Raw genomic sequence first — 72,089 nt, 5'->3', positions numbered from 1 at the left:
TCATGGGAAAGAGGCATCAGGTTTATCCCTTAACCTGAAAGGGAAACATAATTGATATAGAATTGAGGAAATATTGATAAACTTGATAAAACTTGATAAAATTGATATAAACTTGATAAAAATATGAATAAAATGATTGAAACTGATAAAGATATCAAAATTAACTGAAGATTTACAAGATTTGAGAAAAAGGAGTTTTTCTGATCCTGCCTGCATATGGGATTTTGAAAGGAAAATGTTTATTTAAAAGATAAATGAGAAATCATTTTGGAGGAAGAAAATCCACCATAAGAAGAATGGTCAGCGCGAGACCTGATCCTTTAAATCAAACATGAGAGATCATCATGAGGGTTAATTTTTGAAGGAAATGGTTTTGAAAACCTATTTTTTGAAGAAGAAGATCAGCAATAGATCTGATTTCTAAAAATAACAGCTCGAAATTGATAATAAGATCAATACAAGGGTTGATCTTTGAAGATAATGTTTTAAAACCAATCTTGGAAGATAAGACCAACACAAGGGTTGATCTTTGAATATAATGATTTAAAATCAATACAAGGATTGATTTTTGAATGATTCGAAACCCATTTTGAAAGATTAGACCAACACAAGGGTTGATCTTTGAATATAAAGATTTTAAATCCATTTTGGAAGATAAGACCAACACAAGGGTTGATCTTTGAATATAAAGATTTAAAATCAACTAACACAAGGGTTGATCTTTTGAATAAAAAGATTTGAAATCCATTTTGGAAGATAAGACCAACACAAGGATTGATCTTTGAATATAAAGATTTGAAATCCATTTTGGAAGATAAGATCAACACGAGTTCTGAATTTTCAATGCAATGGTTCGGAAACTTATTTTTGAAGATATGATCAACACGAGGGTTGATCTTTGACAAAGGTTGGACCAAAGAATGTTTTAACTCTTTGGTCATAACGAAGATTTTTAAAATTTCATGATTTTTTGAAAAGCCCTCATAGGTAATATCATTTCTCTCATGAATGATGTCAGGATTGTCCCGCATTCTGAAAGAACAGGAATTTAAATGCCTCAGTATGGCAAAAGAAGGAAGTAAAAAGATACAAAGAACATCGACATTTCATTAATAAGCAAAGGTTCTATAACAAGACTGAATATTTACAAGAACTTTAAAAAAAAAAGATTCATAAAAGACTGGGCTGACTTGCCCCTACAAGACGACTAACAAAAGGAAATGATAGTGCAGAAAACTTGGGCATCCTCAGTTCTTTGAGTGATCCGGAAATGGTTCTGTCAGGACTATTGGACGCTCTTCTTCCTCGTCCTCTATCAGCTCACTTCTGTCGATGCAGTCTTGTATCATGTGCTTGAGGACAAAACAGTGCTCAGTATCGTGCCCTGTTGCCCTATGGTACTTGCAGAATTGGTCCTTGAACTTTCCCAAGATTACGGGAGGATCCGCTATTTTAGGGAGTTTGATCATCCCATGCCTTAAAAGGTAATCCATAATCACTTCTAAACTCTGAGATAACGGGGTGAAGACTCGATCTTTCTCCCACTTGATGTACTTACGCTTCTCTTGAAGATCACCCTTTTGCTGAGGGCCATTTGGAAGCGGCTTGTCATTGTTCTTATAAAATCTCTCTTTCTGCCTCTTGCTCTGATCTATTCTCGGGCCATTGCCACTGTTGTTCTTGTTTCATTTGCTGCTGCTGCCAAGATTATTGCAGGAGGCATCCACTGAATGAGCGAATTGTGTCTTCTTCTTCTGGTCTTGGACATTCTTGACCAGAGGCATGCCCTCGTACAACCCGCTTTCTATCCCTGCTTCGAGCCAATCAGCTCGCTCAATCAACTTGATGAAGGATTTCGCCGGGAAAGTGGCGATGAGGCTCTTTATGGGCTGAGAGAAATTGTTGAGGATCACCTGCAATGCATGCTCCTCTGAAATAGGTACCTTCATCTTATTACAGGTGCTTCTCCACCTGTGAATGAAATCACCTGCTCTTTCAGTCTCTCCTTGCTTCAGGTTGTAAAGATGATTTAATGTAGGTGAGGCTTCAGTGTTGAATAATAAGCGCTCGATGAACATATTTACTACTTTATCGAACTCTCGTAGTTCGATAGGATTTACGTGGTCAGCATACCATCTGGCTGCTACGCCCTCTAGACTGCGGGGAAAACAGATGAAAAGAGCCTTGTTGTCTTTCCTGAAATGGCTGCACTCTGCATAAATGTGGCTAAATGGGCTTTAGGGTTGCCAGTTCCATCAAACTTGAGAAATTTATGAGGAAGGTTCTCCAGGTTATCGTCCCCATCTAGACCATCGTAAAATTTTTTGCCAATGTAGGTCTGCTTGCCCTTACCCTTGGCTTGAATATCCTTGATTGCTCGATTCATCTCCTTCATCTGCTTGCTCATCAGGTCCTCTGCTGGGGCCCCAGACTTGGGCTTGTTGACGGATTCAGGATCTTCCGCAGCTATCTTTACGGACTGTCTCAGAAGATTCTGCTTGTAGACGATCTGCTCTTTCTCTTCCGATTCTTCCTCGACTGACTTTGATTCTTCCGAAGTAGTGTCCGACTATACCTTCTTCCTGATGATTCTAACTTGCTTTTTTACAGGCTTCTTCCTCAGCTTGCTTTTAGGAACTGCCTCTTTCAGCTTAGCCTCGGCTTGCTCCGACATCATCCTTGCCATCATCTTTTGGAACATATCATACATAGTGGGGTCAATGTCATCTTTCTTGTTCTGACCCTGTCCCCTGACTGATTTAGGAGAGCTCATCCCTTCTGCCTCACTGTCGATGTGCTGAGGAACTGTTTCTTTTCCAGCTCTAGTCTGAACCATTTTCAGATATCAGCGCTCTCTCTGTAGAGAAAAGTGGAGGTTTTTTAGACCAAAGAAACTTTTTGAAGAAGTTTTGACAAGAGGAAGGATTTAGGTTGAAATCTAAAAATTGTATCCCATTACTAGGGATTGACTCGCCACAAATTTTGTGACAATTGCGTTGTTTACTCTATGAGGGAGAGTAACAAAAAAAAATATGAAAAAGAAAATATTATTTTGAAAAGGATATCCCTTGACGGAAGGAGATTTTTATGAAAATATAAACAAGAATATAAAATCAGAAAAAAATAAGAGAAAAAAATGGAATTTGAGAATAAATGGTAAAGATTTAAATTTTGAAAAACTTGCAGGCAGGATCAGAAGAATTTTTTGAAAAAAAAAAAATTAGAAGAAGAAGAGAAAGAAAAATACACATGGGTTTTAAAAACAAAGAGAAAATTTTGAAATATATACCCAGGGTTTTGGAAAATATAAGGAAGATATAAAATATCACACAATCACAGATATACAAGCAAGGATACACAAACAACACTCCCTAAAGCTGACTCTATATGCAATATTTTAAAATGGCTGATAGGACCTTAATCCTAACTCTAAGATTTAGATCATCTGATTCCAATCAAGGTATGCCGATATACTCAAGCTGAAGCTCGAAATACGTGGCATATAAGATATCTCTCCGGTTCTAAGGTAATGGCTTCCCAACATCCTTGAGCACCTACCGATATACCTCAGACTATGGCCCTTAGGTACGTGGTAGGGGGGCGCGAACCCAAATAAGTGGTCCAGTTGTGAGGCTCTCTCCCGAACTATGGTTCAGTGAGACAACCCAGCAACGTGAAGACCGAGACAAATATAGGTAGGGATGTTTTCAAAAATATGATCAACATGCAGATAAAACCAGAAGGCTCTAATGCAAGTCCTAAAGAGATAGATTTAAATGAAAAAGAAACATACACTTGCATACATTGTTTGCATTCAATCCCTAGAATTGAGGAGAGTTGTATTTAAAACCTAAGTCTAATGTGATCATGGAATAATCTCCTCAATATGGTCCTACCAAACCATACTTAGATCCTATACGCAATGATGTCAGCTTAGGACAGAGTCTAGGCTCCTAAGGTTTGCATGGAAAATGAAGCTGACATAGAAGAATAAAGACTTAGAAAATATTAAAGCAAAGCAAAGGCATATTTTCGACCGAACGAAGACGAGTCCCATCACGGTCGCCAAAACTGTGATCATCGCAAAAATTTTCCTCTCTCTTGTGGTTTCTCTCTCTTCCTTCTTTTTTCCTTTTCTAACCTCTATTTTCCTCCTTTTTGAAGGGAGAAGAATAAAAGAAAGAAAGAAGAAAGAGAAGAGAAAAGAAAGAAAGAAAAAGAGAGGAGGAACTCTTTTGCGGGGTCTCACTTGACCTTAATTTGAAAATATTTAGAGATTTAACTCGCCTCCGTTTTGAAAAATTGCGAGAAAATGGAGAGACGGGATTCGCTCGTCGGTACGAGGTTCGATCGTTCTTGGCGCCTTTACTAGGGGTAATCGAACCAAGGATCGAATTTATGCCTTTTTGCTTTGCGTAAATATTACCTAAGAATTTATTCTAACTCTAGATGCAGAAAGAATCATGCTTGTACAATGCGAGGATGTATGCTCTTTTTGAAAGATGTTTTGAAAATTTTCCAAGTATTCTAAGATGAACTTGATAATGGAGTGAAAAAACAGTTGAATTTAATTTAAAACTTGAGATAGATCAGAGAAGTTCTAAATCTTTGAAGTAATTTAGAGTTGGAAGAATAGATCTTGGCTTTGAGAAAGAGTGATTTGAAGCTTTGAAATGAATGAGCATGAAGTTTCAAAGTCAGAAATGGACTTTTGAATTTATGGATTTAGGAGAAGAAGATGAAATTTTGAAGTGATGTTGAATTTGAATCTCAGAATGGATCTGAGAAAATCAAATGGTATTTAAAAATAGAAATGGATTTAGGGAGTTCAAATGAGATCTGAAAATGGACTTGGATTTGAAATCTAGAACTGGGCGTGGAATTTGGTTCCGGATCCTAAACAGAATGGGATCCGAGATTTGGAATCCAAGATGGACTTGGGTTCTGGATCCTAAAATGGAGTGGATCTGAAGTCTAAGATCCAAATATAGAATTGGGTTCTGGATCCTAGAATGGAATTGGATCTGAAGTCTGAAATCCAAAGTAGAACTGGGTTCTGGATCCTAAAATGGGTTTGGATCTGAAGTCTGAAATCCAAAGTAGAACTGGGTTCTGGATCCTAAAATAGATTTGGATCTGAAGCCTGAGATCCAAAGGTAGAATTGTATTTAGAAAACTGGATCCAAGTTGATCTAATTTTGGATTTGAGTATGGATTTGGGTTTTAAAAACCCAGATTGAATTTAAAACTTAGAAAAGGCCAAGCTTTTGAGATTCAGGAACAATCTCAAACTTTGATTTTGGATTTGGAAGATGAACTTGGTTTTGAATTTGAAGATATATCAGAAGTTTCAAAGTTAATTTGAACTTTGAAATTTCATTTAGATTTTGAATTTTTGGATATACAAATGAATTTCAAAGTTAATTTGGACTTTGAATTCGAAGTTAGAATTTGGGATCAAGAGATGAATCAGAATTTCCAATTGGATTTAGAAATTGAATCTTGAATATACAAATGAATTTCTAAGCCAAATTAGACCTTGAATTTTGAAGTTTGAATTTGGAATTTTAGAAAATGAATCAAGAATCTCAAAGTTAAATTAAGCTTTGAGTTTGATTGGAGTTTTGAATATAAAATGAATTTGGAATTTCAAAGTCAAATTGAACTTTGATATCTGATTTGAATTTTGAATACAAAATGAATTTGAAATCTCAAAATTAAATTGAACTTTGAGATTGAAAATGAAATAGAATTTTGAAAAATGAAAGGATGGATTGGATTTTATAAGAATTGAAGATAGATTGAGGAAAATATTTACATCACTTAGAGTGTTTGAAAAAAGAATTTTGAAAATATGATGCAGTTCTATCCTAAATGATGAATGAATTTAAAGAATTTAAAATTTTGGATTTTTGAAAAGCTATTCCATTCTTTAAATGAATTAAAACAAGATTGAAGATATAATACATTCTTGACTATGGTCATTGAATGTATTATATAATAATCTATATTTAAATTCAGGTGAAGAATGAAACATATTTTGTGTTTTTATAGAGTTTAAAATGAAATTAACTCTCAATATACCCTGACTATGGCCATTGGTATATATATTGAATTAATTTTAAGTTAAACTCTGATAAAAGATAAAATATTTGAAAATATGATAATTTTTTAAAAGGATCCAGTGTAGATCCAATGTTATTTTATAAAAGATAAAAATCCTAAGTTTTGTTTACATCCTGACTATGGCCATTGATGTAAATCATCAACTTAGGATTAATTTACCTCTTACGAAATGATGCACGTGCCCATTCGTGTTCCCATTTGTGAAATTTTGCAAGAAAAAAAAATGACATGAAAACAAGCATTTCTACAATATATATGCTCATTCATTCTAATCTAGTGCAGGGAATGAAAACTTCTCATTTATAATCTATCTATTACAATTCTGAGAATCAGGATTTGCAACTTCTGAGCTGAGCAGAGAAGTGATACCTTCCATACATTTCCTAATCCTTTTGCTGCTAACACCCATCTTCTTGACACACCTGACTCCAAAAGATACTAAGACTGACTGCTAACTTGTCCCACTGATGCAATGATATAAACCATCGATGTGTTGTTTTTCTATACACCAAACTGCTTTTATGATACACACACTATTGAATCTCCTACTGCTAACTCTGGACTGTCAGTCACATATACTGACCAAATGCTAACATTAACCATTCATATATAGGTTAACCGATGACACCATAACATAGCCCACACTAACCCGCTGTTTAACCCACTTATCGCATGCGGTCAATGACCCGCAGGTCTGACCAGCGGCTTGTATAGATCCATATACTGATAATGATTTGCACACTACCCGCGCACTGTCAGTTACGAATACACTTGAGTCAATAGAGTCTGACTCAACTAACAACACATGAATGTTTGTAATTTTGGGCTCGGCTAATCCCAGGTATGAATCCTAGTAAACTTCCCTACAGCAGCGATTGGTGATGGAATGCAATTGTGAAATTATGATCAGCTCATAGGTGTGATGAAATTATATTGTATGTAAATCTGACCTGAAACTCAGTTCACTATGGTTTAAGTTAAGAGATGATGCAGCCACACATGGTGAATGTTGAACAAATACCGATGTAAGAAAATCCCAATCAATCACTAAGGTTTGGTTGAAAACTAGCTATTTGCAGAAACTCAGTGATGAAGATTTTAATTTAATCAATAACACTCAGTGGTTACTTTCTAAGTTTCTCAGGCATATTTATCTAAAAAATGATGCACCAGGACAAACAAGGCACTTTATCAACATGATTCATGACGGATTGCATATATAACATAGTACGATGAAATAAAAATACCGTGCAATGTTGCTGGTATCAAATGGAGTTAAATGGATAATATGGAAATATGTAATGGTCTGATGAAAACAAACCTGCTGTAGACTGATACTTATTCGTAGGTTACTGATAACCTGCAATGAATGGCCATTTATTTAATCAGAAATTAATCTGGCAAGAGAGACTACAATGGTATTAACAGGTGAGTTTTGTTAGTGTGAAGGTGTGTTGTGGTCAAAAAAATAAATAAATGTGAAGCTGGTTGTTAGGAGTATAGCCAGTGATATCAAACCAAGGATGCGACACTAATCTGCTACATAGCCCAAATATAGTTGTCCCCATTAGCGATTACTGATGAATACGAAATGTGCCCCACTGTAGACCAATGATCAAACTTATCTCAAGAAGGTCACACTCTTTAATGAAATTCAGAAACAATCACCTCACTAAAAGAATAATCATTGAAAATTTCTGAAAACTGTAATAGTTTGGTTTTCTGATTGAAGCTGGATCATGATTGCCTATCGAGACCCCCCCCCCTTTTCTCTTTTAAACATTGCCAGATATTGATTCAGATGATCAGTAACATCTAATAATTATTGAAATTTAGCAGTAACATTCGATGATTTCGCATGATCTCAATGACGAAATGAACCAAAATTATTTAGATATGACCCTGCACTTTACTCATTCGATCTTCAGATCATCAAAATTTTCAAACACTCATTCTGATAGTTATAACATGCAAGGTATATACAACATGCAGTAAAATCATAGATAGAAATCAACTGCTAGACAACAAGTGAAACTGATGGGTGTTATATCATGGGTGTAAATATTAAGTGGGAGGAGATATATGTAAATGAAATAAAAAAAAACAAAAGATCAACAGTTAATGAGAGATATATCAGGCAATGAAACTAATCAAAGGCAAAGATAGTAAGTAAATCAAGGCAAGAAGGTAAGCATACAGGAACAAATCAGGAGTGATACTGAGGATAGATCAAGTCTTTAGAAACCACAAACACATCCTTGATAAGTAAAAAAAAATGGCTCAAAGAAAAGACAATATAGTCAATGTAGGCAATGGTGGAACCTAAAGCTCGATCAATTATGTTGAACATAGTTTCACCATCTGGACCTCCCACTGTGTAAAACTGATTGAGCAAGTTGGATCAGTGGTGGGACTTGATGAAATCAGATTGCAGATCCCCCTGACAGATTTGTATAAAGATGAACTTCACGATGGGATTACACCAGAACTTTCAAGCACTGAAACCCAACATGGGGTCCCCCAGCAAATCAGGCGTGAACCTGACTTTGACCATTCTATGTTACAGAGAATTGCGAGATGCTAATGTTCAGCAATTTCCAGATTAATCCAAGTATAGATGCCTGGATGCTAACAAAACTTATCGATGTGGTTAATGTCGTAGTGAAGCGAAGCATATGAATGTTGGAGGAAATGAGCGTAAATGCATATATGCTGTGGAGCGTGATGAAATCAAAACTTAGAGAGAAACATGAGGTTGGAGTACGAATAAATAATTGAAAGAAAAGCGGAGAATGAAAATCAGAGGACGATCACTGTAAGCTAAATTGAAAAATACGAAAGGGGAAAATGCAAACCAACTAAAAAAAAATAGAATGAGAAACTAGACATAGACAGAAAATCAGAATAAGCAGAGGAAATCAAAGTGAATTTAAGCACAAACAGATAATGGAAAAACAGTAAATCAAACACAAAAAAAAAGAAAGAAAAAAAGAAAAGAAAAGAAAATGAAATCAGTAAAATGCCATATTAATCTTCCTTGTCAAACTTAGTGAAATTCAGTAAGACTCCGTTAATGGCATTCAAGTTTGATCTTGCCCTCCAGACAAACTTACCAGATGATGTTTTACTGGAGGTCAATTAAAAGTAGATGGGGGGAGGATTTCCACGGATCGTTGTTTATATGATTCATTGGCAGTTGGGTATTCAATACCCAGAGGTGCCTCATCTGAATACCAATGGCAGAGCGCAATGAGTGACACATTTTAGGAGTACCAAGTGAAATTGCAGAGAAACAAATTAGGAGAAAATAGAGAAAAATGAACGAACACGGCAAACTGGAATGAATAAAATGCCCTCCGATGTTATCTAAGATCAGAAATCCAAGTATAAAAGATAACTAAAAGAAAAGAAACAAGAGATTTAGATGTTGGAATCAGCGGATTTCGTCAATGCTGCAATGGGTGGATCGATCCTGCTATATGCAGGTCGATACCACCACTGGTGCATAAAAAAAAATGAAGAAGAACGACAATCAAGACAAAGAAATAATGTAGGTACGAGAAATTTTTCACAGAATATCAAAGAAAAAGAGAGATTACGATCACTTACCGTGATTCTCTCGAGCGATGATTGACCTTCAGTCGGCTAAAAAAAAAGGGGGAATCGGATTGAGCCCGGTGATAAAAGAGAGGTGAAAGGCGATGCAAGAACTATCAATGCTTTTTCAATTTTTCAACCCCTGTTCACAAAAACCTTTTCTATTGCTGCAAATCTTGATTTTCTGAAACCGGTTGCCGAAGGAGAGTCGATCTTCAATCTCTTAAGGTGGACGTCTCATGGAGTCTGGGGATGGAAAATGGGGCAGAGAGCCTCGTAGACGACGAAGAGGATGAAGGTAAAAAGGGGGAAGAGATGGGTGATGATCGATAGTGGAAATGCGATTTGTGGCGAATGACGGATGTTGCGCCTTAAAAATCTCCTCCTCGTCTTCCCCTCCTGTGCGTGCTCTTATAGGAAAGCAAGCGAAGGCTCGAGACGGGTGAGGCCGTTGAGGATGAGGCATGCGAGGGTTTTGGAGGAAGATTGCACATGGGGGTGTTTGGTGGAAGCTTTGTGAAGGTGGAGATGGAGGTTTGTTGCAGATCCATGATTGAGAAATGGGGAAAGAGTGAAGAGAGAATAGGAGGGGCTGAGGGTTTCGGCTTTCTCCTTTTTCCTTACGAAGGAAAACCCTAAAAGAGGGTTTTTTGCGGAGGAGCCCCTCTAATTTCCGATATTTTGCAAAGAGGGGGCTCTTGAGGCTTTTAGCAAAAACTGATTTCCTTAAAAGTTTAAATTCATTTGCTTTTCTCGACATTTTCAATTTTTTTTTTTTTTTTGGTTCTTGGCAGGATTTTTCCATTTTTTTGTATTTTTGGAACAAAAATCTAAGTTTTTATACGAAAACAAAGATTAAACACTAATTTTTTTTTGTATTTTTCTAAAAAATATTTACAAAAGTATTTTTTTGAGAATTTCAAACCATTTCGGGGAAATTTCTTCAGAAGAATGGGTTTTGACCCAGGTTTTGAGAAAATGTTCGAGTTTTAAACCTCGAATTGAGAAATATAATTCGATGGATCCAAACGGATACCGGACGAACTGTCTGAGCTTTTCAAAAGGTTAGTTTGGAAATCTCGAGAATTTGATTTTAAACATTGGACAATGAAGCTCAGATTTGGATCTTTTATCTGGATTCGGATCCGAAATTGAGTCAGATACACGAGATGAATTTAATTTCAGAAAACTTGAGAAATAAAATGGGATTTACATTTAAAAGTGACTCAATTGCTCAGAAAATGATATCAGGGGCAAAGAGGGAATATTTAAATAGATTTTGAAAAATTTGGGGTGTTCACACCGGCCAGTGAAAAACACTGGATTTTAAAAATCCCGACCAGTTATGAAAAACTGGATTTTGAAATCCCGACCAGTTATGAAAAATTGGATTTTGAAATCCCGACCAGTGAAAACACTGGATTTTGAAAATCCCGACCAGTTATGAAAACACTAGATTTGAAATCCCGACCAGTTATAAAAAACTGGATTTGAAATCCCGACTAGTTATAAAAAACTAGATTTGAAATCCCGACCAGTGAGAACACTGGATTTTGAAAATTCTGACCAGTTGTGAGAAACTAGATTTGAAATCCCGACCAGTGAAAACATTGGATTTTGAAATCCCGACCAGTGAAAACACTGGATTTTAAAAATTCTGACCAATGAAAACACTGGATTTGAAATCCTGACCAGTTATAAGAAACTGGATTTTGACTTAAAAAAGGTTTTGAAGGTTTGAAAATGATTGAAATTGAGAGATTATAACTCGAGGGTTGAGAAAATGATGAAATTTTGAAGACATTGCATCCCAGTGGTTGGGGAACTGATGGATTTGAGAGATGAAAGATCGAAAGGTTTGGAAATGATAGAATTGAGAAATTGCACCCTGAAGGTTTGATTTGTAGAACATATTGATTTGGGAGCTCGACCATTGTGAGCTGGGACTTTTGAAATACATGACCAGCAAAAGCTGAAACCTTTGAAATACATGACCAGCGGGAGCTGGAACCTTTGAAATACATGACCAGCGGGAGCTGGAACCTTTGAAATACATGACCAGCGGGAGCTGGAACCTTTGAAATACATGACCAGCGAGAGCTGGGTCTTTTTGGAATACGCGACCAGCGAGAGCTGGATCTTTTGGAATACATAACCAACGAGTGTTGGATCTTTTGAAATATATGACCAACGAGTGTTGGATCTTTTGGAATACATGACCAACGAGTGTTGGATCTTTTAAAATACATGACCAGTGAGCTATTGGATCCTTTGAAATACATGACCAACGAGTGTTGGATCTTTTGGAAATACACAACCAGCAAAAGCTGGAACTTTTGAAATACATGACCAACATAAGCTGGATCCTTTCAAATACATGACCAGCGAGCTGCTGGATCTTTTGAAATACATGACCATCAAAAGATGGATCTTTTTGAAATACATGACCAACGAGCTGCCAGATCCTTTAAAATACATGACCAGCAAAAGTTGGATCCTTTGAAATACATGACCAGCAAAAGCTGGAACCTTTGGAAATATACCAAATCCTGGGAAGTTCAAGTCAGAATTTGAATTTTTAGAAGGAAAGAATTTGATCAGAAGGTTGAATTTAGAAAATTACCAGTGCGAGGACTGAATTTTCGCAAATGAGCTCAATATATATGATTTGAAAGGTTTGAGAGATAACCTGTGCGAGGACTGGGTTTTTAAAGATGAGCTCGATTTTCAAAAATGAATTTTAGGGAGTAAAGATCCTTGGTGAAAAAATTTGAATTCAATGAACCATCATAGTTTTAACTATATGTGGTCTGCTTTCAGGTTTTATCCCCTTATCCTGAACGGGGAGAATAATAAAAAGAATACCTCATTGACAGGAGGCAACAGGTTTATCCCTTAACCTGAAAGGGTAAAGAAGGATTTTTAAAGAGAATAAACCTGAATCTTGAAATTTTGAATGGATTAGCCGAAAGGCTGGATTTTGGAAGAAGGTCCCATCTGGCAGTTGAGGTTTTTGAAAAAGAAGAGAGTCCAAATCGGAACTCGGATATTTAAAAAAAAGATGGATGGACTAACCTGAGAGTTGGGTTTTTGAAAAAGAGAAGAGTCCGAGTTGGAACTCGGGTATTTAAAAAGAAAGATGGAATATATAAAGGGGAGAACCAGAGTCGAAACCCGGATATTCAAGATAAAAGATAAAAGAGAAATTTGAGTTGAAAAACTTGAATTCTCGATGCAACGATTGATCCCAACGTGAGCATTGGATCCAAAAGGAAGTCCTAGTCGAAAGTCGGAACTTCAAACGAAAAAATAAAGGGGAAATCCCGAGTCGGAACTCGGATCTTTAAAACAAAAGATAAAAGAGAAACTTGAGTTGAAAAACTCGAATTTTCGACGCAACGATTGGTTCCAACACAAACATTGGATCCAAAAGGAAGTCCTAGTCGGAACTCGGATCTTCAAAACAAAAGATAAAAGAGAAACCTGAGTTCAAAAACTTCGAATTTCTGAAGAAATGACTGGTTTCAACATGAGCATTGGATCCAAAAAGGAAGCTCGAGTCAGAACTCGGGTTTTTGACAGAAAGTTTTAATCAGAAGATTGAACTTTGAAAATTTGCCAGTGCGAGGACCGGATCTAGGATTGAGAATGACCAGCTCGAGAATTGAATTATTTGCAATGAAGAAGACCATCATAGTTAATTGTATGTGGTCTGATTTTCAGAATTATCCCTTTATCTTGGCTGGGCAAGAATAAAATTTGAGAAGGACTGATGAAAAGAGATAGAAATTGATGGAAGATTTGAAGAAAAATTGAGGAAATTTGATGAAGGTTGTCTTGTAAAAGAATTTTCACAGGTAGCATTGTTGCTCCTATGATGGGTTTCAGGATTATCCCTTATCCTGAATGGGAAAGGAATAAAATTTTGGCAAAAATTGATAAAAGGCTTGATAAAGAATCGAAAGAATCGACAAAATTTGATAAAGAAATAAAATTGCTAAAATTGGATAAAGAATAAAATTTTGATAAAGATTTGGCTGAGATTAATGAAGCTTTAAAAGATGAAAAAAGACATTCAGGACTATCCCTTATCCTGAAGAAAGAAGGACCTCGTAGGACGAGGTTTCAGGTTTATCCCTTAACCTGAAGGGGGAGAAAGAAGGAAAAAGAAATACCTCATGGGAAAGAGGCATCCGGTTTATCCCTTAACCTGAAAGGGGAAAACGAAGAAAAAAAAAATACCTCATGGGAAAGAGGCATCAGGTTTATCTCTTAACCTGAAAGGGGTAATTAAAAATAAGAATTGACAGGAAGAATTAAAAATGGATAAAAAATCAATGAAATTTGATAAAATTTGATAAAGATGAATAAAACTGATAAGACTGAAAGAGGATTTGATAAACGAAAAATTGATAAAAGTTGAGAAAAAGAGTTTGTTTGATCCTACCTGCATGTGGGATCTCTAAAGTGAGAGAAGAATATGAGAAAATCATTTTTGGAAAGAGGATTAACCGTGAGAAGAATGATCATCGTGAGAGGTGATCTTTGAAAGGGAATCAACACGAGAGATCATCATGAGGGTCAATTTTTTTGAAGGCAATGGTTTGAAAACCTAATTTTTTAAAAAAAGAAGATCAATACCAGGGTTGACTTTTTTGAAGACAATGGTTCGAGATCGATAATAAGATCAACATAAGGGTTGATTCTTGAATATAATGGTTTGAAACCCATTTTTGGAAAATATGATCAACACGAGGGTTGATTTTTGAATGCAATGGTTCGAAACTAATTTTTGAAAAATAAGATCAATACGAGAGTTGATTTTTTAATGCAATGGTTCGAAACCAATTTTTGGAAAATATGATCAACACGAGGGTTGATTTTTTAATGCAATGGTTCGAGACCAATTTTTGGAAAATAAGATCAACATGAGGGTTGATTTTTGAATGCAATGGTTCGAAACCAATTTTTGGAAAATATGATCAACACGAGGGTTGATTTTTGAATGCAATGGTTCGAAACCAATTTTTGGAAAATATGATCAACACAAGGGTTGATTTTTGAATGCAATGGTGTAAACACCCCAAATTTTCCTCACTCATTCTCAAACAATCCTCCTCAGGCAATGCGAACCCTGTCAAGTCAGTGTAGGAGTCAAACCCCGAGTCAGTTTCAGAAAATCACCATTTTACCCATTTTCATTAGGAAAATTACCATTTTACCCCTAGGTCATCCCGGACCCCAGTCAGTTGGAGTCAACCAAGCTCATTGGTCAGTTCAAGACAGTTAGAATATCAGTCATCTCAAGCTCATCTGAGCTCACAATGAACAGACCATTTTCATTTCTGACCATTCCTGCCAAAATGGGATCATTTCTTCAAAAATGAGCTCATTTCTCACTTGAATCCAAGCCAATTGTCTCTAAGTCAGTCATTCTCAGTCAGTCATGTTCCCCAGAGTCTAACTTGAGCTCACCAGGAGTTCAAGTGCTCCAGTTTTAGTTCAAAACCATTTCCAAGTGTCTAGGAGCCCATTTTAGTCTATTTTATCTCTTTCAGCTGAAATTGAGCTGAGTTCAGTCAATTGAGCTAGTGTTCAAGCTTTGATTTTAGTTCATATCAGTATTACTGACCTTTGTTCTAGCTCAAACCCAGTTCAGGTTCGTAATTCACTTCACTCTAGTGATCATTCCGTACCATTTCTCTAAAAATGGCAGCTTTTCTTGAAAATTCAGTCGGAAAGGTCAGTTGAGTCAGTGCCTGGTCTGTTCATTTGAGTTCTAAAACTCTAAAACCCAGCTCAATCCAGTTCATTTCAGTTTAATCTAGCTCAAACCCTAATTTCTAGTGTCACTCTAGCTTGGCAGAGCTCGAAAATCATTTCTTCAACCATTTTTGCAAATTTTGTCAATTTTAACACTTTTTGAACTGATAGAAGTGTCAATCGGGGTCTGACATCCAAAATTCTTCATTCAGAGTTAGCATTTCGCATAGCATTTCATGTCATTTCTCATCATTTCTCAGCATTTCATAACATTTCATCACATTTCATTCCGATTTCGAAGTCCAGAACTCCAGTTTTATAAATTTCAATCCAGATCGAGTTTTAAAAACTTTCAGAAATCAATTTCAAACCCTGGGTTTCCAAAATTGACATTTTTACCCCCAGGAGTCTAAATTTGGAAATATTTTCTCAAGAAAAATAATCTGGATTTATTTCAAACTCAAATTTTTTGAATTCTACACTGGATTTGCTTCGCAATGGGGTATTGAACTTCAAAATCCGAGCTTGTTTCAAAAACTGCCAAAAATAGCTCGTTTCGATTGGAAGCATTTTCTCGAGAAAAACAATATGGATTTCTTTCAAAATTACATTTTTAAATTCTACTGTGGATTTGCTTCGCAACGGGGTATTAAACTTCAAAATCCGAGCTCGTTTAAAAAACTACCAAAAATAGCTCGTTTCGTCTAGAAACTTTCTAAAAAGACTATTTTACCCCTCTAATCGTCAAAATGAATTTCAAATGTGGAATTTGGACCCGCTCTGAGATGGCCCATTCATTTACTTTTCTATTTTATATAAAAAAAAAATGCTTCTTTTTATTTGTTTATTTTTGTTTTTATTGATTTTTATTTATTTTTTTATTTTTATTTTTTAGAGAGGAGGTGGGACCCACAAGGTGGTCACCTGTAAACACCCCAAATTTTCACTCACCTCCCCGACATTTTCACCAAACATCATCATTCAGCCTTTGAAATTGCCGGAGGGCAAAATGGTCATTTTCTGAGTTCGAACCTTGTAAAAGTCCAAATTTCATCTGGAACTCTCAAAGTCTCCCTATTTTAGCTCAGATGTTCAAAATTTTATTCCTGACAGGAGACAGACATCTCCGAGTCTTGACTCAAGATTATATTGCATAAGACATGACATTGCCTATCATTGCATGAGCATTTCAAATCACTGTACTGCACAGCATGTCATTTCGAGGTCCAGAACTCTTGATTTCAAAATTTTCAATCCAGATTAGAATTTCAATTCTTTTCAAAATTGATTTCAAAACCCTGGGTCTTCAAAATTATCAATTCTTCCCATTTTACCCCCAGGACTCTGAATGTCAAAATATTTTCTCAGGAAAATGATCTGGATAGTTTTAATATGGATTTCAGCCACCTTATCTCAGATTTTGCCCTTTTGACAATTTCAAATATATTCCTTTTACAAAATTGCCCTACAGGGGCCAACTCTTTCCAAAAATTCCTGTTTTACCAATTAGCCCAGATTTTATGAAAATTCCAAAAAGAGGTTGTTGTCTTGTTCTTATTTCAATAAAGAAGCAATGTGGGACCCACACTGAGGTGGTGTCACATAGACTTTTCTTTTGAAAAACCTGAACTTTGAAAAACCCAAAAAAATAGGAACCTTGTCCCCTAGATTGGTGCCACTTGTCCTTTCTCTCTCCTCCCATTTACCTGCCATGTGTCAGCATAGGGTTCACCTAGAGTTGGCGCCACATGTCACCTTCTCTCTTCTGCCACCCTTTGACACGTGTCAGTGTGGGACCACCTTAAGATGCCGCCACATGTCATTAGTCATCCTCTTTATTTTATGCCACGTGTCAATGTCTACCATCTTCACCCTGTGCCATGTGTCATTCCAAGGTCACCATGAGATGCCACGTGTCATGTGTTGTCCTGTTCAGAAAAAGTAGAACTTGTCTCCCCTGAGGTGGCACCATTTGAATTATGTCTCCTGCAGGTGACACATGTCACTCTCTCCTTTCCTCAGGAAAAGCAAGCGACACGTGTCAATCTCTGCTCCTTTCAGAAAAAGCAGAGGACACATGTCTCCCTCCTATTTTTCTCAGAAAAGTAGATGACACATGTCATCTCCAGCTTCCTTTAGAAAAAGTAGAAGACACATGTCACTCCCTGCTTTTCTCAGAAAAAGCAAGTGACACATGTCACCCTCTGCTCTTCTAAGAAAAAGCAAGGGACACGTGTCTCTCTCTGCTTTCATCAGAAAAAGCAAGTGACACATGTCACCCTCTGCTCTTCTCAGAAAAAGCAAGGGACATGTGTCTCTCTCTGCCTTCTTTAGAAAAAGTAGAGGACACATGTCATTTTCTGCCTCCTTCATAGAAAGCTAGAATTCAAATGTTCAAACTCTAGTCTGAGGTGGCGCAAATCCTGAACTTCACCTTTTCTATTTTGTGTGAGATGGTGCCACGTGTCCCTTTTCCTCCCTCTTGCCACATGTCATTGTAGGAGCCACCCTGAGGTGGTGCCACATGGCAGTCTCTCCTTTCCTCTAGAAAAAGCAGAAATTTAAACTTCAAACTCTCTCTGAGGTGGCACCATCTGAATCCTCTGCCTTTCCTTCTGACACATGTCAATGAAGATGCTCTGAGATGGCGCCACATGTCAGTCTCTCCTTTCATCAGAAAAAGTAGAATTCAAACCCCTCTGAGGTGGCGTCTTCTGCTTCCTCTGCTCCTACCTTCTGACACATGGAAGTCTCTCCTCCTTCCAGAATAAAGCAGAATTTGAATTTCAAACTCCAAGACAACACCCTCTGAGATGGCGCCACATGGAGGGCTCAGATTAAGCTTCTTTGAATTTCAAAATTTTCCAAAAATCTCTATAAATACAAGGCCCCATGCCCAGCCTAGGGGAGCTTCTTTTGGATTTAGCATTTTCACTCTGAGAGCCCTGTTTGAGAATTGAACTTCAGAATTCCATTTTCATTCTTTCTTGGTTTCCTCTGGATTCACGCCCCTCTGGAGCCCATTATCAAGGTAGCCACTCATTTTGGGAGTTCCAAAACCGCTGGAGAACACAAGGTAAGCTTCCATTCCTATTGATTTCACTATGATAATTCTTTTGGTTTGATTCGTGTTGTCGTTTGAAGAAAGAGCTCATCCGAGGGATGGATTGAGCTATTCTCATAAAATGACATATATAAAAATACATAATTATACTTCCTTGATGATTTTAACATGCATGTAGTTAGCTAGATTTAATTTGCATTTTATTTCATTCATTTAGTACATTTCATGAATTAATTAGGATTAATTTAGCATTTATTTCAATTCTGCTTATTTTCAGTAGGTCCCTGTTTTTGTCAGTCAGTCCACACGTCATTTTATGCATTTATTTTTTATTAAAAATCCCAAAAAAATCACGGAATGCGCCCTTAGGTGTCCCTGAAATTTTGCCAAAAATTCGGAGGCATTTGAATTTGTTTACTGCGGTAAACATTCAAAATGGCAAGTCGGGTTTTGTCACCCGGGATGCGTTTTGAAAATCATTTGCCGACTTGTAAAATCTAGATATCCCTCAGGGAAGATCCGATTTTCGATTCGAAAAATGTTATGAATTTGGGAGAATGTCTAGTTTTTAATAGGATTTTTTTCGGATTTTTCGGATGTTGTTTATATCTGACAAAAATCCGAGAGTTCGGGACACGTGTCAGAGCCTAATTTGGGCCTCTGAGATCTTGGATCGACTTAGGGCTATGGTTTCTCTTTGTGTGTTGCTCCAAATCCAAAACTGTAAAAAGTGAAAGTGGTGTACGAGATGTCCTCTGTTTGAATCTAAAAGCCTGTAATTTTTAGAACAGTGTTGTCCCCTGATTCTGATTTTTCTTGTCAGCCCCCTGTTTTGCTACATTTGTCTATTCTGTTAGTTTAGGCAGAAATAGTTATATTTTTATCTGTGTTTCAGTTGATCAAATGCTGAAGTCATAAACATGAAAGTTGTTCATGTAGGTGTCGTGCATAACTCTAATTAATTTCATAAATTTACATGGCAGTTTTGTATTTCTTTAGCATTTTTTATCAGATTAGTGTGATTTTTACCTCTGTCAGAACTAAATCTCTGTTATTGAACTCACCATGGCTCAAATCCCGAGGCTGTAAAAAACAAAAATGTTCCATTTCGGGTCTTTTAGTAGTATGAAAAATATCAGAAGTTTTCATGGTGTAAATCTTGCATTATCATATTAGGCATTGCATTTGGTTCGGATCCATAGGCAAAATCCATCATTTTTAGGACTTTCCTTGAATTTGAGCATTTAAATCATATTATTTCGTGATTTTTAGCATTCTAGGTTGTTTATCAGAGTGTTTAGATGCTTCATACCGAATTTGGTGCAATTTGGAATCCATTTGAGGTTCGGATCATCCATAATACCAAAACAGGGTCCCGCAGGACCCGGATCCAAGCGAAAAACAAGCGAAAATCGTTATTTTTGATAAATTGCAAAATACCAAATTCTGATTTTACAGTCTTAATGTGTCTAGCAGAATGTCATCATATCTCTTACTGCATTTTATCATCATTTGATTCAATTTGAACTTCAAAATCTCAATTTTACCAAGTTTTCCTTCAAAGAACCCTGATTTTAAAGGTGTAACTTTAATTTTAGGGGTATTTTGGTCATTTTAACCTCAATTCCGAATTTCAAATTGTTTTCTACTGAATTTATAGCATTTTCATCATTTCAAAATATCAAGGAAGCATGAGAATAGGGTTTATATCCAATTAAGTCCAATAATTTCATAATATTATTGGAAAATCTTGGAAAAACCCACATATTTGAGCTAACCTTATTTCAAGTTTGGCAAGGACATTCAAAAGAAGGAGCTGAAGTCTGCATATTTCTTTTACTTCCTTTATTTAGTGATGTAATAATGTAAATTTTGGAATAAGAGAGTTAATTTCCCGCTTAGACTAGGATGCATATCATATAGTTTGAATTTATGCAAATATCCTGCTTATGTGATGCATACATCTTATTTCAAAAGCACTATGGATGTTCACGAATGGCACGTGCACCAACTCTTAGGGAGTTGATGGACTCGGTGGGATCCATATTTACGGCCCTAGTCGGAATATGGACGAGACCCAGATCCATCATCTTTCTACTAGTCACATAGAGCCTACACTCTTAGGCTATCTTAAAATGCACATCATATTTCCAAAGTTTTCAAAATCATGTGCATCAAATCAACTAAATTCTGAACATATTCATGGCCACAGTCAGAATATGTAAAGGATTTATTTGGACTTAATGCACATTTTCCAACCAATTCCTCAGAAAATCTTCTCAAAGTGCATTCATTCACTCATGTCATTTGCATCATGAAATCATTGATTTTCTCAAGATTTTCTCAAGAAAACTTCATTCTCAAGAAATCGATTTCTCAAAAAATTCTAAGGATTTTTCAAAATCGGTTTTCCAAAGATAAGTTTCTCCACAGTTTTCCCTGGAAAATGATATTTTCTTAAGAGATTCAAAAGAGTTTTCCAATCTTTCTCCAAGATCCAAAATCGATTTTCAAGTATTTCAAAAGGTAAAATTCACAGGATTTCGATTCCCCAAGTTTTTGAATTTCCTTCTCCAATGAGTTTTCCTATAAATCTTCCATCATTTTCCTAAGAAAACTCTCAAAGTCCAAGTTTTCCTAAGAAGTGTTTCCCTTTTCAAAAGGTTCATCTTTTCTCAAGAATCACTTCCATTTTCCCAGGATTTTCAACCATTCATAATTTTCCCAAGTCTTTATGAACTTTCCTGGGATTTCAAATCTTTTCCATCTGAGTTTCCTGAGAAATTGACTTTCAGCTTTTTCCTGAGATAATCTTTTCAACTCCAAATATTTTCCAAGCATACATCATGTTTTTCCAAGATGCATTTTACAAAATTCTCATAGCACATGCCTGAATTCTTTGCGCATTTAGGATAGAACATAACTTTGACAATTTAACTAAGTCAAGCACGATTTTGGTCCTTGGTTCGATTACCCCTGTTAAAGGCGGCAGGAACGGTCGAACCTCGTACCGACAGGTCGAGCCCCATCCCATGGATTTTCCCGCAATTTTCAAAACGGAGGCGAGTATTTCAAAACAATTTCCAAAATTCGGTCAAAGTTTGAATCGCGAAAGCATTTTCTCCTTCTCTCTGTTCCGCAAGGAAGGGAAGACGAGGGAAAAATTTCGCGACGATAACATCACCCAAGCCTCCAGCCCCACTTTCCATTTTCTCATTTTTTCTTTCCCTTTTCCTTTTTCCCTCCTTTTCTTTCTTTCCTTTCTTTTTCCCTTTTCTTTCTTTTCTTCTTCCCTTCCCTTCTCCAGCCCATTCACGTACACTCTTTCCCTCTCTTTTCATTAACCCTTAAAAACCCTAAGTTGAGGCTGATTAAAGACCTAAGTTGGGTTTGGTTAAAAGGAAAAGAGAAAAGGAAGCCACTTACGGCTCCTCTCCCATCTCACGCCTCTCTCCTATTCTCTCTCTTTACCTCCCTTCTTCTCTCCTTAGCTGCTACAGCCACAGCAGCCTTCCAACCTCTCTACAACCACCTCTTTGGATGCCCAGCCATCGAACAAAAGCTGCAGCCACCACTAGAACGGTTCAGCCATCTTCTTCCTTGCAGCCAGCAGCACCTCTTTGAAGCTCCATGCTCAGCACCTCCGGTCATCTCCAGCTGCAGCACCATTATCACTCCAGCAACACCTCCAGCCACGCCTCCTTGTAGCAAGGCAGCCTTCTTGGCAACACCACCTTCAACTCCTTCTAGCCGGCGCCCTTTTGAGCTTTCATCCTTCAATCAACCTAGGCGGCATCTCGAGTCCAACTTGCAGCCATCTCCGGTTGAGTCCAGCAGCAACCATCTTGGAGTAATCTCGTTGGTCGACCAACACATACTCACTCCAGCACCTACCTTGCACCCCTTTCAAGTTCAGCTCCACTACCTTCCACCGGTGCTGTCTCAATTTCATTCGTAGTAGTCGAACCCTCCAAGGTGAGCCCATCGTCCCCTTATTTCATATCTCCTTGTTCTTAGTGAAACCCCTATACACTTCATCTTTGTCGTCCATTGATTTGAAGCTTTATTTTATTTTATTTTTTTTATGGATGCTATGGAATCAAATTAAAAAAAAAAAATTTGAATTGGTGGTGTGTGAATGCTTTTCCATAATTCTTAAATTGAGAAACATGATAGTAGTTTCATCTCACGTATTTAGGCTAAGTAAAACGATAAGATTCATCTATCTATTGGATGGATTCTCTCGTTTTGAGAGCCAACATCAAAATAGGTCAAGCCCCTTCATGATGATTTTAATTTTTATTTCTATGCTTTATACAATTTTAAATTAAAAAAAAAAAAAATTGCATTTAGCTAAATTTCATCATGTATTTATTCATTTTACAGTCTTATTAATAGATTGATTTAGAATCTGTAGAGTTTCAAGTTTGTGCAAAGTCCATGCATCATTTTACGTGAGTTTCTGAATTTAAAAATTTTGTAAATTTTAGAGTAACCAGGTTTACATGTCTTTGTTTTACTGTCGAAAATTTGATTCAATTTGGCTTTTGGGACCCTCTCAAACCAATCAAATCCCAAACTGGGTATTCCCATATACAGAACATCTAATTTCTGCTTTAGCAGACAAGAACCTCCGGCACCACCCTCATGGGAAATTCAAATCGTTCTCCAAAAATCAAAGTAGATTCATGATTGAATCTACTAATGATCTGGAAATTTTTAGGTTTTTCCAGTCAGTTTTGACCTCTGTAAAAAATCGGATTTCTCAGACCCCTGGGAAAATCCTGATTTTCTTTTGTCAGGATATAGACAGATATTAATGCACCGACTCCTCCAAATCTGTAGTCCTTCTGCAAAAACTTTCAACATGAAAGTTGTTCCTAACATGATTTCCTGTCATTTCCGAAAATTTGGGAATTTTTGGATCTGTTTCATTATTTTTCCCGGATTTTCTCTTTCTGTCTAACAGATTCCAATGTCCAGAAATTCCAGAGATTTAGGTCTCTGATAATAGTGTGGTCTTTTCCAAACCGTAACCCGAATCCAAATAGTGTCAAAAGATAAAATCTTCTTATGTTTGTCAGGGACATTTTTCCACAATTTCAGCCATTTTCCCATCTGTCTGCCATTTTTACCACATTTTCTACCGAAACCTGTCTGTTTTCTTCATTTACTAGAGTCGCCGGATTCCGATCCGATTTGCCGGAGTGGTACAGCTCCGACCATAGGTCAAAAACAGAAAGTGTAAAAGGAACAAATCCTTGCCTTACTGTCCTCTGTCATCCCATAAAATTTGGGAATTTTTTATGGAAGTTTGATATCCTAAATCCCCTTTAGAATCAATATTTTAAGCAAAAATCATAAAATTTAGGGTTTTTATTTGAATTTTCATATTTAAAAGTACAAAAAAAATTAGATTTTCGAGCTCCATTCTGTTTTTAGGGTTATTTTAGGTGTTCATGCCAAATTTGGTTTAATTCCAAGTTCATTTGCTCCATGTGTTAGTTTATCTTTAAATTCAGAAGCGAAAATCAGGCGAAAATCAGGTTAAATTTGATATTTTATGATATTTTCGCCATTTTAGGGTTTGTATCATGTACATAAGCATGTAGAATCATATTAGGGTTAATTTTGATCTCATTTGCATTTCATATTTTTCAATTTTGCAAAATTTATTTCAGAAAACCCTGGTTTCAAGGCCATAGTCTTGTTATCAGGGGTATTTTGGTCATTTTGACCTAAATTTCGAAATTTCAATTTCTAATTCTCCAAAATTTCATGCATATCATCATATTTTATCATATTATGTTTGATTTATTTCATTTGATTTTCAAAATTCCAAAATTTACAAAAATTCTTTCATAAAACCCTGATTTCAAGGTCATCAGTGGTATTTTGGTCATTTTGAACCCCAATTTCGAATTTTCAAGTTTATTTTCCAAATTTATTCATTATTTATTATGTTTATATCAAAGGGGGGTATGAATTTGGGTTTATATCTGAATAATATCCGATAATTTCTCATATTTTCGGATAAATTCAGAATAACCTACATTTTTGTGCTAACCTTGTTTTCTAGTTTTGCAGGAACATTCAAGAAGAAGACTTAGATTTTTTATTTATTTTTTTTCAATTCAATGTAATCTCAAATGTAATAATTTGGAATAAGAGTTACTTTTCTGCTTAGAATAGGGCTGCATTGCATATAGTTTAATTTATGCAAATTTCAATATTTAATGTATGATTCATGTGCATTTATTTCAAATCCACTATGGTTTACACGAATGGCACGTGCACAAGCTTTTATGGAGTTTATAAACTCGGTGGGATTCGTATTTATGGTCATAGTCAGAATACGAAGAAAACCAAGATTTATGATCTTCGTATTAGCCACATTCAGCCTACACACTTAGGCTAACTTCAAAATGCACTGCATTTTTTAAAGTTTTAAAAAGATTTTCCAATTCCTCAATTGAAATTCTCTTTTAAACTCATATTCATTCATTCATATCATTCAAATTGCATTATTTTCAAATTCATTTTCCAATTTCAATTTTAGATAAATCAGTTTTCCCAAAAATTTCCAAGTTTCTCAGGATTGGATTTTCTCAGAATTCCAAATTTTCAAATGAGATTTCAAGGCATTTCCCAAGTTCAAATCAAGATTTTCCTATGTTTTCAAATTCTCAAATTTCAAAATCCCAAGTTTTCAGAAATCGATTTTCTCATATTTTCCAGTTTTCCTGAGAATTTATTTTCCATTTCAAAAGTCATTTTCCAATGAATTTCTTAGATTTTCTTAGAATTCTCAAATCCATTTTCTCAGAAAAGCAATTCCAAATTTCAAAATCGATTTTCCAAAGTTCAAGTTTTCCTGAGAAATCACTTTTCAATGCAAATTTCTGATTTCCAATGAAATTCAATGATTTTCCCAAAAACTCCAACTTCAAGCACTTTTCCAAATGCATTTCAATTTTCCAAAGCAAACATTACAGTTTCTCAAACTTGCATTTTTTAAAAATTTCATAGCACAAGCCTGATTCTTTGTGCATTCTAGGAAAAATAGAGCATAATTTAGCTATTTGAGTCAAATTAAAGCACGTAATTGATCCTTGGTTCAATTGCCCCTGGTAAAGGCGCCAGGAACGGTTGAACCTCGTACCGACAGGCGAATCCCATTCCACGAAATTTTCCCGCAAATTTTAAAAACGGAGGCGAGTAAATTTTCAAAATCATTTTCAAAACTTTGGTCGAGTTTGACTCGCAAAATTCGTTTCTCTCTAGCAAGGGAGGGGAAAAATTTTGCGATGATAACAGGTTTGGCGACAGAGATGGGACCTGTCTTCGTCTGATCAATTATGTGCTTTGACTTAGCTCAATTATCAAAATCATACTCTTTGAACTGTCAGCTTTTAATTTCTGATATCATGTGAACCTAGGAGCCTAGACTTGAACCCAGCTGACATGGATTGCATGTAGACTAGGCATGGTTTGATAGGACCATATTGAGAAGAATTATGCATGCTCACTTAGACTTAGGTCTGAAATACAACACTCCTCAATCTAGGACTTGTATGAAAATAATGTTTGCTTCTTCAAAAAATTTCAAAATTCTATCTCTTTAGGACTTAGAGCCCTCTGTTTGCCTGCATGTGATCATATTTCAAAAACCACCCCACCTATGTCTACCCGGTCTTCACGTTGCTGGGCTCTCTTCCAGAACCATAGTTTGGGACAGAGCCTCACAACTGGGCCACTTATTTGGGCTAACGCCCCCCTGCCACGTACCAAGGGCCATAGTCCAACGTATATCGGCAGGCGCTCAAGGATGTTGGGAAAACACAAGCCTAGACCCGGAGATGAGTTTTATGCCACGTACATCGAGCCTCGGCTCGAGTATATCGGCATAGCATGATTGGACACAGTTGATCTGAGCCTAGAGTCAGGATTAGGGTCTTAAAGCTCTTTCAAAATCAATGCATTTAGAGTTGGCTTCTTAGGGATTGCTGTATGTGCATAATTGTTTGTAATTGAATGTATGATATTCATTTTCGCCTTATTTTTTCAGTTTTTCCAAAATACCTCATTTTTCATCTTTTATGAAATATCTCCTTTTTCTCAAAAACCCTGGGCAATTTTTCCAAATCATCCACCTTTTCTTCAAAACTCCAGGAGATTTTCCATTCTTTCGTTCCTCTGGACTTCGAATTTCCAGCTTTCATTTTATCCTGCCTGCAATTTTCAAATTTCTTGTATTTTTCCAAAGTCTAATTCCAGTCTTCTTGTCTTTCAGTCCAATGGCATCCAGCCAGCTCGATTCTGTTTTTCCTGAGGGTCACATCTCCTATGAGGTGCGACAAAGTCTTCCTCAGCATCGATCTCTTAGCACCGGACCCTTCTTTCCCCGGTGGTACTATGTCTGGTTCAAAAATTTCTCTCGTATGTTTCCGGACCACTTGAGCGATTGTGGGTTGGAATTGGCATCTGCAGTGGGAAAGTTGACAGTCAACGGCAATCTGATTCATGCACTGGCAGAGCAGTGGAATCCGCGCACTTGCACGTTCTGGTTCCCGTGGGGCGAGATGACACTACTGATGGATGAATTTTCAGAGATTATGGGACTGCCTGAGCCAGCCGGTCAGCCTGGAGATCCGTTAGAGCAGCAGTTTCTGATCAATGTCAAGGGTCTGGACCCCAAAGATGCCGTAGCTTGCATGACAGGGCGCAAGTCTTGGCCACTGATTGAAGAAAATGGGAATGAGTATGTGAGTCTGATCGAGATCTACCGACAGTATGGAGAATTCGCAGAAGTCAGCTCGTTGTCCAGGACAGCTCGAGAGAGAATTCAGCATGCGATGGTTTTGTGTACTGTGGGACTTGCTTTCTTTCCAGATGGACAGAATTATGTGGATGTCAGAATAGTTCAACTTTTGAGAAGATGGGGAAGTCGACAGACCAGCCGTCTCTCGATAGCCATGGCCGCGCTTGCTTTTCTATACAGAGGACTGACCCGCTTCACACTTGGAGAGTCCATCTTAGTCGAGGGATGTACTTATGCTCTTTAATCTTGGTTCCTTCAGCATGTACCGACCAGAGCTAGTTCATTCAGATACAACGGTAATGAGCTCCTTCCAGTTGCGCGGTACCGATTCCTGATCGACTATCTGCAGGAAGAAGAAGTGGTGTGGGACTATTTTGATCGAGAATTATCGCCTCCCAGATACACCTATGCATATGGCAAGAGATTCAAGTTGCTTGGTCCATTCTTCTGTGCTTACTATCATCCGGAGCGGTGTGTTCGACAGTTTTCTCAGAGACAGAAACACATGGAGATGTGGCTGCTATCAGGAGTCATGCCAAAGTTTGACCTTACATCAGCACAGTGGTCCGGAGCATACCATTCTGCCAGATATGGCTGGGACTCTTTTGTTACTCTTCCGCTTTTTCCCGGTCCTCGTGTCTCTGCTAGTTATAAAGAGTGGTGGCAAATTGTCTGTCTGCCCCCTCTTTCTCAAGTTTATTATTGATGCAATCATGTTTTCTTTCAATAAATAAAAATCTTGCAAATTCTTCAATTTTTGGTTTGACGACCTCGCCTAGGTAACAAGGCTTAATTTTAAGTTGTTTATTTTCTTTGCAAAGGAATGACAACGCAATTGTCGTAATCCCAGCGACGACTCAATCCCTAGTAATGGGATATTCTTTCAAATTGTCTACCAAAATTCTCAGCGAATATTTTCTTCTAATCAAAATCTCTCTCAAAAGCCTAACCATCGATTTTGCTCTGCAGAGAGCATTCGTGACAGTCAATGGTTCAAACAAGGTCAGGGAAGAAGACTGCACCAGTCGAGGGAATCGCATATTCGACAGCTTCAGACGAAGAAATGGATTCCCCGCGCTCAGGCAAAAATCAGGTCCAACAGGTTGAGGATGACATTGATCCTCAAATGTATGCCATGTTTAAGAAGATGATGACTAAGATGCTGGCAGAACAAGCTGAAGCCAGTACAGAGAAAGCACAGGTGAAGCAAAAGACAAAAGGCCGGGCAGTCAAGAAAGCCTTGAAGATATCCAAGAAGCCTGCCCAGCATGTTGATGCAACTGATGAAGAGGAATCAGTGGAAGATTCATATGAAGAGTTTGAGACCCATCAGGCATTCCGCAAGTTTACCCAGGGGCAGGGGTCAGCCCACAAATTCAAAGAGCAGTCTGTCAATGACTCTGACCAGCCACAGTTCAAAGATGTGGTCAGAATGCTTCGAGACCTGCAGGCCCGCGACAAGGGCAAGAAAGTCTTCACCAGTGAAGACTTCTATGATGGTTTGGATGGGGACGACAATCTCGAGAATCTCCCTAGAAAGTTTATCAAATTCGATGGTTCTGGCGATCCTAAAGCTCATCTCGCCATGTTCTTCGCTGAATGCTCCAGATTCAAGCGAGACAACCGTGCACTTTTCCTATGTTTCCCTCGCAGTCTAGAGGGAACCGCAGCTAAATGGTACTCGGAGCATGTAAATCCAATTGAGTTGAAAGAATTTGACAAAGTGGTAAACATGTTCATTGAGCGATTTCTCTTCAATGCTGAGGCACTTCCCACCCTCAGCCATCTTTGCGGCCTTAAACAGAGAGAAAATGAGAAGGCCAGAGATTTTATCCACCGATGGAGGTCAGCTTGCAACAAGATGAGGGACCCCATATCAGAGGGACATGCTTTGTCCCTAATTCTGAGTAACTTCTCACAGCCTCTAAGAGGTCTCATCTCTATTGCACCATCAAGGACATTCATTGAACTGACAGAGTGAGCCGAATGGCTCGAGTTGAGTATGGAAAATGGTTTCTATGAAGGTTTCACCTTTACTAAGAACAACGGCCAAATTGAGCAGAAGAAGAAGACTTACTTTACTCATTCTGTCAGAAATAATAATTGGAAACACCGTAAGGGGCAGAACAAAGATTTCTGTTATGGGGTAGGAAGTTCCAACAAGAACGATCAGAAAGGCAAGTCAGTCCCTCAATTCAATAAGCCACTTCAATTAGAACAGGGACCGAAGCCCCGAGAAAAAGTAAAGCATGAAGGGTGGAGTTATGACAGGAAATTCACTCCACTAGACCAATCCCTCGAGACTGTGCTCGAGTATATGTTGACCAAGGAGATGGTCAAACTGCCTAGGTTGGTTGATCCCTCTATTCCCATGGGGAAATTCAAAGATCAATTTTGTAAATTTCACATAACAGTGGGGCACAATACTGAGAACTGCTTCGTTCTCAAGAATATTGTTCAAGATCTCATCGATAAGAATCTTCTGGTAGAGGGTGTCGAAGATGAAAATATGGATATTCTGAAGAAACCCTTTCCCCATCATTCTACAACGGTCATTTCTGAACAGCCTTTTCAGGCACAGGAGCATATCAGGCCATGCTCTAAAAAGGATATACAAGTCTAACATCAGGTCCTTGTGCTGCAGCAGGCTCAGTCCAAAGCTCAGAAGATGGACCTCATTGCAGCCTTTGGAAAAATGAAAGTATCTGACAAATCCGCTGGGGTATCTCATGAGGTGGCTAAAAAAATGCCATGGCTCCCCAAACACTTTATTAAGCCCGCCCCGGAGAAAAATGAGACATCCACACCACAGCCGATAACTGCATTATCCAATGTCCCAATTTTGGACTTAGCTCAAGCCTCCACCAAACACCAGCAGGTGTTGAATGATCTGTTGCGGAAAATCAAAGTGAAACCGAGCATAACTCCTGAAGACATGGCCCAGATAGTCAATCAGGCCATGACAAATGCTCCAATCACTTTCTCAGATGAAGATCTTTCCAAACCGCATGTGTTTCACAACAACGCTTTGTATGTTATGATTCGAACAAGAGGAATGACTGTTCCTTATGTATTGATAGATGGAGGCAACAACCTCAATATATGCCCAGAAATGACAGCCAAAGCTTTGGGCATCAGAGAAGAGGAATATATCCCGGACCCAATCACCATCTACGGGTTTGATAATCATGGCCAGACAGCTAAAGGGAAAATTTTCTTGGAAATTTTCATTGACTACTCGGTCCACTCTGTCCTCTTTCATGTGGTCAATGTATCCCCAACGTATAATCTATTGTTGGGACGACCATGGATTCACAACACGAACGCGGTGCCGTCTACTTTGCATCAGTGTGTCAAGTGGTCAAAAGGTGGAATGATCACAACAGTCTTGGGCGAGGATCCGGAGAAGAGGCTTGCACAACCTATGGTTCCTAGGCCCACTTTTACTACTGATATCCCTAGCATTAGGGGCATTGATGAGGTCAGCTTTGAAGAAAATTCGGGAATACTGCAGACGGCTGAACAACCAGCACATACAGTGGCCATGACTCGATGGAGAGGCCCACAGTTTTTCAAGATTGGAAGACGAATTGACTATAGTACATTCAAAGATCATCCACTGTTCTCCCAATTTATGAAGGCCAAAAAGGGATTTGATATGTTAGTAAAGCATGGTTATCAGCCTTTTCAAGGCCTGGGAAAAAATGAGAATGGTCGTCTCGAGCCAGTAATTCCTCAGCACTATCCTCAGAGGGCCGGATTGGGCTTTAGTGGCAGAAGATCTCAGAAGGGCACTATCTTTATCAAAGGGACGCACTAAGGGCATCTGCTTGTCTTTCATTTCTATTCTTTTGTTTTCACATTTAGGATGATATCCTGTTTCATTTCAATCATTGTCCTCAATTCAATCTTTCAATAAAGTTGCAAATTTCCTTTGTCTATCTGGATGCCATTTGTCTCTTTACTTCTCGTTATCAAATCTTTGAAAATTTGCCATTATTCTTCTCTTTTATCTTTCAAATTATTTTCTTAACAAAAGTAATTTGTTTTATGATAGGAGATTTTCCTGAATCGATTTATTCTCCAATTTTCAGAATGTCTTCCCAATCTATCAAGAATTTCGTTCTTAATCCAGAGGCCTTTTCAAAGCCAACAGTGATTCATCAGGTTAAAATAAGAGCAGAATGTAGTCAGATTACAAAGCAGTCAGAAGAACCTGCAGAATTTGATTCAGCTCTTCAAGAATTACCAGAATTTGCAGCAATTCAGAAACAAGATGAGCCATCATTCTTAGTTCAGGATCCGACTGAGGATATCAATATTGGATCAGAAGACGATCCTAAAATTCTCAAGATTGGTAGCAGTTTGAGCCCGGAAGAGAAAAAAAGGCTCACCCGTTTTCTCAAGCAACATGAAGAAGTGTTCGTGTGGACGTATGAGGACATGCCAGGTCTAGATACCAAATTGGTTGAGCATCGTCTCATCCTAAAACCAAATGTCAAGCCGGTTAAGCAGAAACTGAGAAAGATGGATCCTCGAGTGGAACAACAAGTTAAGGAAGGTCTAGAAGACCTACTCAAAGCAGGGTTCATTCGAACCATTGACTATCCAAATTGGCTAGCAAATATTGTTGTTGTTCCCAAGAAAAATGGTAAAGTTCGAATTTGCATCGACTTCAGAGATCTCAATAAAGCGACTCCTAAGGATGATTATCCACTTCCTAATATTGATCTTTTGATTGATAGCACAACAGGTCACGCTATGTTCTCTTTTATGGATGGATATTCCGGATATAATCAGATCAAGTTGGCCGCTCGTGATCAGTCCAAGACATCTTTCACTACTCCTTGGGGCACTTTTTGTTATACAGTCATGCCATTTGGGCTTAAGAATGCTGGAGCCACTTATCAGCGTGCTATGGCCATCATTTTCCATGATCAGATGCACAAAATCATGGATGCCTATGTCGATGATATTCTGGTAAAATCCAAAGAAGAAGAAGATCACATCGAAACTCTCAATCAAGTTTTCAAGCGGCTCATTCTTTACAAGCTAAGACTCAATCCACAAAAATGTGTTTTTGAAGTCGAATCTGGCAAATTGTTAGGCTTTCTAGTCAGCAAAAAGGGGATAGAAGTTGATCCCGCTAAGGCCAAAGCTATCATTGACATGTCTCCCCCGACTAATTTGAAAGAATTACGTAGCCTTCAGGGACGTATGCAATCAATTCGGCGATTCATATCCAATTTGGCTATGAGATGCGAGCCTTTCAATCATTTGCTCAGAAAAGGAGTGAAATTCGAATGGGGACCAGAGTGTCAGCAATCGTTCGAACGCATCAAGAAATATTTGCTCAATCCTCCTGTGTTAAAGCCGCCAGAATTAAAGAAACCCCTACTGCTATACATTTCAGTTAATCAAGTGGCTTGTGGCGGATTCTTGGAGCAATACGAAAAAGGCAGTCTGGTAGAGCATGCCATTTACTATGTGAGTAAAACCTTCATTGATTATGAGAAGAAATACTCTCAGATAGAGAAGACATGTCTAGCTCTGGTTTGGATGTGTCAGAAATTGAGACACTATCTGTTGACATCTGAAGTCAAGATCCTATCCAAATTAAATCCTCTCAAGTATATTCTAGAGCAACCCTTCCTCAGTGGACGGATTGCCAAATGACAGGTTTTATTGATGCAATACGATTTGGAATATGTCTCTCAGCAATCTATCAAGGGCCAAGCAATTGCAGATCAATTAGCAGATTTTCCTCTAGCAGAAGATGTTGAAGTCGAGGATGATTTCCCCGATGAGCGGATCTGCAATATTCAACAATCCTCAATTTGGAATTTATTCTTTGACGGTTCCAAGAATATGGCAGGCATAGGAATCGGGATTCTGTTGATCACACCTGAGAAGGAGATGATCCCCTTTTCTCTCAAATTAGATTTTCAGTGCACTCATAATATGGCCGAGTATGAAGCTTTGATACAAGGTCTGAAAATTCTACAAGACTTCAATGTCAAAAGAGTGCATGCTTATGGCGACTCATTGCTCGTTGTCAATCAAGTCTTAGCTGAATGGCAAGTGAAGGATCAGAAGTTACTTCCTTATCAGAAGATCGTCTCAGCTCTTGTTAGCAATTTCGAAGAATTCCAGCTTTTCCATGTCAAGAGAGACTTCAATCAAATTGCAGACAGCTTAGCCAATCTGGGATCCATCATGTCTTTCAAAGGTGGAGAATCTTGTCGCTCATTTGAAATTGGCAGACTTGATCAACCCGCTTTCGTCCCAGTAGAGCAGATAAACCAGGCTGAGCAAAAGAAGAAGCCTTGGTATCATGATATCAAGAATTTCATTAAAACTGGCGAATTTCCTCCTGAATTATCAAAGAGAGAGCAGCGAGCAATTCAGCGCATGTCTGCTCGATATTTTATTCTTGCTGACGTCCTTTATCGTCGTGGATTCAGCTCTGAATATTCCAGATGTTTGGACGAAGAAGAAGCCAAAGAAGTTGTGCAAGAAGCACATGAAGGTATCTGCGGTGGTCATGTTGGCTACCAAACTCTTGTCAAACAAATTATCCGAGCATGTTATTACTGGAGAACTATGCAACAAGATTGTTATCGTTTTGTGAAAAAGTGTGTTCAATGCCAGATGCATGCACCTTCCATTCATGCGCCAGCGACATATTTGCAATCTGTCGTCTCGCCATGGCCATTTTCTATGTGGGCTTTTGATGTTGTTGGTCCCATTACTCCTTCTGCTTCAAATGGCCATAAATATTTTCTTGCTGCAACAAAATATTTTACTAAATGGGTAGAAGCAGTCACTCTATGCACAGTAGAAGGTCGGCATGTGGTCTCATTCATCCATAAGAATATCCTATGTCGTTTAGGCATACCACATGATATTGTGTCAGATAATGGCAGTCATTTCAAGAATGAGAGAATGAGGACTTTCTGTTTGAAGTTCAAAATTCATCATCATTTCTCCGCTCCTTATTATCCTTAAGGAAATGGCCAAGCAGAGGCCACCAATAAGATTTTGATTCGAATCCTCGAGCGAACTTTGGAAACAGGCCGTGACTGGCATGAGAAGATTCATGATGCATTGTGGGCGTATCGAACCACCATTCGAACTCCAACTAATGCTACTCCATCAGAACTTGTCTACGGAACCGAAGTAGTATTGCCTCTACATGTTCAGAAACCTGCTCTGAAATTTGCATCACTTCTTGAATTACCTCTTGATCAGTATCAGCAACAGCGGCTAGTACAGCTTGATTTGCTAGATGAAAGAAGACTCAGAGCAGCAGAGCACGCTCAATCATATCGTCAGAGGATAGCCAGACAATATGCAAAATCAGTCATTGAAAGAAAATTTCGAGTCAATGATCTAGTGCTCAAATCAACGACTTATCTCAAGCACCGCCCAGGTGGCAAGTGGTCACCAAATTGGGAAGGTCCCTATGTTGTCAAAGAGGCATTACCTCGTAATTCATATCGGCTCATAAATGCCGACGGAGTGGAATTACCAGATCCCATCAATGCTCGGCATTTGAAAAAATTCTATACTTAAACCATGTCTTATTCTTTGTAATTCCTCCAAATTTTGTTCAATAATGGTTAAATTCTCCTTTCCCAGTTATACTGGGGCATTTTTTAAAATTTTGTTTTTATCTACAAATATCCTGTATGCAGGCAGGATAAACAAATCTCTCATTTTGCACGCATGTGCATTCATTTATATCATTTTCATATTTGCATACATCTGCATTCATTGGCATGCATTTGCATCAAGTTCGCTACCCATTCAGGATAAGGGATAATCCTGAGACCCCGACAATCATTCTCGTTATAATTCCCAAATACTTTAAGAGCATAGGTCTCTTTTAAAAATTCAAATTTCAAATTAAAAACAAGGTATATTTTCAAAACTCAGTGCTTGAACTGGTACAATTTTGAAATCCAGTGCTCAAACTGGTACACTTCCAAAATCCAGTGCTCGAACTAATATATTTTTAAAATCCAATGTCTATGTTGACATATTTTCAAAACCCGGTATTCATGCTGGTGTTCTTTCAAGATTGAGCACTTGTGTTAGTGTCTCACTGGTGGGTCGTTTCAGTCAACCTCTCGGGTTCAGTCTTTGTGTTGATCATTTATCAAAGTTCAAATTTCAATTACCAATTCGGCCCTCGAGCCACCCAATTTCCAAATTTCCAATTTCGACCTCCGGGTCAACAAATTTTCAAATTCGATCTTCGGGTCACTCAATTTCCAATTTCGACCTTCGGGCCAATCAATTTCCAAAATTTCCAATTTCGACCTTCGGGTCAATCAATTTCCCAATTTCCAATTTTCAATTTTTAAATTCCAAATTTCCAATTTCGACTTTTGGGTCAACCGATTTTGACCTTCGAGTCAATCAATTTCCAGTTTCCAAATATCAATTTCCAAATTTCCAAATTTCTAATTTCAAATTTCAAATTTCAAAATTTCAAATTTTCCAAATTCCAATTTCATACCAATTCCAATCATTTCCTCTTGCGAGAGACCCTTTGTACAGGGAGAGTTCAAGGGAGCTCGTTCTTTTCGCATGCTATCCTTTGTTCACCTAGCCCCTTTTAAGGGAGAGTTTGAAGGGACTCGTGTCTATGTGAACCGTTTGCAAAACAAATTTCCAATTTCATACAAGGAACCCTTAATTCAGGGAGAACTTCGACGGAAACTCGCTTTCCTTGTGATCGCAATTTCAAACTAGGCCATTTCATCATGAAGGACCCTCTTCTCAAGGAGAGAGTGATGGACTCGTTCCTTCATGACCAATTCACCGACCTCATCATTACCGGCCCCCTTTCCATAAGAGAAGCCTAATGTTAGGAAGTTTTGACGAAAGCTTAATTTCTCTTCGAAAGTTCGTTTTGCAAACACCTCCTCTTCAGAGAAGAGAGGAGTAATTCCTATTTCCAATTTCTGAATCTTCTCCTTTGGGGAAAGGAGAAGAAAATTTTTTTCATGGGTGCGTTGCGTTGTGCTTCAGATGCTTGCTCTCACCAAGGATTTCAAGAACATTTTGCCAATTTGTCATTAAATATTTGTTGATTTCAAAATTTTTATTGTACAAAAACATTACTTCAGAATACCTTCAGTATTACTTTTGAAAGGACAAAGCTTTCGCGAAGAAGGATTCAAAATTCAAAAATTTTCTATTGGCCAACCAAAAGGATGAAGAATAAATCCCCGATATGGCCAGCAAAGGAAATTCAATGTTGTTGCAAAGCCATAAGTGATCCGTATTGATCGCAGTCAATGGCACATTTTTAAAGATCATTCTTGGAAAATAAAGCAGTCAAAATATCCTGGGTGATACAGAAAAATCCATTCAATCCCTATATCTCCTCAATCACCTAAAGCTGCAATTAAATATCTGCAAAAGGGATCTCTCAACTGTCGTCAAGATGAAGGCGAATTAGGCGAGTAGACCCCCGGGGCCAAAGAAGATTTGAATCATCTCCAAGATGACGGAGTTTGTGACGGATCCTTCCAGGGAAAGTTCAGAGCACCGTCAAGATGAAGGCGACTGCGATGAGCCTCCCGACAAACCCTAAAGGATATTTAATTTCTGCTATCATCAAGAGATTTCCAACCAAAGAGCCAATAACCGTCAATATAATCCCTGAGAGAAAAGAAGGATCAGAGCATCTCTGAGATGAAGGAGTTTGTGACGTACCCTAATAAAAAAAAAAGAGAGAGAGAAAAGTCAAGACATTTCCAAAATGAAGGATGATGTAATCTCCAAAAACCCAAGAGAGCTCTAATTCTGCCAAAAAAAAATAGTAGGCAGAAAGATCGTCATGAGAAAGAATTCCAGGATATCAGACTGTCAAATCTACCAAAGAATCCTCTTTAAATTTTGTGAAATTCTATTATCAATATTCTTTCACAAATTGCTTTCACAATATCAAGAATACTCTCTTTTCTGCTCATATCAGGGAAATTGATAGCTTCCTTGAAAGAAAGCCAATTGCAAGCAATTTGAATTCGAATCTTGATTTTACGAAGTTAAGCCCAATCAGAGATAATACTTCAGGTAGAAAAGAGGGAATATTTTCAAAGCAATGTGCATCACTTTCAATTATTTTGAATCAACAATAATTTTCAACATTTTGACAATATTTTCTAGCTATCCTGGCGTGAAGCGAGAGCTTGAGGTTCATCTTTGGCGCATCCTGACATCAGTTGTTATCCCTTTTAAGGACTTGATAATGGGAGTTTTCAAGATTCCTTCCCTTCTGTTGGTATAATCTGAGCGCATGGGCTCTCAGATTCGCACACTTCCCTGTGTCCCCACTGTCCCACCATAGACAGTCCAATTTCGGCTTGAGGTTAAGCCACCAATCATTTTCTCGCAAAAGGTCACCAATTTCAAAAGTTATTTAGTCTCAGCAACGAGGCGCCCAAAATCAAACCCCTTTTCAAGCTTTAGGGACCCCAATTTCATCCTTTTGCAAAACCCCTATCGGATTCATTGTGCGGAAATCCGAAGGTTCCATCATGGTTTCTTCCTTCGAGGATTCTATTCATTTTTCTGCCCAATCAGGATAAGGGTACAAACCTGAGCCTCCTTTGATGAGGTATTTCATTTTCTTCCCAATCAGGATAAGGGTACAAACCTGAGCCTCCTTTAGATGAGGTATTTCATTTTCTTCCCAATCAGGATAAGGGTACAAACCTGAGCCTCCTTTGATGAGGTATTTCATTTTCTTCCCAATCAGGATAAGGGTACAAACCTGAGCCTCCTTTAGATGAGGTATTTCATTTTCTTCCCAATCAGGATAAGGGTACAAACCTGAGCCTCCTTTAGATGAGGTATTTCATTTTCTGCCCAATCAGGATAAGGGTACAAACCTAAGCCTCCTTTGATGAGGTATTTCATTTTCCGCCCAATCAGGATAAGGGTACAAACCTGAGCCTCATTTTGATGAGGTATTTCATTTCCCGGTCAGGTTAAGGGTTAAACCTGAGCTTCGTTTCTACACGAGGTATTTCATGTCCCATCCAGGTTAAGGGAAAAAACCTGAATCTCACTTCTTTGAAGTAAATTTTTCTTCTTCATTCTTCATTTCATATCTACCATTTTCATCAGGGCTAATATTTTCATATTCAGTCAGATCCTTCTAACTGGGGCATTTTTATAGCCCAAATTTGGTGTGTTTTTCTTTGCCACAAAGCCCGTCTTCAAGCCGGCTTAGTAGCAAAGAGGGGCATCTGTAAACACCCCAAATTTTCCTCACTCATTCTCAAACAATCCTCCTCAGGCAATGCCAACCCTGTCAGGTCAGTGTAGGAGTCAAACCCCGAGTCAGTTTCAGAAAATCACCATTTTACCCATTTTCATTAGGAAAATTACCATTTTACCCCTAGGTCATCCCGGACCCCAGTCAGTCGGAGTCAACCAAGCTCATTGGTCAGTTCAAGACAGTTAGAATATCAGTCATCTCAAGCTCATCTGAGCTCACAATGAACAGACCATTTTCATTTCTGACCATTCCTGCCAAAATGGGATCATTTCTTCAAAAATGAGCTCATTTCTCACTTGAATCCAAGCCAATTGTCTCTAAGTCAGTCATTCTCAGTCAGTCATGTTCCCCAAAGTCTAACTTGAGCTCACCAGGAGTTCAAGTGCTCCAGTTTCAGTTCAAAACCATTTCCAAGTGTCTAGGAGCCCATTTTAGTCCATTTTATCTCTTTCAGCTGAAATTGAGCTGAGTTCAGTCAATTGAGCTAGTGTTCAAGCTTTGATTTTAGTTCATATCAGTATTACTGACCTTTGTTCTAGCTCAAACCCAGTTCAGGTTCGTAATTCACTTCACTCTAGTGATCATTCCGTACCATTTCTCTAAAAATGGTAGCTTTTCTTGAAAATTCAGTCGGAAAGGTCAGTTGAGTCAGTGCCTGGTCTGTTCATTTGAGTTCTAAAACTCTAAAACCCAGCTCAATCCAGTTCATTTCAGTTTAATCTAGCTCAAACCCTAATTTCTAGTGTCACTCTAGCTTGGCAGAGCTCGAAAATCATTTCTTCAACCATTTTTGCAAATTTTGTCAATTTTAACACTTTTTGAACTGATACAAGTGTCAATCGGGGTCTGACATCCAAAATTCTTCATTCAGAGTTAGCATTTCGCATAGCATTTCATGTCATTTCTCATCATTTCATATCATTTCTCAGCATTTCATAACATTTCATCACATTTCATTCCATTTTCGAAGTCCAGAACTCCAGTTTTATAAATTTCAATCAAGATCGAGTTTTAAAAACTTTCAGAAATCAATTTCAAACCCTGGGTTTCCAAAATTGACATTTTTACCCCCAGGAGTCTAAATTTGGAAATATTTTCTCAAGAAAAATAATCTGGATTTATTTCAAACTCAAATTTTTTGAATTCTATACTGGATTTGCTTCGCAATGGGGTATTGAACTTCAAAATCCGAGCTTGTTTCAAAAACTGCCAAAAATAGCTCGTTTCGGTTGGAAGCATTTTCTCGAGAAAAACAATATGGATTTCTTTCAAAATTACATTTTTAAATTCTACTCTGGATTTGCTTCGCAACGGGGTATTGAACTTCAAAATCCGAGCTCGTTTAAAAAACTGCCAAAAATAGCTCGTTTCGTCTAGAAACTTTCTAAAAAGACTATTTTACCCCTCTAATCGTCAAAATGAATTTCAAATGTGGAATTTGGACCCGCTCTGAGATGGCCCATTCATTTACTTTTCTATTTTATATAAAAAAAAATGCTTCTTTTTATTTGTTTATTTTTGTTTTTATTGATTTTTATTTATTTTTTTATTTTTATTTTTTAGAGAGGAGGTGGGACCCACAAGGTGGTCACCCAAGCCTCCAGCCCCACTTTCCATTTTCTCATTTTTTTCTTTCCCTTTTCCTTTTTCCCTCCTTTTCTTTCTTTCCTTTCTTTTTCCCTTTTCTTTCTTTTCTTCTTCCCTTCCCTTCCTTCCTTTCCCTTCTCCAGCCCATTCACGTACACTCTTTCCCTCTCTTTTCATTAACCCCTAAAAACCCTAAGTTGAGGCTGATTAAAGACCTAAGTTGGGTTTGGTTAAAAGGAAAAGAGAAAAGGAAGCCACTTACGGCTCCTCTCCCATCTCACGCCTCTCTCCTATTCTCTCTCTTTACCTCCCTTCTTCTCTCCTTAGCTGCTACAGCCACAGCAGCCTTCCAACCTCTCTACAGCCACCTCTTTGGATGCCCAGCCATCGAAAAAAAGCTGCAGCCACCACTAGAACGGTTCAGCCATCTTCTTCCTTGCAGCCAGCAGCACCTCTTTGAAGCTCCATGCTCAGCACCTCCGGTCATCTCCAGCTGCAGCACCATTATCACTCCAGCAACACCTCCAGCCACGCCTCCTTGTAGCAAGGCAGCCTTCTTGGCAACACCACCTTCAACTCCTTCTAGCCGGCGCCCTTTTGAGCTTTCATCCTTCAATCAACCTAGGCGGCATCTCGAGTCCAACTTGCAGCCATCTCCGGTTGAGTCCAGCAGCAACCATCTTGGAGTAATCTCGTTGGTCGACCAACACATACTCACTCCAGCACCTACCTTGCACCCCTTTCAAGTTCAGCTCCACTACCTTCCACCGGTGCTGTCTCAATTTCATTCGTAGTAGTCAAACCCTCCAAGGTGAGCCCATCGTCCCCTTATTTCATATCTCCTTGTTCTTAGTGAAACCCCTATACACTTCATCTTTGTCGTCCATTGATTTGAAGCTTTATTTTATTTTATTTTTTTTATGGATGCTATGGAATCAAATTAAAAAAAAAAAAATTGAATTGGTGGTGTGTGAATGCTTTTCCATAATTCTTAAATTGAGAAACATGATAGTAGTTTCATCTCACGTATTTAGGCTAAGTAAAACGATAAGATTCATCTATCTATTGGATGGATTCTCTCGTTTTGAGAGCCAACATCAAAATAGGTCAAGCCCCTTCATGATGATTTTAATTTTTATTTCTATGCTTTATACAATTTTAAATTAAAAAAAAAAAATTGCATTTAGCTAAATTTCATCATGTATTTATTCATTTTACAGTCTTATTAATAGATTGATTTAGAATCTGTAGAGTTTCAAGTTTGTGCAAAGTCCATGCATCATTTTACGTGAGTTTCTGCATTTAAAATTTTTGTAAATTTTAGAGTAACCAGGTTTACATGTCTTTGTTTTACTGTCGAAAATTTGATTCAATTTGGGTTTTGGGACCCTCTCAAACCAATCAAATCCCAAACTGGCATTTCCCATTTCCAGAACTTCTAATTTCTGTTTTAGCAGACAAGAACCTCCGGCACCACCCTCATGGAAAATTCAAATCGTCCTCCAAAAATCACAGTAGATTCATGATTAAATCTACTAATGATCTGGAAATTTTTAGGTTTTTCCAGTCAGTTTTGACCTCTGTAAAAAATCGGATTTCTCAGACCCCTGGGAAAATCTCGATTTTCTTTTGTCAGGATATAGACAGATATTAATGCACCGACTCCTCCAAATCTGTAGTCCGTCTGCAAAAACTTTCAACATGAAAGTTGTTCCTAACATGATTTCATGTCATTTCCCAAAACTTGGGAATTTTTGGATCTGTTTCATTATTTTTCCCTGATTTTCTCTTTCTGTCTAACAGATTCCAATGTCCAGAAATTCCAGAGATTTAGGTCTCTGATAATAGTGTGGTCTTTTCCAAACCGTAACCCGAATCCCAATAGTGTCAAAAGATAAAATCTTCTTATGTTTGTCAGGGACATTTTCCCACAATTTCAGCCATTTTCCCATCTGTATGCTATTTTTACCACATTTTCTACCGAAACCTGTCTGTTTCCTTCATTTACTAGAGTCGCCGGATTCCGATCCGATTTGCCGGAGTAGTACAGCTCCGACCATAGGTCAAAAACAGAAAGTGTAAAAGGCAAAAATCCTTGCCTTACTGTCCTCTGTCATCCCATAAAATTTGGGAAATTTGTATGGAAGTTTGATATCCTAAATCCCCTTTAGAATCAATATTTTAAGCAAAAATCATAAAATTTAGGGTTTTTATTTGAATTTTCATACAAAAAAAATTAGATTTTCGAGCTCCATTCTGTTTTTAGGGTTATTTTAGGTGTTCATGCCAAATTTGGTTTAATTCCAAGTTCATTTGCTCCATGTGTTAGTTTATCTTTAAATTCAGAAGCGAAAATCAGGCGAAAATCAGGTTAAATTTGATATTTTATGATATTTTCGCCATTTTAGGGTTTGTATCATGTACATAAGCATGTAGAATCATATTAGGGTTAATTTTAATCTCATTTGCATTTCATATTTTTCAATTTTGCAAAATTTATTTCAGAAAACCCTGGTTTCAAGGCCATAGTCTTGTTATCAGGGGTATTTTGGTCATTTTGACCTAAATTTCGAAATTTCAATTTCTAATTCTCCAAACTTTCATGCATATCATCATATTTTATCATATTATGTTTGATTTATTTCATTTGATTTTCAAAATTCCAAAATTTACAAAAATTCTTTCATAAAACCCTAATTTCAAGGTCATCAGGGGTATTTTGGTTATTTTGAACCCCAATTTCGAATTTTCAAGTTTATTTTCCAAATTTATTCATTATTTATTATGTTTATATCAAAGGGGGGTATGAATTTGGGTTTATATCTGAATAATATCCGATAATTTCTCATATTTTTGGATAAATTCAGAATAACCTACATTTTTGTGCTAACCTTGTTTTCTAGTTTTGCAGGAACATTCAAGAAGAAGACTTAGATTTTTTTTTTTTTTTTTCAATTCAATGTAATCTCAAATGTAATAATTTTGAATAAGAGTTATTTTTCTGCTTAGAATAGGGCTGCATTGCATATAGTTTAATTTATGCAAATTTCGATATTTAATGTATGATTCATGTGCATTTATTTCAAATCCACTATGGTTTACACGAATGGCACGTGCACAAGCTTTTATGGAGTTTATAAACTCGGTGGGATTCGTATTTATGGCCATAGTCAGAATACGAAGAAAACCAAGATTTATGATCTTCGTATTAGCCACATTCAGCCTACACACTTAGGCTAACTTCAAAATGCACTGCATTTTTTAAAGTTTTAAAATGATTTTCCAATTCCTCAATTGAAATTCTCTTTTAAACTCATATTCATTCATTCATATCATTCAAATTGCATTATTTTCAAATTCATTTTCCAATTTCAATTTTAGATAAATCAGTTTTCCCAAAAATTTCCAAGTTTCTCAGGATTGGATTTTCTCAGAATTCCAAATTTTCAAATGAGATTTCTAGGCATTTCCCAAGTTCAAATCAAGATTTTCCTATGTTTTCAAATTCTCAAATTTCAAAATCCCAAGTTTTCAGAAATCGATTTTCTCATATTTTCCAGTTTTCCTGAGAATTTATTTTCCATTTCAAAAGTCATTTTCCAATGAATTTCTTAGATTTTCTTAGAATTCTCAAATCCATTTTCTTAGAAAAGCAATTCCAAATTTCAAAATCGATTTTCCAAAGTTCAAGTTTTCCTGAGAAATCACTTTTCAATGCAAATTTCTGATTTCCAATGAAATTCAATGATTTTCCCAAAAACTCCAACTTCAAGCACTTTTCCAACCATTTTTCCAAATGTATTTCAATTTTCCAAAGCAAACATTACAGTTTCTCAAACTTGCATTTTTTAAAAATTTCATAGCACAAGCCTGATTCTTTGTGCATTCTAGGAAAAATAGAGCATAATTTAGCTATTTGAGTCAAATTAAAGCACGTAATTGATCCTTGGTTCAATTACCCCTGGTAAAGGCGCCAGGAACGGTTGAACCTCGTACCGACAGGCGGATCCCATTCCACGAAATTTTCCCGCAAATTTTAAAAACGGAGGCGAGTAAATTTTCAAAATCATTTTCAAAACTTTGGTCGAGTTTGACTCGCAAAATTCGTTTCTCTCTCGCAAGGGAGGGGAAAAATTTTGCGATGATAACAAATGGTTCAAAACCAATTTTTGGAAAATATGATAAAAAATATTTGAACTTTTTTTGTTATCATGACGAAGATTTTGCAGAAACTTTTGAAATTTTAGGATTTTTGAAAAGACCCTCATAGGTAATATCACTTCTCTCATGAATGATGTGTGGATTGTCCCGCATTCTGAAAAAGAATAGGAATTTTAATGCCCCAGTATGGCAAAAGAAGGAAGTATTGGATATCAAAGATATAAAGAAAATTGACATTTCATTGATAAGCAAAGTTTGATAACAAAACTGAATATTTACAAGTATTTTAACCAAAAAGTCACAAAAGACTGGGCTGACTTGCCCCTATAAAGTGACTGACAAAAGGGGATGAAAGCGAAAAACTGGGGAAGGTGACAGGTGCCTCTCCTTCAGTGGGAGCTTTTCCCCAACTGGCTTCGGCTTGCTCGAATAATATCTCAACCATCATCTTTTTGAATAACTGATATATAGCAGGATCAATCTCATTCTTGCTGTCCTGAACTCCTCTGACAAACTTTTGAGAATCCATTCCTTACTTTTTGCTTGTAACCGGGATGTTAGAACGGTGCAACCTTTGACCTTGCCTGAGTCAACAGATAATGCCAATGCTCTCTGTAGAGCAAAATGGGGTTTTTTAGAAAAGATCTTGGAAGGAATTTTAACGAAGGAAGAAATCACAATTTAACAACAAAATATTTCTTTAGGAGAGTTAGGGTTGTCACCAAATTTTGACAACCACATTGTTTTTCTTTGAGAAAGAATAAACAATTAGAATATGAACAAATGCTAATTTTGAAAAGGACATTTCTTGACAAAAGATATTTTATTGCAAAAGAGGGTAAGGAATAGAATACATTAAAGAATAAAGAAGGATTTTGAAAGCAGATAGCAAAGATTTAAAATTTTGAAGTATTTGCAGGCAGGATCAAAAGAATTTGAAGAAATCAGGAGAAGAAAAGAAAAGTACACCTGGGTTTTAAAAACAAAGAGGAAATTTTGAATAATATATACCCAGTTTTTTGGAAAATATATAAGAAAAATATAAAATATCACATAATCACAGATGTACAAACAAGGATGCACAAACAACACTCCCTAAAGCTGACTCTAAATGCAATATTTGAAATGGTTGATAGGACCTTAATCATAACTCTAGGGTTCAAATCACCTGATTTCAATCAAGGTATGCCGATATACTCAAGCCAAAGCTCGAAGTATGTGGCATAGAGATTTTTCTCTGGTTCTAAGGTAATGGCTTCCCAACATCCTTAAGCACCTACCGATATAACTCGGACTATGGCCCTTAGGTACGTGGTAGGGGATCGCGAACCCAAATAAGTGGTTCAGTTGTGAGGCTCTCTCCCGAACTATGGTTCAGTGAGACAGCCCAACAACGTGAAGACCACGACAATATAGGTAAGGATGTTTTCAAAAACATGTTCAGCATGCGAGAAATCAGATGGCTCTAATGCAAGTCCTAAAAGAGATAGATTTTAAATGAAGAGAAGCATACACTTGCATACATTGTTTTGCATTCAATCCCTAGAATTGAGGAGAGTTGTATTGTGAGACAGCCCAACAACGTGAAGTCTAATGTGAACATGGAATAATCTCCTCAAAATGGTCCTACGAAACCATACTTAAATCCTATATGCAAATGATGTCAGCTTAGGATAAAGTCTAGGTTCCTAAGGTTTGCATGGAGATGGAGCTCACATTTTGAAGAATAAAGACTTAGATAATGTCAAAGCAAAGCGAAAGGCATAGATCCAACCAGACAAAGACGAGTCCCATCTCGATCGCCAAAACTGTGATCGCAAAATTTTTCCTCTCGTTCCTCTTTTCCTTTTTGTTCGCCTTTCTAACCTCTGTTCCCCTTTTAAAAGGGAATAAAAGATAGAAAAGAAGAGAGAATGAGAAAAAGGAGAAGAGAGAGAAACTCTTTTGTGAAAGTCTCACTTGACCTTAATTTTGAAAATATTTAGGAAAATAACTCGCCTCCGTGTTTGAAATATTTGCAGGAAAATTGAGAGACGGGATTTGCTCGTCGGTACGAGGTTCGACCGTTCCTGGCGCCTTTACCAGGGGTAATTGAACCAAGGGTCGAATTTATGCCTTTTTGCTTTACTAAAAGATTATTTAAGAATTTATCCTAAGTCTAAATGCACAAAGAATCATGCTTGTGCAATGTAAGGATGCATGCTCTTTTAAAAAAGGATGATTTGGAAATCTGAGACTTTCCAAGTGAAAATGTGATGATGGAATAAAGAAATGATTTCTGAATAGTTGAATCTAACTTAGAACTCGAGATAGATCAGGAAAGATATTTTGAAGTTCTAAGTCTTTGAAATAATCAGAGTTTGAGAATAAATCTTGACTTTGAAAATGTTTTGAAGCTGAGATAATAAGGTAAAGGAAAAGAAGTTTTAAAGTCAGAAATGGACTTTGGATTTAGAATTTTGAACTTGGATTTAGGAGAAGAAATGAATATTTGAAATGGAATTGAATTCTATATTTGAAGCTTGAAATCAGAATGAGATTTGAGAAATCCAAATTGAGTTTGAAAGATAGAATTAGGTTTAAGAGATCAAGATGGGATATGAGAAGCAGAATTGGTTTTTGGAATTTGGAAATCAAGATAGAATTTGAATCCAAAGTCTGAATTCTAAATGGAATTTGGATCCAAAGTCTGAGATCCAAAAACAAAGTTGAATTCTGGAGTCTTAAATGGAATTGGATCTGAAGTCTGAGATCGAAAATGAAGTTGAATTCTAGGATCCTAAATGGATTTGGACCTGAAGTCTGAGATCCAAAATGAAGTTGAATTCTAGGATCCTAAAGGGATTTGGACCTGAACTCTGAGATCCAAAATAAAGTTGTATTCGAAATCTAAAATCCTAAATGGAATTGGATCTAAAGTCTGGGATCCAAAAAATGAAGTTGGATTCGAAATCTGGAATCCTAAATCGAATTGGATCTGATCAGAAAGCCTAAATGGGTCTTTTGAAGACCCAGATTGAATTTAAAATTTAGGAATAGTCAAATTTTTATATTCAGAATCAATCTCAAAACCTTGATTTTGAATTGAGAAGCATTTTGAAGATAAAGAATCATTTTGAATTTGAAATCAGAAGATGAATCAAAAATTTCAAAGCTAAATTGAACTTTGAAATTGATTTTGAGATATTGATTTGAACTTGAATTTGAATCTTGAAAGAGTGAATTTGGAATTTCAAAGTTGATTTGAAGTTTTGAATACAAAATGAATTTGAAATTTCAAAGTCAATTTGGACTTTGAAATCCAAATTTGAGTCTTGAAAATGAGATGGAATTTGAATTTTGAATCTATAAATAAGGATTGATTTGAGAAATGAAGAAGATACTCAAAACCACTTGGATCTTTGAAAAAGAATTTTGAAAATATGATGCAATTCTATTCTAAATGATGAATGAATTTAAAGAATTTAAAATTGGATTTGAAAATCATATTTCATTCTTTAAATGAATGCAAATAAAATTGAGGATATAATACACTCCTGACTATGGTCATTGAATGTATTATATAATAATCATATTTTGAATTCAGGTGAAGAATAAAACATATTTTGGTGCTCTTATAGAGTTAAAAATGAAATTATCTCTCAATATATTCTGACTATGGCCATTGATATATATTTTGAATTAATTTAATTTAGACCCTGATAAAAGAAGAAAATATTTACAAAAAATATGATGATTTTCGAAGAGGATCCAGTGTGGATCCAGTGTTATTCTATAAAAGATGAAAATCCTAAGTTTTGTTCACATCCTGACTATGGCCATTGATGTGAATCATCAACTTAGGATGTAATCACCTTCTATTAGAATGGTGCGCGTGCCATTCGTTTTTTTTTTCATTTGTGCATTTTTTAGAAATAAAGGCAAAATGACATGAAACAAGCAAGTCGTGATATTTATATGCTCATACATTGTAATCTAGAAGCTGGAAATGTAATATTCTCATTAATGATCTAACTATTACATCATGAAAATGGATTCTAAAAAAAAAATGAGAAATATCTAACTTAAGAAAAGAAGATCTAAATTCCTCATATATTCCTGCAAAACAGAGTTAGCATGAGCAATTCAAGAAAAATGTCATATTGAAGAACTAGCATGTATATATATATATATAAGAGCTAAATGAGAGTATACGTATTTACAATACAAGAGTAGCATCCTAAGTTTTTATGAAAATTGAATGTGACAATGTAAGTGTAATACACTGAACTAATAGGAAAATATTCATTGGTCTTGGAGGTAAATGCATATTAAACTAATGGAAATCCTACCTAAGGAAGAGTGTATGTTGGAATATATCCAATGTTAAATCCAAATACATATATTTTACAACAAATCAAATACCAATTTTTGGATTTAGCATGTCAAGTGTTTTATGTTAAAACTGACCTATGGATCAGAGTTTTACAACAAACTATGCTAACATTACAGCAGGATGCCAATCAATTTTGTTGATGAGGTAGTAATCCCTACAGACCATCGGCAATAGGTCAATTTTCAGCAAACTGCTATTCATAATCAATAGTTGAACAAGCTAAAGTGCAAAGGAACAACTAATGAGAAAGTGACAGGTGGGCTTTGGACAAGAATGCAGCAGAAGGTGACTGTACTGCTGAAGTAGCAGGGCTGGGGATAAGAACAGTTGATCGCATTAAAATGAATATCAAATTCATAATAAGCAAAATATTTTTGTGTCTGCATAAAATAAAAGAATACCAAAATTATGAAACATATAATGTATTGTACCAGGTGGAGACGTGCCCTTGTCACATACATAGGAACGTAAACCACCCTTGCAAACTGAGACCACATGCATGAGGAATCAAGCTTGACAATCACAAAACGTTAGGGCTCACATGCATAATACTCATAAATTCTAAAATCCTGTGCAAAAAAATGCTTGTCAGTTTGCAAGAAAAGCAACAGAGAATACACAGGTGAGATGAATGGATTATATGATTGTGAAAGTGATGGGCAGCAAGTGCAGTAATTTTAGGTGAATATGGCTGTTATGAGATTGTAATGTTAGGGCGTGGATGCCTAAATGCAGTATAGAGGTGACCCTATATGAAATGAAAATATACAGGGATGCATAGTGTATGCTGTGAGGAAACTCAATAACAGAAACTAAACATGGATATAACAATGTTGTAATTAAACAAGAAAAGAATAGACAAACTGATGATTCAAATCATTATGCCTTCACCCAGCGAGTGGCAAAAGTATTCTACCTGTAAGATTTGAAATAACCGCAAGTGTGAGATTAGGGTGGCAGCCTTCACAAGATCCCTGACCAACTTTACTGTTGATAATTCCTTTGAATTAGCTATGAAGTACATTAGAATGTCTTCATTTTCTTTGTTTTTATCTGAGATAGCAACACAACTTGAATCAGAAAAAAAAATCAAACCATAGTATGATATCAAAGGAAATAAAAAAAAAATCAGTAGGACGATGATTGGATTTTGCTAAACAAGGTAACCAGGGCATAATGGTGAGCGTTCTTTAACACCTCTGCTTCTGAAAGCAGAGGTCTGTGGCAACACAGAGAAATATGTCAAGATCAACGTTTAGACCTCATCTCTGCAATAAGAACCCAAAAATCGAATAGCGTGGAATGTAGCTAGCATAGACAGTCAAATATGTGATCTAATCTCAGTGAGGCAACATGTAAATGGAATAGACAACATACCATAAACAGAACGATCAAAGTACAATCAAAAGGATGATCAAATGCCATCAGATCAGGAGATTGAAGCCAACCAGATGATCAACCGAACGTGATGTAGTTATGATCAAATAGTTAAAGGGATATAATGCAGTGGAAAATACAGGACATATGATAAAACTGGAATATTAAGAAGTAAAACAGGCAATTAATGAGATACCACTGAATATGAGGTAATCAATGGCTAAAATAAAAGAAAATCATGCGACATACCTTGTGAAGACGCTGCGAAATATAAGCAGTTGTAGTTATGCTGACTGGAAAATGCTTCTGAATGATAGTTCTAAAGAATGTATCTACTTTCTTGGGAATGAATGGGCCACTCAGGTTATACTCTAGACGAAGGTGTCATCCTTCTTTGTAGAACGCCCTGTAAATACCTGCTATGTGGGTGTCTTTAATCAATGGTACCAGTAAGTATGGAGAAGGAGTAATTTCTTAGCTGGGTAACAAGAAAACCAGCATTTATAGGGATGTTTCTTCCTTTTTTACTACTCAGAACAGGGCATCATGGGATCTATGAGGTGGATCGAAACTCTCAAGCATTGCAATCATCTTCAGTCAGTCCTTCTTCAGTTTTATCAAGTCTTAGATCCCAATCTGTAACATAGAGAAATGAGATAGAAGTTCGAACAATGTTGGACTGAGAACCAGCTGGGAAGCCTTCCTTGCTCACGAACTTACTTGCCTCAAGAAACTGAACTTCTTCTTTGAATAAGGAAGATCTAGCAGTGACATCCCATGTTAACACTAAAACCCAGAATATTGTCAATGAGATGGTCAATTTCTGGTTGAAAATAAGAAATCATCCAATCGGGAAGCTAAAATAATGCGATAGAAACTTACAGAGTAAATCCGATCTGACACTAGATCAGATTGGACCTTACTGCGAAGACCATCTCTAAATACAAGATGACGATGAAGGAACGCTGAATTGAAATGAACGCTATGGATAAAAAGTAAATATTGAAGCCAAAGACAAACCATAAAATACAGATGAAAACTCAATAATACGACAATTAATTTTAACATAATGAAGCTCATCATCGGTGAACAAAAGTAAATGAGCATTAAATCGAAATCTGGACATCATGAACTGCCAGATAAATTGCAGATATTAGAGGGATCCAAAATAAATTAGGAATAGGAACATTTCAGCAATGTTACCCAGGTATGGATTGCAGTGCTCAACTCAACATTACAAGGGACTTGGATGGGTCGATGATGAACAAAATTTCAGCAAATAAACAGAAAAGGATTCAAACAAAATACTGGAAATAAACAAAGATTGTCACATAAACCACAACCCGATGAACAAAATGCCATTAAACCCTATTGAAACAGGACATCGACTAAAATGAGCTCAACAGAGAGCTACTGGATCAAAAAGTGAATGAAATAAAGTATTAAGTGAAATGCTATGAACTAAGTGCAAGTAAGAACTTATCAATGAGATGCATTACAGGTAAAAGGAAAGAAATAAAACAAGCAAACAAAACAACAAACAAAACAAAAAAAAGAAATCGATGAAGAAACATACTGGATCCAATGCATAATGGCATAAGCAGGTATTAGAAATAAGAAATTCAGAAATAAATCATAAAAGGCGAATGAAAAGATATAGGAATATACATTCTGTAGATTTTGCACACAGGTGGGTCGGTCCTGCCACATGCAGACCGATTCCACCCCTTTGCTTTGTAATAAAAAAAAATGAAAGGGGATGGGATTCTAACACGAAGAAATGCTACGGAAGAAAGACAAGTTTCTATGAAGAATCAGGAAAAAAGAAAAGGGCGATTACTTACCTACGACTGCAGGGATGGCCGATCGACTTCTTTTTAGAAGATGGAAATGAGGACCAGAGAGAAAGAGAGAGAGATGGATCAGAGGGAAAATGGGGTGAAGCACGATATGCAGAATGGGAAAAGATGGTGGGTGCGGAGGTGAGAGGCCGTCGAGAAGAAGGTGCGGGGTGAGAGGTGATTCCTGAAGAAGAGAGGGGTGCGGGGGTGAAGACGATGGTCGACCCCCCTTCCCCCTGTGTGTTTTTATAAAAGGGGAAAGGAAACCTCGAGAAGAATGTTTTTTCGAAAATCTTGAAATTTGTTTAATGAAAATCAAAGGGGCGGCTCTTTTAAGAAAATTTGCAAAAAAGGGGTTCTTACAAAAACGATTTTTTATAAAAAGGGGCTTACTCGATCAATTTTTTGTATTTTTCTCTTTTTCTCTTTTTTTTTTGCTTTGGATTTTCTATTTTTTTTAATGTTTTTGATATAAAAACTTTGAAAACTAAAAGGGGTTTTTAAATTAATTTGGCAAAAATTAAAATATTTATCAAAGAAGTATTTTCTGAGGATTTGGGTTTGATTTTTGAAATTTTCTTCAGAAAACGGGTTTAAATCCAGATTTTGAGAAAATATTTGATTTTTAAACCTCGAATCAAGAAATACAAAGCAGTGGATCCAGACGGATGCCTGATGGACTACATGAGCCATTTAAAACTATTTTTTGGTATTTTTGTAGTTTTAATTTGAAAATTGGACAACGAGGCTCAGATTTGAGTTTTGACAATGGCTCCAGATCCGAAATTGAGTCAGATATATAAAAATGAATTTAATTTCAGTAAAATCTGAGAAATAAACTGGAATTTTTATTTAAACTAACTCAATTACTTAGAAAATGGGGCCAGGGGAAAAAAGGGAATATTTACAAATTTTTGAAAAATTTGGGGTGTTCACAATTGTTTGACCCCCGCCCCTTAGTCCTCTTCTGAAAAGCTTGCTGAGCCTCACACTCTTCATCGGTGCCACCTCCTGATTCTGCTTCATCAGATGTATCCTCATGTTGGATACGCTTCTTGGATATCTTCAGTTGTTTCTTCAATGTTCGACCCTTGATCTTTTTCTTAGTAGAAATTTTGTCAGGACTGGCCCTTGTTTGCTCTGCCATTATCTTATTCATCATCTTTTAAAACATGGCATACATCTGGAGATCGACATCATCATTGGCTTGCTGATTTTGGTTCCTAGCAGATCGCAGAGAATTCATCTCTTGCTCACTGCTACTGTTAGGGTGCTGAAGCGACACTGTTTTCTTCCTGGATCTGGTCTGAACCATTCCACGATGCCAAAACTCTCTGTAAGATAAATGGGATGATTAGAATGAGGGAAAATTCTTGAAGTTGTGATAGAGTCTGAACAGGTCGACGAACTGACTCCCGTTGGTCTCAATAAGAGGCCAAGATCTGCTCCCTGTAGCTCTGGCTAATGCTTCTCGAACATCTATCCCCTTGACATTGACCAGGAACTGCTGCTCGACCGGGTCATCTAGCTGACCAACTGGTTCTGGCAATCCCATGATGTCACTGAATTCATCCATTAGCAGAGTCATCTCTCCCCATGGAAACCAAAACGTGTAGGTACGTGGATTCTACCGTTCTGCCATAGCTTGAATCAAACTGCCGTTGATGGTTCGTTTGCCCACTATCGATGCCATCTCCAATCCACATTCGTCTAAGTGGTCTGGGAACATACGTGAGAAGGTGGCGAACCAAGAATAATACCACCGCGGGAAGAAGGAATGAGACTGGATGACCCGATGATCTGGGGATCCATCCTTTATTTGATAGAAGACATGATGTTCGGGAAAGATAGCATCGAGGAATTGGACGCCATCAGAATGATACTGAGGCAAAGAAGAAGAGAATTAGATAGAATTCAGGACTTACGGATAGACTCTTGATGAAAGAAGAGGATAAACATAAATCCTGGAAATTTGTGAAAAGATCAAAGGAATTAAAAAAAAAAGGGATTTCTAGGGTTTTTAAAAAAAAAATTGACACAAAAGAGAAAAGAATGTAGGTAAAAGAAGAATATACACCTGGGGTTTTTGAAAATAAAGGGAAATTTTGAATAATACACCCAGGGTTTTGGAAAAGCTTGATATATATAGGAGAATACAAGGAAACATCGTATAATCAAAGTTGCACAAACAAGGATGCACACACAACACTCCCTAAAAGGCTGACTCTAAATGCAATATTTGAAATGGTTTGTAGGACCTTAATCCTAACTCTAGGGTTCAGATCATCTGATTTCAATCAAGATATACCGATATACTCGAGCCGAATCTCGAAGTACGTGGCATAGAAATAATTTCTCTGATTCTAAGGTAAAGGCTTCTCAACATCCTTAAACGCCTACCGATATACCTCGGACTATGGCCCTTAGGTACGTGGTAGGGGGCGCTGTAAACACCCCAAATTTACACTCACCTTCCTGACATATCTACCAATTATCATATTTCAGTTCTCTGGAAGCAATAAAGGGCAAAATGGTCATTGCCTGAGATTGAACCTTGCAGAAAGTCTAAATTTCATTTTTGAGCCTCAAAATTTCTATATTTAGGTTCAGAAACATTTTCAAGCTGCAAATTTTCAAAATCCTATTCCTGACAAGAAGTTAGAATTTTCAATTCTAGATTCAGAAGGACATTTCATAGAAACATGTCTTTGCATAGCATTGCATGAACATTTCATATCATGTCACCGCACAACATGTCATTTCGAGGTCCAGAAACTCTGGATTTCAAAAATTCTCAATCCAGATTCGAGTTTTAACTCTTTTCAAAATTGATTTCAAAACCCTAGGTTTTCAAAATTGCCAATCTTTCCCATTTTACCCCCAGAATTTTTTAATTACAAAAGTTTTCTCAGGAAAATAATCTGGATATTTGGATATTGATTTTAAAGATTTTATCTAAAAACTTTTTGCAAAAAGATTTTAAATCTCTTTACAAAATTAGTGTATTTTCTTTATCCATATTTTTGCCCTGAAATTCCAAAAAAAAAAGTTATTTCTTTTATTTTTATTTTCAAATAAATGGAGCGGGATCTGCCTTTGAACTAGCATTATACTCAGATTCCCAGGTAAGTTTCTTATTTTCAAGCGGGACCCACCCGGAGATCGCACCAATTTGCAAATTCTTTTTTTTTAATTTCTTAATGTTATTTATTTTATTTTTTTTTAGTTAGTGGGCCAACACACATGTGGCACCTCAATTGAAAATAAAAGATTTGCCAAAACAAAATAAAACTTTATTTTTCAAAAGGATTTTAAAAGTGGGTTGAGGTGGCATTTCCATAAAAGCCTCTCATTTATTTCACTATTCATTTTTTATTTCTTTTTATTGATTTGCTTGCATAAGATTTAAAAAAAAAAAGAAGCAGCCTTAAATGGCCCAGCCGAACTTCCCCCAATAAAAAATATATATATAAATTTCATTTTACCTAAAACTTAGGTAAATGAAATGAAATTTTGAAAAACATAGGATGCGCCCCTTTTGAGAATGGCGGATCTTTAAAACCTATTAAAATTTACGTTTTCAAAATTTTCAAAAAAACCATAACGGAAACTCAAAAAAAGAAAGAAAACTGCGTTTTTTGTTTTTAAAAGGGGCTGAAGGTCTTTAAAAGAGGAAGGCGATTGATTCACGAAAAGGGAAGTGGATTAAGTTTCTTCTTTTATTCTGATTGCAGAGCTTTTCCTCAAGAGGAGTCTGGCCGATTGAAAGGGGGTCTTTCATTCTTATTGCAAGGGAGTTACCAGGCTTTGGGATTTTCCTTTCAGCCTAAGAGAAGAGAAAGGGGACCAATTGATTTTCACCCCTTTGGTGTTACCGCAGGACATCCAACAGAAGAAGGAAAGGGGATTTTATTTTTCTTGTCTTTTTGGTTTTCGCAGGGACCTTCTCAGCAGCGTGAAGAAGCATTTCCCCATCCACCTTCAGCCCAGCCGCAGAGCATCTCAGCAGGCTCTGCATCAACTTCAGCTCACCAGCAACAGAGGAACGATCCTTGCTAACTGATCATTTGACGCAGGTGGCTGCCCCTTCTTCAGCCCACCAGCAGGAAACTCCAGCCAGCGTTTTCACCTCTTCATCATCAACCTCTATTGAACATAGGTAAAGCTCAGCACACTCTCTCTCTCTCTCTCTCTCTCTGCTCTTGGCATTTGTTATCGAACTTGAAGGTGTTGAGAAGATCATAGCATTTTTTGGCTGGAGTTGTGACTTGAGATCACTATCAAAACTCTGCTTTGGTTTCCATTCTGTGGTGTTTGGTTAGCTGACAACTGCATGGCAATCCTGGGGATGGTCAGATGTGCAAGGAAGCTTGCTCTTGATGGGCGGCATGCATATTCACAGCAAGAAATAGACGCTGAAGAGGCGGTTCTTTATAGATAAAAGGGTTGGGTAAATATTTGGACTTTTTGCATCACTTGATTTAATATATGATTTTTTTCATCAATCTAGATCCAACGGATCTGAAATCAAACACTACTACACTTGTTCTTACTGATCCTGCTCCGGTAACCAAGTCAAGACTGAGAGGCAGCATATGACTCATGGGCATTCAAGTATCCATCAGCTTTGAAATCATTTGAGCAGATTACAAACTCTGCAAAAGGGAAGCAGATAGCTTTGTTTCTCGACTATGATGGAACATCGTCACCTATTGTTGATGACCCTGACCGTGCTTTTATGTGTGATACTATGTGTGATATTGTCAGAGAAGTAGCAGAATAGCCTAGTTAACATATTTTCTATTATGAAGGTGTTTAGTAGAAAATATGTTAACATGGGTGTGAAATAGAAAATATGCACTTAACCTATTATGTATTGACAAAGATTGATTGAAGGCAGGATGTTATGGTTGTCAGATTTGTGAAACATAGGTGTTCACGAACTGAAAAGGGTATATTATACACTATGCGTCTTTAGATCTGGATTGTTTTTTTGGGGTTTTGCAAAAAACCATTGTGACTAAAACCCACTCCAATTTTGCCATAAAACCTATTTTCCTACCACAGAAATTGATTTTCTACAACATACCACACTCCAATTTTGCCATAAAACTTGTTTTCCTACCACAGAAATTGATTTTCTGCAACATAACCCACTCCAATTTTGCCATAAAATTGGTTTTCCTACCATAGAAATTGATTTTCTGCAATATAACCCACTCCAATTTTTGCCATAAAACCTATTTTTCTACCACAGATTGATTTTCTGCAATATAACCAACTTGATTTTCTGCCATCAACGTGATTTTCTGCAAGTGTGCAGTCTTGATAATGATGCATATTCATGAACGGATATATCAATATCCATTCAAGATTTATGGACCCTCTTTGGAATGATTTTTTATTGATATACAGGGAAGCTTCATGCTAAATGTTGTTGGAAAACTATTTATAATTTGAAAATTATAGCATTGTGAAATCATGTACAGAAATTGTATATATCCTGTATTTTCTGATATATATATTTACCCATTATATATGGAATTTCAATTATTATATATGTTTTCTCATTTTATGTACATATACCTATGTATATATATATCTATGTACATATATATAGGTGTAAATAATGTAGATATATATATATCTATATATATATATTTATGTGTATACATGTGGATCCCTTCGTGTACACTTGTTTCCATATATGACCATTTATGTAGCTATTTTCTCATGTAAATACACCTCCATCGTTACATGTCACAAATTTTAGCATTTAGATATATATATATATATATCTTCGTTATACAGGTTCTATATATACCCATTTCCTTGGGTATCTTGTATATTCATTCCTTGTACTAATTCTCATTTTGCAGGAAATCTGTAGGATGCTGATTCTTTCACACTTTGTATTTTTTTTTCATTTATTTTATCAAAGATGTAATAATCAAACTTGGAATAATATTTACTTTTACTGCTTAGATTAGGATGCATCTCATGTAGTTTGATTCCTGCAATATCCTGATTTTATGATTCATATATCTCAATTTTCAAAATTCACTGTGGATGAACACGAATGGCACGTGCGCCAACTCTTAGAGAGTTGATGAACTCGGTGGAATCCATATTTACGGCCATAGTCGAAATATGGACGAGACCCAGATTCATCATCTTTCTACCAGTCACATTGAGCATACACCCTTAGGCTATCTTCAAAATGCACATCATATTTCCAATTTTTCAAAATATTGTGAATTAACTCGATTAAACTCTGAATATGTTCATGACCACAGTCAAAACATGTGAAGGATTTACTTTGGCTTAATACACATTTTTCCAACAAATTTCTCAAAAAAAACTTTTCAAAGTGCATTCATTTATTCAAATCATCTGCATCATGGCATCATCTGCTTTTCTCATGATTTTCTCAAGAAATTTTCATTCCATGGAAATCGATTCCTCAAGAAACTATGAAGATTTTCGAAGTTGGATTTCCCAAGTCAAAGTTTTCCTGTGATTTTCCCTGAAAATGCTATTTTCTTAAGATTCATTTTCAAAAAGGAATTTCTCATCTTTCTCAGGAACTAAAATTGATTTTCAGATATTTCAAATACAAGATTCTCAGAATTTCAATTTCTTAAGTTTTGATTTTCCATCTACAAAGAATTTTCCAATGAATTCCTTCATTTTCCTAAAAAAATTCTCAAAATCAGAGTTTTCCTGATAAATATTTTCTTCTTCAACTATTCATCTTTTCTCAAGAATCTTCTCAATTTTCCCAGGACTTTCATCCATTCTCAGGATTTTCTCACACCTTCATAAACTTTCTGGTGATTTCCAAATACTGTCATCTGAGTTTCCTGAGAGATTGATTTCCATCTTTTTCCTGAGAAATGTTTTTCAACTCCAAATGTTTTCTAAGCATACATCATATTTTTCCAACATACATTTTACAAAATCTCATGGCACGTGCCTGAATTCTCTGTGCATTTAGGATAGAACACAATTTCGATGATTTCACGAAGTCAAGCACAATTTTGGTCCTTGGTTCGATTACCCCTGTTAAAGGAGGCAGGAACGGTGGAACCTCGTACTGACAGGTCGAGCCCCATCCCATGGATTTTCCCACTATTTTCAAAAACGGAGGCGAGTATTCTCAAACAATTTCCAAAATCCAGTCAAGTTTGACCCGCGAAAGTATTTTCCTCTCTCTTTCGCAAGGAAGGGAAGACGGAAAAATTTTGCGACGATAACAGGTTTGGCGATCGTGATGGGACTTGTCCTTGTCTAATCAAAAATTTGCTTGACTTAGTTCAATTATCGAAACTGTGTTCACAAAAATGTCAGCTCTTTACTTTTGATATCATGCGAACCTAGGAGCCTAGATTCTGACCTAGCTGACATTGACTGCATATAGACTAGGCATGGTTTGGTAGGACTATATTAAGGAGATACTTTTATGCTCACATAGACTTAGGTCTAAACACAACTCTTCTCAATTTAGGATCTGAATGCAAACAATGTATGATTCTTTAAAGTTTTCAAAGTCTAACTCTCTAGGATTTAGAGCCCTCTATTTCTTGCATGTGATCATTTTTTTTAAACTTCCCTTACCTATCATTACCCGGTCTTCACGTTGATGAGCTCTCTTCTAGAACCCTAGTTCGGGACAGAGCCTCACAACTAGGCCACTTATTTGGGTTAACGCCCCCTATCACGTACCGTGGGCCACAGTTCGAAGTATATCGGTAGGCGCTCAAGGATGTTGGAAAACCTTACCTTAGAACTGGAGTTGAGAATGTATGCCACGTACCTTGGATTTTAATTCGGGTATATCGGCATAACTGGATTAGACAAAGATGATATGAACCTACAGTTAAGATTAGGGTCCTACAACTGTTTTCAAAATGATGCATTTAGAGTCAACCCTTTAGGGAGTGTTGTATGTGCATGAATGTTTGTGCAGGATGTGATTGTTTGTATGTTACCTCTATTTTCTTACATTTTTTCCAAACTTTTTTAAATACCCATATTCTCATCCCTTTACTTTATTTTCTCAAACCCTGGATGATTGTCTCAAATATCCCATTTCTTTCAAAACTCCAGGTGATTTTCCATTCTCCCGTTCTACTGGATCTCGAATTTCCAGCTGCATTGCCTGCAAATTTTTCAAAAATTTCTTATATTTTCCTAAGTCTCATTCTGAGTCTTTCTTTGTTTTCATTCCGATGGCATCCAGTCAAGTCGATCCTATCTTTTCTGAAGGTCACATCTCCTACGAGGTGCGACAAGGTCGTCCTGAACATCGAGCCTTTAGCACCGGAACTTTCATTCCCCGGTGGTACTATTCCTGGCTCAAAAGCTTTTCTCGAATGTTCCCGGACCATTTGAGCGAGTGCGAATTAGAATTGGCGTCAGCAGTCAGAAAGCAGACCATCAATGACAACCTGATCCACGCAATGGCAGAGCGATGGAATCCACAGACATGTACCTTTTGGTTCCCATGGAGAGAGATGACCATGTTAATGGATGAATTTTTAGAAATCATAGGATTACCAGAACCAGCTGGTCAACCTGGAGATCCGTTAGAGCATCAATTCCTGATCAATGTCAAGGGTTTGGACCCTCGAGACTCCTTAGCTCATATGACAGGTCGCTGATCTTGGCCCCTGATCCAGTTAGACGGAAATGAATATGTCAACTTGCTCGAGTTGTATCGCCAGTACGAGACCTTCGTTGAAGTCAACTCACTATCAAGGACAGCTAGAGAAAAGATTCAGAATGCAATGGTTTTATGCACTGTAGGATTAGCCCTCTTCCCAGACGGACAAAACTACATGGACATCAGAATAATCCAGCTTATGAGAAGATGGGGAAGTTGACAGACCAATCGACTCTCCATAGCCATGGCAGCGCTCACTTTCCTATATCGGGGTTTAACTTGTTTCTCACTTGGAGAATCCATCTTAGTTGAAGGATGCATTTACGCACTTCAATCCTGGTTCTTCCAACATATTCCAGCCCGAGCGAGCTCTTTCAAATACAATGGTCAAGAACTTCTTCCAGTGGCACAGTACCGGTCCATGATCAACAACATCCAAGAAGATGACATTGTTTGGGACTATTTTGATCGACAATTATCTCCCCCCAGATACACATATGTTTATGGCAAGCGGTTCAAGTTGTTGGGACCATTCTTCTGCACTTACTACCAACCAGAGAGATGTGTTCGGCAGTTCTCCCAGAGGCAGCAGTACGTCGAAGCCAAACAATTATCAGGGGCTATGGCAGAATTTGATCTCACTTCCGCACAATGGTCCGGGGCATATCATTCTGCCCGCTACGGTTGGGATTCCTTTGTTTCTCTTAAAATATTTTCTGGTCCTAGAGTGTCTGCCGACTATCGTGAATGGTGGCAAATTGTTTGTCCTCCACCTCTTTGTCAAGATCAATAAAAGTTCAAAATTTTCTCATTTCAATAAAATTTTTCATCTTTCTATTATGGTTTGACGACCTCGCCTAGGTAACAAGGCACATTTTTGTTGTTTATTTCTCTTTCAAAGAATGACAACACAATTGTCGTGATTCCTGCGACGACTCACTCCCCAGTAATGGGATAACTTTTTCAAATTGTCTATCATATTTCCAGCAATATTTCTTCCAAAAGCCAATTCCTTCGGAATCTAATCAGGTTTTTGCTCTGCAGAGAGCATCTGCAACATTTGATGGTTCGAACAAGGTCAGGAAGAAGAACCACATTGCCTCAGCACTCCTCAGCCTCAGAAGGAGAGATGGATCCTCCCGAGAGTCAAGATCAGCAACAAGAAGATGATGGCATAGATCCACAAATGTATGCTATGTTCCGGAAGATGATAAACAAAATGATGAGTGAACAGGCTGGGACCAGTGCAGAGAATAATCCATTCAAAGAGAAGTTTCATGGGCACAAGAATAAGAAGACTTCCAAGAAGCAGGTTCAGCCAGAAGAAATGTCAGATGAATCAGAATCAGCTGAAGACACTGAGGAAGAATATGAGGTGCCTCCGGCATTTCAGAAACGTGGCCGAGAACAAAGGAGGAGTCACAAATCAAAGAGTCAGATCACAGAAGAACCTCTGCAGTCACAATTCAAGGAAATGGCCAGAGTGGTTAAAGACCTCCAAGCCCGCGACAAGGGCAAGAAAGTCTTCACCAGCGAGGACTTCTATGACATCCTCGAAGGGGATGATGATCTCGAAAACCTTCCCCACAAATTCATCAAGTTTGATGGTTCTGGCGACCCGAAAGCTCATCTCGCCACATTCTTCGCAGAGTGCTCAAGGTTCAAGAGAGACAACAGAGCACTATTTTTGTGTTTCCCTCATAGCTTGGAAGGAGTTGCAGCTAAATGGTATGCTGAGCATATCAATCCTATCGAGCTCAAGGAGTTTGATAAAGTTGTGAACTTTTTTATTGAACACTTCTTGTTCAACACGGAGGCACTCCCAACATTAAGCCATCTCTGCAATTTAAGGCAGAATGTGAACGAAAAAGCACGAGACTTTATTCATAGATGGAGATCAGCCTACAATAAAATGAGAGATCCTATTTCAGAAAGGCACGCCCTGTCCCTAATCCTCAACAATTTTTTGCAACCTCTGAGAGGATTGATCTCCACCGCACCATCCAGGACCTTCATTGAATTAACTGAATGAGCAAAATGGCTCGAGCTGAGTGTGGAAAATAGAGTCTATGAAGGTTTCACATTTTCCAAGAACAACCCTCAAGGTGAACAAAAGAAGAAAGCTCACTTCACCTTCTCTGTCAACAATAACAACAACAATAGCCGAAATCAGTATAAAGGGCAGAAGAAAGATTATTGCTACGGTGCAGGCAATTCTAAAGGAGATCAGAAAATGAAGCCTGCTCCTCAATACAATAAGTCTTCTCAGCAAGATCAAGGGCCGAAACTGCATGAAAAAGTTAAACATGAAGGATGGACTTACGACCAAAAATTTACTCTTCTCGACCAATCACTCGAAGATGTGCTTGAGTACATGTTGTCGAAAGAGATGGTCAAGTTTCCTAGATTGGTTGATCCCCCTGTGCCTATGGGGAAGTGGAAAGACCAATTTTGCAAGTTCAACAGGATAGTGGGACATAACACTGAGAACTGTTTCGTTCTCAAGAACATTGTGCAGGATCTTATTGACAAGAATCTATTGGTAGAAGGAGAAGAAGAAGAGAAAATAGATATTCTCAATCAGCCCTTTCCTGCACACACCACAACAATGATATCAGAACAACCATTTTTACCTCACGAGCACATCAAGCCATGTTCTATTCAAGACCTCCAGATGCAACATCAGGTGTCAGTGCTACGACAAGCAGTTCCAACTTCTAAGAAAATGGACATAATCTCAGCACTTGATAAGATGAAAGTGTCTGAAGAACCTGCAAAGTCATCCCCCAAATTGAGAGGAATTCCTGATTTCCTTAATCAGTTCATCAAGCCTATGCCGGAAAAGGAAAGTCAGAAGCCTCTAACTGCTCTGTTCAATGTTTCTATCTTAGACTTGGCCAAGAGTTCTTGCAAGCATCAACAAGTACTAGATGATTTGCTTAGAAAGATTAAAGTTAAACCCAGTACCACACCTGAAGACATGGCACAAATTGTGAATTCAGCCATGACTAATACACCGATCACCTTCTCGGATGAGGACCTTCCAAAGCCTCATTCCTTTCAAAATAATGCTTTGTACATCGTCGTTCAAGTAAGAGGAATGACAGTACCCCATGTGCTAGTTGATGGAGGCAGCAACCTCAATATATGTCCCGAAATGACAGCAAAGGCGCTAGGCATTAAAGAAGAAGAGTACATTGCAGATCCTATCACCATCTACGGATTTCACAATCATGGTTAAACAGCTAAAGGCAAGATATTTCTAGAGGTATTCATCAATTACTCAGTACATTTTGTCCTCTTTCATGTGGTCAATGTGCCACCCACCTACAATCTGCTGCTCGGAAGGACATGGATCCATAATGCGAATGCGGTACCTTCCACCCTGGTGGTATCTCATGTGGTAAGCGGGGTCCTGTGCCAAGGTGATGACCTAGGTTCGAATCCTTCTGCCACATTGGGCTTAAGAGATATCTGGTAGGGGTCTGCATAACCCCAGGCTTGTCTTTAAAAAAAAAAATGTTAGAATTTTCATTAAAAATAAATGGGGTGTTACAATTATGGTATCAAAGCAGGACAGAAAAGTAGTAATCATGACAAACTCGACGGTCTGCCATCACTCTGTAAGTATATAATTTAAACATATCCACAAAAAAAAAAAAATTGTGCTTAGTTTGACCATATTTAACATTACTCGAGTATCTGAAAATCACTAAGTTATAGAATAACTACAACACTAATTTTTTTTATATGTCTATGCCAACCAGATGGCGTGGGCTAACAGGTGCAACGATATTCTCGAGACCGTGCAAAACCTGGCTGGAGTGGTTGGCCAACAGGCCACAGCAATGCAACAAATGGGCACTAACTTACAACAAGTGGCCCAGGACAAATCGAATGCAATCGGGACCATGTCGTACAAGAAATTCATGGATATGGATCCACCTGCATTTGTAGGAAAGACCGATCCTGAAGCAACGGAGTCCTGGGTGCGGGAAATAGAGAGGATTTTTCGAGTGTTGGAAGTTCCGGCCGAACGATAGGTAGATTTTGGCACATATCGCCTGAAGGAACATGCAGAGAAGTGGTGGGAAACCACCCATGCAGTGAAGTTTCAGAATGGACCCGTGACATGGCCGCAGTTTGTGGAAGTGTTCAATAACACCTACTTTCCGAAACACGAGAGAACCAAGAAGATGCAGGAATTTCTCGACCTGCAACAAGGAGAAAGGACGTTGGCGGAATACATCACGAGGTTTCACAGCCTAGAGCGTTATTGTCCCAATGTATACACGACGGACGAAGACCGGGCAATGAAATTTGCCCGAGGACTGAAAGCAGGACTCAGAAATTGCCTGTATACACAAGGGCCAAAAACCCTCGATGAGGCTATTCAGGTAAAAACAACTATTATGTTAAAAAAAAAAATCCTAAACTATATTGGTGAATGTCACCAACCCAGGTTGCTACCTTGCTTGAGGATGATTGGAAGGAAGGGCAGAAGTTCCAGAAGAATCGCCCCGGAGTGCAAAAGCCAAAATTCAAGAAGAGGTTCAGTGGGAAGAAGTTCCACCCCAATGCTAAGAAACCAAGGCATTATGGAGAAAATAAAACGGTTCAGACCCAAGACCAGCGATGTCAGAAGTGCAACCGTTTTCATCCGGGGCAACAATGCCCTCGAGAGACGGGCGACTGCCTTTACTGTGGAAAACTGGGGCACTATATCAGAGAGTGCCGCAAGAAACAGACAGATGATGCAAAAAGGGCAAGTGGAGGTCAACAACCACAATCACAACAGCAAGCACCACCATCTCAGCAAGCAAATCAAAAGAAGATGGTCGGAAGAGTTTATGCAACCTCGACAGAAGAACTTCAGTATGCCAGAATCTTGTGTAGAGAAGGTAGAGTGATCATATCTCGACCGAATGAACCAGAAGTTGGTTTTCGCCTTTCGAGACCAATTATCAAGCAGAGGATGATATCGGCCTTAAAAGCGAATAAGTATGTCCAGAGGGGAGATACTGCCTTCCTAGTGAATATGATTGGAGGTGAAGTTAAGGTCAAGATCCAAGATCTGGATATCGTCAGAGACTTTTCCGATGTGTTTTCGGATGAGTTACCAGGGATACCTCCACCTCGGGAGGTGGAATTCGGAATTGATGTGGTACCAGGTACTAAGCCAATCTCCAGAGCACCTTACCGAATGGCGCCAGCCGAATTGGAAGAACTAAAGAAGCAACTTCAAGAGCTGATGGATCGTGGGTTTGTAAGACCAAGCATATCACCATGGGGAGCACCAGTGTTGTTCGTGAAAAAGAAGGATGGATCCATGAGACTCTGTATCGATTACAGGATGCTCAATCAGGCGACGGTGAAAAACAAATATCCATTACCTCACATTGAGGATCTATTTGATCAATTAAGGAATGCTAAAGTCTTCTCAAAGATCGACTTGAGATCCGGCTATCATCAGTTGAGAATCAAAGATGAAGACATCCCAAAGTCGGCTTTCCGCACTAGGTACGGCCACTATGAATTTGTCGTGATGCCTTTTGGACTCACGAATGCTCCTGCCGCCTTCATGAACTTGATGAATCGAGTCTTTAGGCCATACTTGGACACTTTTGTCATTGTGTTTATTGACGACATATTGATATACTCGGAGAGTGCGGATGAACATCGAGAGCATCTAAGGACCGTACTGGAGACTCTACGAGAACACCAGTTGTATGCCAAATTTTCAAAGTGCGAGTTTTGGCTCGACCAAGTTATGTTCCTTAGACACGTTATCTCCAAGGAGGGTGTTTCGGTGGACCCAGAAAAGGTGGAGGCTGTAACTAATTGGGCTCCACCAAAGAATGTTAGCGAGATCAGGAGTTTTCTCGGGTTGGTAGGATATTATAGACGGTTCATTCAAGATTTCTCCAGAATCGCGATGCCAATGACGAAGCTTGGTTGAACTTTTGGAGTTGATATTTTTAAACAATATTTTTTAATAAAAATATGGGAAAATCGTCAACCAAAGATATAAAAACCGACTTTCCACCGAAGTAGCGAGTACGGGTCGAATCCACAGGGAACGGGAACATTCTGAATTAATTCCAAAATAACACTTTATTAATAAAAACAAAGTTTACAACTATGTCAATGTTTACAAGTTACATTAAATCACATTCTAACTATGAAAATAAACTACAATAGGCGCTAAGTCTTCAGCAGGTCTCCAGGGGCATTTCTGTCTTTTCACATCAAGTGCAGTCGCACATCACAATTGAATTGCATCTGTTAACCTGTTCTAACTTAACAACCTACATAATAAAAACAAAAAGTCAGTAACTAAATGAAGAAATCATCTAAATTACATCTAATACTAATTCTAAACAATTTCTACATTAAACTACAGTTAATTTAAATATCTAAAAATAAAATTATACTAACTAAATAAACTAACTAAACTAAATAACTCTAATTACTCTAAATACTGTTAATATACTAACTACACTGTTAGAAGACAGTAAAACTACACGAAATCAGACAAATAAGTAACAGACTGTTTTGTCCCTAAAGAAGGCAAAAATGGATTCTGACAGCTTTTCGCAAAATGACTGTTTGAGGGGTCAAAAGAATTTCAAATTTGGTCAAATCACTTCTATTCTGTAAAAGACAAATCCAAGAAGCTGACACATTTTACAGAAGTGAAAAATACATTCTGGATCTCCATAACGAAGCGTTTCAAAATCAGGATAATTTGGGAAATCACTGGACCCGAAATTTCGAAATCAGAAAAAGTTGTTTTCATAATACGCTTAAAAACCAGACCAAATCAACTCGGATCGAGCTGAAATTTGGTCTGCAGACAGTTAACACACCAAAGTAAGGAATAGAAAAATAATTTTCAGAAAGCTCTCGAAAAATCCACATGAAATAACTAGTGCACGATCGGGTAAAAATTAGGGTTTTGGTTCAGTGCACTATTCATCTCTTTGAATCCATAAATGACATTTGGACATTGAACCACGTACAAAAACAGTCCTAACTGAACCTAATCTACTGTTAAAATACAGAAAACAATAACAATTACATTACATTATAAATTTTAAGAACTAATCTAACCTAAACTCAGTAATACTCTAAATAAGATATCTAAATTAATCTAAACTCTAATTAAACCTAATGCATAATATCTAATATCACTAACTAAATTAACTATCTATCTAACCTAAATAGCACATCTAACTAAATCTAACATACTCTAGCTAACATAATAAAATAATGAACTAATTAATCTAATGTTAATTCTAACCTAATAAAGCAATTACTAACCTACGGTTAAGCTAATTAAAACTAGTTACTAATTAAACTTGACTAAAGTTAGTTCTAATTATGTTAAACACTAACTACGGGTACTAACTACCTACGGTTAGTAAGTAATTAACTAGGGTCGGTTAATGAAGGTCGGTTAGAACTAACTAGGGTTAGGCTAACTAGACTAATGACTAACTATAGTTAGTAGGGGCGGTTTGGTCAACTAACTAGGGGCATTAACTATAGTTAATAAAGTAGTTAAGGGGTCGACTAGGGTTTGGGTTCTAACTAAGGTTAAGTAAGGCTAGGTTTTACTCGAGTTAGGGGTTAGTTTTTAACTTAGGTTAGTAACTAACTACCTACGATTTAATCTAACTATAGGTGCCTAACTAACTACGGTTAGGTATTAACTAAGGATATAACTAGGGCTAACTAATTAACTAGACTAAGGTTGGGGTTTAACTAGAATCGGTTAGGGTAAACTATGGTTAGATTAGGGTTTGACTATGGTGGACAAGGGTCGGATGGGATAAGGTAGGTCGGTTAGGGTCAAGAGGGTGTAACTAGGGTTCGGTTAAGACCAACTAGGCGTTTGACTAAGCTAGGGGCGACTAGGATATTTAGGTTCTAACTAAGGGAGTTAGGTTCTAATTGAGGTTAGGATATATTAACTAAGGTTAATTGGTATTTCCTAAAACACTAAAGTAAACCTAAATTAATTCCTAAATTAGAGGTACAGTAAAATTGGCACCTACTTTAATAGACCTACACGAATTTACAAACCTAATTTAATTCCATAAACACTAACCTAATTAGAATACACGAATTTCTAAAATCTATACTATTACTACATTACTAATTTAAGTAACACCTAATTAAGACTAAATCAATCTAAGCAATACTAAATAGGGCTTTAAAGATAGCAATCCGCGAATTTGGTATGAAACCTCTCCTCTCATTATTGTATTAATTGCATTTAGGAAAGTGTTCAACTTCAAAAACCGTCCAGCCCATTTTTCATTAAAAATATTAACTTCTTTTGAAAACCTTTCCCAAAACACCAAACACGTTTTTGGATTAGCTTTAAATGCTCATTTCAAATTTTCAATCTTTTCTAAAAACGTGTAGCCACATTTAGCATGACCTTTGGAATTCAAAAGGGGTTTCCAACTTTGAAATTGAGAAGGCATTTATGTTTGGATTGGGAAATGAAGCTCTCCTCTTAATTGCCTTAAATGCATATTGAGAAAGCTCATCTTCAAAAATCGTCCAGCCCATTGGGAAATACATTTTTCATTGTTTCCATAAAGGCATTAGCTCCTTTTTTTTTTTGAAAACATTTCCCAAAGCCCTTTACACGTTTTTGGATGTCTTTAAATGCACATTTAGAATTTCAAAACTTCCACAAAACTCGTGTAAAGGCTTTTTGGAAGGACCTTTGGAATTCCAAATGGTTTCCAAAAGTCGTGTAACCCTCATTAAAAGATCTTTGGAATTCCAAAGGGTTGCCTTGTTGGAAAAATAAAGCATTTATAATTGGGCTAGGGAATAGATATTTCCTTAAATGCATTTCTCGATTTTAGAGGGATTGGTCTTCTACCAAAAACGGATTCCCAACTAAAGACTCAAAAACCCTTCTATCTACAAAGAAGAATTGAATTACTTGGCTAAACTAGACTACCCTTAGCTAAATTCATAAATTTACAATTAAAGCAAAGACTATACCTACCTAAATCACGAATTGCAAAAACAATCTAATTAAATACTACACCAAAATCGAATTTCATAATATAATCCCAAAAATAACTAAAACTAATACATTGAATCTAGACATAATACTAATTAGAATTTCCTAAAACTTAATAACTTATCAAATGGACTTTATTACCTTGCTAGACCTCTAATGGCTGCCAACCTACAATTGGAGAAGACGACTACACTAAACTCGATCTAGCTAAAGCAAATATCACATGAATAAAATGGAATTATCTAAATCTATACTACACAACCTCTAAATACTCTTAACCTATATGAATCAAACCTTACAAGCTAGGATATACCGAAATTACATAAACTATGAATTAAACAAAGCATTACATGACTCTACGAAATAAAACTAATACAACTACATCAATTCTATCACTAAGACACGATAATGGCAAATCTAAATTAAACTAAGCCAATACACGATCATGACAATCTAATTAAACTAAAAATACATAGACTAAATAACTAACATGCTGGAACTTAAATCAAAACAGAAAACGACTTCTAACAAAACCCTACAAATCGACTAAACTATGAACAAAACCGAAATTCATGAACTAAACTTCTACACGATTAAAAATCTAATAAAAACCTAACAATGATTGACAAACTAGAATTAAAATAGCAAGCAAAAACACATGACAAACTGCTGGACGTCCTACCTAAAAATCAGAAAAACAACAATCGGCTAGACACTTTCACAAAATCTAAAAACACATAAAACAACAAATGATCTAGACACTTTTCCTAAAATACTAAAATCGATTAAGACAACATCTATTCGACTTAGAACAACTGAAAAACACAGACATGCAAAAATCTCATTTCAAATACACGCACACACCCGAAAAGACATAAAAACTCCCAACGTTGGATTGAAAAACCTAAAAGTAAATGACCCAAACACCTAAACATCCTACGTGCTGGATTTTGCACGAACAAAAGCTATACTAAGGCTGACAAAAATACAGAAAAACACCCACATATTACACACGCACATGATAGGTTTTAACTAGAAGCAATGGGTGAGAAGACCTACCTTTTGGCCGATCCGAAGAATGGGGGGATGAAGAGAAGAGCGGACTTTGCTTGGCTTCGCACCGTTCGGGACCTCGTTGATGCTGGAAATATGCCATGGTACCATGTCCTACAGCTGCAACACATTGGAAATCCACCGAAGATGAAATGTGAACCGATTCTCGATCGGGGGGCGTAGAAGACCGGATGGAGATAGAGCCGGCCCTTCTCGTTGGAGTGTTTCGCACTTCCACCCGAGAAAAGTGTTTCTCACCTCTGCTGCACCTGCAAAACACATCACACATAGAGATTAGCCAACATGGAAGCTAAAGAAATGAAAGGATTTGAAAGGGAGACAAGGTAGAAGGCTTGGATTTCAAGCTTTTCTTCATGTCTTCAATGGAGATGGAAGGAGGTGAAGGTTGAGAAGGGTCTGGAGCTAGAATTGTGCCCCTAGGGCACGAAAACCAAGGCAAAGACCAGCTGGAATGGGCGCCCCCTCTCCATTTTGACGATTTGGCTTCTTTTGGCTATTTTACCAAAACAGGATTAAAATAAAAATAATTGTTGGGCGCCTCTTTCTGCAGGAGGTTTTTAGAAAATGTTTTTACAAAACTTAAGTGGGCTGGAGCTGGGTTAAATCCATGTAATTTGGTCCAGATCCAAAGTCTAAATGGGCGTCTGGATCCAAATCTCTCAAATCGGATCTGATATTTGACCCGTTACACTGTAAATGTCATAATTCCTTCAAATTAACTCTGATTTTGATGAAATTCGAACCAGAGCTCCCTAACATCATTATGCACCTAAGTGTATGCTTTAAACCTATAGATGATGCATTTATGCAGTGAAAATATATTAATAAAATGTGATATTTATGCATCATCAAATACCCCCATGCTAGAATAATTGCTAGTCCCTAGCAATACACTCTAACATGTAATGAAAATATGGACTACCGAATAATCATGAAAGCTCTTATTAAATAAAATAAAATAAATAAAAAACTAACTCACTTTCGTAGGAATCACGGTTGCATTTAGCACATGCAACAAGCCCTTTAAACCCCTGGGTTACCCCAGTGGACGAGTAAGGTCTCGTGAGGGTTTGCAGAGATGCTACCCACAAACATCAAAATCATGCATGAATAATTTTTCAGAAAAAATAGGCAATTAAGATTTCAATGTAAACAAATATTTCATGTAATCTACATTTTCAAAACAAATTCAGAAATTTCTAGGCCACCACAGTAAAAATTATTTTTCTTTCACTTTTCTAAACTTGTAATTATTTATGAATTTTCTCAGAAAATCAAGTACTATCA

Source organism: Nuphar pumila, chromosome 5 (genome assembly GCF_984573655.1).
Source record: "Nuphar pumila chromosome 5, dmNupPumi1.hap1.1, whole genome shotgun sequence".
NCBI classification, from domain to species: domain Eukaryota; kingdom Viridiplantae; phylum Streptophyta; class Magnoliopsida; order Nymphaeales; family Nymphaeaceae; genus Nuphar; species Nuphar pumila.
This window is presented reverse-complemented; position numbering follows the sequence as displayed.